This window comes from Rhinopithecus roxellana, chromosome 7, assembly GCF_007565055.1.
Source record: "Rhinopithecus roxellana isolate Shanxi Qingling chromosome 7, ASM756505v1, whole genome shotgun sequence".
Taxonomy (NCBI): domain Eukaryota; kingdom Metazoa; phylum Chordata; class Mammalia; order Primates; family Cercopithecidae; genus Rhinopithecus; species Rhinopithecus roxellana.
The window spans coordinates 94,171,581-94,243,669 of NC_044555.1; the positions used below are offsets into that span (position 1 = coordinate 94,171,581).

The 72,089-nt window shown below is 40.2% G+C and overlaps 2 protein-coding genes across 3 annotated transcripts; one reads left to right on the forward strand and one right to left on the reverse strand.

Moving 5' to 3' along the window:
- Positions 1–7,314: 7,314 nt before the first annotated feature.
- On the forward strand, positions 7,315–15,847 carry MCTS1 (MCTS1 re-initiation and release factor). 2 transcript variants are annotated; one of them, XM_010354742.2, is made up of 7 exons: positions 7,315–7,672; positions 8,827–8,979; positions 9,499–9,596; positions 11,688–11,821; positions 14,480–14,547; positions 14,700–14,787; positions 15,642–15,846. In XM_010354742.2, the coding sequence occupies exons 1-6, from the start codon at positions 7,662–7,664 to the stop codon at positions 14,743–14,745; spliced, it is 510 nt and encodes a 169-aa protein (XP_010353044.1). In that variant the 5' UTR covers positions 7,315–7,661; the 3' UTR covers positions 14,746–14,787; positions 15,642–15,846. The 2 variants fall into 2 exon arrangements, with proteins under 2 accessions (XP_010353044.1, XP_010353043.1); XM_010354741.2 differs by lacking the exon at positions 14,700–14,787 and having other exon boundaries at positions 15,642–15,847.
- A 13,392-nt stretch (positions 15,848–29,239) lies between these two features.
- On the reverse strand, positions 29,240–33,561 carry C1GALT1C1 (C1GALT1 specific chaperone 1). The gene is made up of 2 exons (XM_010354743.1): positions 33,329–33,561; positions 29,240–30,616 (listed from the first exon to the last, which is right to left on the reverse strand). Exon 2 carries the CDS (start codon positions 30,609–30,611, stop codon positions 29,655–29,657), a length of 957 nt encoding a protein of 318 aa, XP_010353045.1. The 5' UTR covers positions 30,612–30,616; positions 33,329–33,561; the 3' UTR covers positions 29,240–29,654.
- Between the last annotated feature and the right edge of the window lie 38,528 nt (positions 33,562–72,089).

Genomic DNA, 72,089 nt, shown 5'->3' on the forward strand with positions numbered 1-72,089 from the left:
AAGAAAGAGACAGGTCCCAAAACAATAATAACTGGAGACCTCAACACCCCCATTTTCAGCAATGGACAGACCTTTCAGACAGAAAATCAACAAATAATCATCAAACTTAATCTACACTGTAGACCAAATGGATCTAATAGATATTTACATAACATTTCATTTAAGAGCTGCAGAATACACATTCTTTTCCTCAGCACATGGATGATTCTCAAGGATAGACTGTATCTTAGGTTATAAAACAAGTCTTAAAAAATTCAAAAATTGAAATAATATCAAGCATCTTCTTTGACCACAATGGAATAAGACTAGAAATTAAAAACAAGAGGAATTTTGGAAACTATACAAATACAGGGAAATTAAACAATATGCTCCTGAATGACCAGTGGATTAATGAAGAAGTTAAGAAGGAAACGGAAAAATGTCTTGAAACAAATGATAATGGAAACACAACCTATCAAATCCTACGGGATACAGCAAAAGCAGTACTCAGAGGAAAGTTTATAGCTCTAAGTGCCTGCATCCAAATAAGAGGGAAAACTCCAAATAAATAATCTAATGATGCATCTCAAAGAACTAGAAAAGCAAGGGCAAATCAAACCCAAAATTAGTAGAAGAAAAGAAATAGTGAAGTTCAGAGCAGAAATAAATGAAATTGAGATGAAGGCCAGGCGCGGTGGCTCAAGCCTGTAATCCCAGCACTTTGGGAGGCCGACACGGGCGGATCACGAGGTCAGGAGATCGAGATCATCCTGGCTGACACGGTGAAACCCCATCTCTACTAAAAAATACAAAAAAACTAGCCAGGCAAGGTGGCGGGCGCCTATAGTCCCAGCTACTCGGGAGGCTGAGGCAGGAGAATGGCGTGAACCCGGGAGGCGGAGCTTGCAGTGAGCTGAGATCGTGCCACTGCACTCCAGCCTAGGCGGCAGAGCGAGACTCCGTCTCAAAAAAAAAAAAAAAAAAAGAAATTGAGATGAAGAAAACAATACAAAAGATCAATGAAACAAAAATATAGTTTTTGAAAAGTTAAAGTTTTATATAAAGTTAAATATAGTTTTTGAAAAGTTAAAGAAAATTGACATTTAGCCTAACTAAGAAAAAAGAGAAAATAAAATAAAACCAGAAATGAAAAAGGAGGTATTAAAACTGATACTACAGAAATTCAAAGGATCATTAGAGGCTACTATGAGCAACTATATGCCAATACATTGGAAAATCTGGAATAAATGGACAAATTCCTAGACACACACAGCCTACCAAGATTGAATCAGGGAGAAACCCAAAACCCAAACAGCACAAAAGCAAGTAATGAGATCAAAGCTGTAATAAAAAGTCTCCCAGTAAAGAAAAGCCCAGGACCCAATGGCTTCACTGCTGAATTCTACCAAACATTTAAAGAAGAACTAATACTGATCCTACTCAAACCATTCCAAAAAATCGAGGAGGAGGGAATACTTCTAAATTTGCTCTATGAGATTGGCATTACTCTGATACCAAAACCAGACAAAAATGTCAATTCAAAACGAATTAAAGACACAATAAAAGAAAAACCACGGCCAGGCACGGTGGCTCATGCCTGTAATCCCAGCACTTTGGGAGACCTAGGCAGGCAGATCACAAGGTCAGGAGTTTGAGACGAGCCTGACCAACATGGTGAAACCCTGTCTCTACTAAAAGTACAAAAATTGGCTGGGTGTGGTGGTGCATGCCTGTAATCCCAGCTACTCAGGAGGCTGAGGCAGGAGAATTGCTTGAACCTGGTAGGCCGAGGTGGCAGTGAGCCGAGATCGTGCCACTGCACTCCAGCCTGGGCAACAGAGCAAGACTCTCAAAATAAAATAAAGAAAAAAAAGATTTGGCCAGGCACAGTGGCTCACGCCTGTAATCCCAGCATTTTGGGAGGCTGACGCAGGCGGATCACCTGAGGTCAGGAGTTTGAGACCAGACTGGCTGACATAGGGAAACCCTGTCTCTACTAAAAATACAAAAATAAACTGGGCGTGGTGACGCATGCCTGTAATCCCAGCTACTCGGGAGGCTGAGGCAGGAGAATCACTAGAACCTGGGAGGCGGAGGTTGCAGTGAGCTGAGATCGCGTCACTGCACTTCAGCCTGGGCGACAGAACAAGACTCAGTCTCAGGCTAATATCTCTCATGACCATTGATGCAAAAATCCTCAGCCGGGCGCAGTGACTCACACCTGTAATCCCAGCACTTTGGGAGGTCGAGGCGGGCGGATCACGAGGTCAGGAGATCGAGACTATCCTGGCTAACATGGTGAAACCCCATCTCTACTAAACACACAAAAAATTTAGCTGGGCATGGTGGCACGCACCTGTAGTCCCAGCTACTTGGGAGGCTGAGGCAGGAGAATGGCCTGAACCTGGGAGGCAGAGCTTTCAGTGAGCCAAGATCACGCCACTGCACTCCAGCCGGGGTGACAGAGCGAGACTCCATCTCAAAGAAAAAACAAAAAATCCTCAACAAAATACTAGCAAACTAAATTCAACAATACATTAGAAAGATCATTCATCATGACCAACTGGGATTTATCCCTGGGATTCAAGGATGGCTCAACATACATAAACCAATCAATGTGATACAGCCTGTCAACAGAGTGAAGGATAAAATCCTTCAGTTTCAGTTTGAAATAAAAATCTTCCATTTCAGTTGATGCTGAAAAAGCATTTGATGAAATTCAACATTTCCTCATGATAGAAACCCTCAATATCCGGGGATAGAAAAAACATACCTTGACATAATAAAAGTCATATACAATAGACCTGCATCTAGTATTATACTGAAAGGGGAAAAACTTAAAGCCTTTCCTGTAAGATCCAGAACATGACAGGGATGTCCACTGTCATCACTGTTATTCTAAAAGTCCTAATGTAGCAGGACGAGCCACAGAGAAAACTCCTCAGACACCAGATTAAAGAAGGAAGAGGTTTTTTATTCGTCCGGGAGCGTCGGCAGACTCGCGTCTTAAGAGCCGAGCTCCCCGAGAAAGAAATACTTGGCCTTTTTAAACGCTTACAACTTTAAGGGGTCCATGTGAAAGGGTCGTGATAAATCGAGCAAGCGTGGGAAACGTGACTGGGGGCTACATGCATCAGCTAACAGAACAAAAAGTTTTACAATGCTTTTTTCATACAGTGTCTGGAATTTACAGATAACACAAGTAGTTTAGGCCAGGGGTTGATGTTATTATTATTACTTTGTTTAACTCCCAGGGCTGGGTGGTGATGCCAAGGTTGTCTGGCTATTTATCTTACTTTTGTTTCTCTCTCTCTTTTCTCCTGTCTTTGAACTAGGCAAGGTGGGGGGAGGGGGCAGCAGGAGTAGTAGTGGTCTCCTCCCTTACTAACGAGAGCAGTCAGAAAAGAGAGAGATACAAAGGGTATCCAATTTGGAAAAGAAGAAATCAAATTATCCTTATTTGCCAATGATATGATCTTATATTTAGAGTAAACTAGACTCCATGAGAAAACTATTAGAACTGATAAATTCATCAGAATTGTAGGATACACAATCAAAATACAAAAATTAGTAGCATTTCTATATGCCAACAGTGAACAATCTGAAAAAGAAATTTAAAAAATAATATTATTTACAATAGCCACATGTAAAATTACATACCTAGTAATTAACTGAACTATAAGAAGTGAAAGGTCTCTATAATGAAAAGTAAAATACACTGGCCGGGCGCGGTGGCTCAAGCCTGTAATCTGAGCACACTAGGAGGCAGAGGTGGGCAGATCACGAGGTCAGGAGTTTGAGACCAGCCTGGCCAACATGGTGAAACACCATCTCTATTAAAAATACAAAAAATATTAGCTGGGCGTGTTGGCACACGCCTGTAATCCTAGCTACTCAGGAGGCTGAGGCAGGAGAATTGCTTGAACCCGGGAAGTGGAGGGTGCAGTGAGCTTAGATAGCACCACTGCACTCCAGCCTGGGCGACAGAGTGAGACTCTCTCTTGACATATAAAAATGTCAATTCAAAATGGATTAAAGACTTAAATCTAAGACCTCAAACCATGAAACTACTTCAAGAAAACATTGGGGAAAATCTCCACAACATTGGTCTGGGCAATGACTTCTTGAGCAATACCCAACAAGTATAGACAACCAAAGCAAACATGGGCAAACTGGATTGCATAAAGTTAAAGAGCTCCTGCACAGCAAAGGATACAATCACCAAAGTTGCAAACTATCCCTCTGACCAGGGATTAATAACCAGAATATAGAAGGAGCTCAAACAACTCTATAGGAAAAAATCTAATAATACAATCAAGAAATTGGCAAGATATTTGAATAGACATTTCTCAAAAGATGACACACAAATGGCAAACAGGCAAAAGAAAAGTTGCTCAGCATCATTGGTCATCAGAGAAATGCAAATCAAAACTATGAGATATCATCTTACCCCAGTTAAAATGGCTTATATCCAAAGACAGGCAATAACAAATGCTGGTGAGGTGGACAGAAGGGAACACTTGTACACTGTTGGTGAGAACGTAAATTAGTACAACCACTATGGAGCACAGTTTGGAGGTTCCTCAGAAAACTAAACATTGAGCTACCATATGATCCAGCAATCCTACTGCTGGGTATCCACCCAAAAGGAAAGGAAATGAGTATATCAGAGAAATAGCTGCACTCCTATGTTTCTTGCAGCAGTGTTTACAACAGCTAAGATTTGGAATTAACCTAAGTGTCCATCAACAGATGTTTGGATAAAGAAAATGTGGTACAGATACACAATGGAGTACTATTCAGCCATAAAAAATTGAGATCCTGTCATTTGCAATAACATGGATGGAACTGGAGATCACTATGTTAAGTGAAATAACTCAGGCCCTGAAACACTAACATCACATGTTCTCACTTATTTGTGGAATCTAAAAATCAAATCAATTGAACTCATGGACACAGAGAATAGAAGGATGGTTACCAGATGCTGGGAAGGGTAGTGGGAGTTGGGTAGTGGAGGTGAGGTTGGCTAATAGGTATAAAAAATAGAAAGAATGACTAAGACCTTCTATTTGATAGCAAAATAGGGTGACTTACATGGTTTGGATTTCCCAAATCTCATCTTGAATTGTAATCCACATAATCCCCACATGTCTGGGGAGAGACCTGGTAGGAGGTGATTGGATCATGGGGGTGGTTTTCTGCATGCTGTTCTTGTGATAGTCAGTGAGTGCTCATGAGATCTAATCGTTTTATAAGGGGTTCTTCCCCCTTTGCTCCACATACTTCTTTCTCCTGCCACCTTGTGAAGAAGGATGTGTTTGCTTCCCCTTCTGCCATGACTGTAAGTTTTCTGAGCCCTCTCTAGCCATGCAGAACTGTGAGTCAATTAAACCTCTTTCCTTTATAAATTACGCAGTCTCGGGTATTCTAGCAGTGTGAGAATGAACTAGTACTGTGACTATAGTCAATAATAACCTAATTCTATATTTTAAAATAAGTTAAAGAGCATAATTGAATTGTTTGTAACTCAAAGGATAGATACTTGAGGGGATGGACACCCCATTCTCTATGATGTGCTTATTTCACATTGCATGCCTGCACATCTCATGTACCCCATAAATTTATACACCTACTATGTACCCATAAAGATTAAAAAATAAAAAAGAATCCTGCCAGTGTGGCACTAACCACAGCTTGGGGTCTGGACATCAGTTTCACATGTTCATAATGTCAATATTCTAAATGTTGCAGAGTTGATGGATGCTGGGAATGTGGATTCTCACTAAGGATGTTCACAAGAGAGTGTTGTATAAACCAGAATGCTAATTTATTAATTTACAAATGCAAACGTAATTGTTCATGCAGATTTGATTGGAACTTAGCTAATTCTTTCCCTGTGGGCAGATCTTCATGGGAAGCCAAATTGTAATCAGAATATTGTTCGTACCATAGAATCAAGACAAAGTGAGTTAGTTGGATCATTTAAATGCATAGTACTGTTTGTGTTATAATTGCTCTAATGGCCTGTCTCCTCAATATGGACTAGAGTATTTACTCCCTGGGAAGACTGGTGTATTTGTTTTGGATGTCAGTGCCTACCCACCCCACCTCCTGAGTAGGGCCTTTTCAGGTTTTTAAATTTTTCCATTATTTCTTGGCTGATCAAAACCCTTGATTAGGCTAGGCACAGTGGCTCATGGCTGTGATCCCAACATTTTGGGAGGCTGAGTTCAGGGAATTGCTTGAGGCCAGGAGTTCAAGATCAGTCTGGGCAACTTAGTGAGACCCTGCCTGTCTCTACAAAAAATTAAAATTGGCCAGGTGTGGTGGTGCATGCCTGTAGTACCAACTACTCGGGAGGCTGAGGCAGGAGGGTCACTTCAGCCTGGGAAGTTGCAGCTCCAATGAACCATGATCATGCCACGGCACTCCAGCCTAGGTGACAGAGTGAGATGCTGTCTCTAAAACAAAAAACAAAGTGAAACTCTTGATTGGCATAATTTTGTTTCTCCATCAGCTTTCTTTTTTAAAAAAAATACTGAAGTAAAACATGTATCTTTAGCTATTATCTCTTAAATCAGATTACCTTCTGTAATAATTCTGTGGGAATTATTCTACTGGAGCACAGTCATTCACGCCTGTAACCCCAGCACTTTGGGATGCCAAGGCGGGAAGACCACTTGAGCCCAGGAGTTTGCAGCCAGCCTGGGCAACATAGACCCCGTCTCTACAAAAAAATAAAAATAAAAATAAGAAAATTAACCGGGCATGGTGGTGTGTGCCTGTAGTTCATGCAACTTGGGAGGCTGAAGTGGGAGGATCCCTTGAGCCAAGGAGGTAGAGGCTGCAGTGAGCCATTATAGCACCACCACATTCAAGCCTGGGCAATAGAGTGAGGACCTGTCTCAATAAAAACCCACAAAACACGATGGGTGCATCGTACGGTTGCCAGTGAATAAGGTTATAAGATAAAAAACAGGATGCTCAGTGAAATTCAGCTAACCAAGGGCTGTATATTTTTAGTGTAAGTATATCCAAATTATTAATGAGGTGTACTTACACTAAAACAAATATTCATTGTTTACCTGAAATTCACATTTAAATAGGCATCCTGTATTTTCATTTGCTAAACCTGGCAATCCTACCAGCACTTTCACATGAAGCCATGAGGGTTGCCTGGATTCATGCTGGTAGGTAAGCACCAATCCATTCGGTTGCCTCAGACAGGACAAAAGCCATTTCCCCTAAAAAAATCGTTTAGTTTGACGGTAGGTAGCAACGAAGCACGGAAGAATCTTGACCCCTTGAGGAACCCGTAACTGACGCAAGTGCCATAAATGCTACTTTGATTGATTCCCCGCCCCCTCATTCTTCTTTTCCTGCAATTGCCCTATCACTTCTTCCCTGTCAAGTCCCGCCCTTTCAGCTACCTCCAACTGCAGAGGAACCGGTTGCCTAAAAGGAGCCGGCAAAAGCGCCTACGTGGAGTCCAGAGGAGCGGAAGTGGTCAGATTTGACTGAGAGCCGTAAAGCGCGGCTGGCTCTCGTTTTCCGGATAACGACTACAGCTCCGACTGTCAGTGCCGGCCTTCCTCGTGTGAGGGGATCTGCCGGACCCTTGCAAATTCAATTTCTTTCCCATTCCGGGCCCTTCCCTATCGTCGCCCCCTTCACCTTGGATCATGTTCAAGAAGTAAGGACATGCTGTGGCCTCCATCGGCTGCTCACAAAGGCGGTGGGGTGGGGGTGGGGAAGAGGGCGAGAGCTAAGATCCTCTTTCTCTCTCCCCCGCCCCTGCCATCCTGACTCCCTAAGGTTTTCTATAGTACTATGCTCTCACTCCCAACTTGAACACTTCTTTAAGCTTTCCATCTGTAGTCCTCAATCGGGTTTCAGTCCCTCCACTCCCATTGTTTTTTCTCCTTACCCCTCTTTCTCTTTTGCCCCCTCCCCCAATTCTGTCTCCATTCCTAGGGTTCTACCAATCACATCCGTGCACTGTGATTTAGGGGCATATCCTCTGTAGCTGAGAGGGGAGCCCTGCGCTCACTGCCATATGTTTATTAGTTATGAACTGAATAAAGGAAGGCTTGACTTCCTGGGTCATGGGAGTGAAGGAGTCTGGGTGACAGGAAGCAAGCGGCCTGTCATGCCTATTGCCTAGCTGCCAGATTAACCTTGCCTTGAAAATAACGTGATTGCCCCATAGGCTATTCAGTATAAGGAAGAAAAAAATTCCTTGGGAACCTACTAGTGGGTTTGCCTTCCAGATTTGGTAGACGCAAAAAGCAAAGGGGGAACATGGGCAAAGGAAGGTGGGTTTTGTGCATGAAATTTTGAGCAAAAATGAAATAGGGATCTTAGAAATCATTATTGTCATCACTTAAAAAAAATCTCAGCAGATTACATAGCCTAGCAGGGACCAATTTTCTATGTTATGCTTGGGTTGGTCTTTTGTATCTCAACAATTGAGGGTTTTGTTTTTTGATCACAGGTTTTATTATTGGTGGGAGCCTATGTTTCTTCCTAGGTAGAATTGAATAAGATTTTCCAGGAAAGGCATCTGTGTAGCTAATTACAGATTATGGTGCAAACTATGTCTCATACTCCTTCCCCTAACCCCAGCTAATTGCTGTATACTTGACAGTTTATTTCATTATTGTATTAAGACATTGGTTTTGTGCTGGACAGAGTAAAAGGGAAGTGGCATTTAAAAAAATTATTTCATAATTATTTTAAGTATCTACTTGGTTGGGAGTAAATGACTAATTAGAACAATACCTTTAGGTATTCTGATACCTCTACTTACAAATGCCTGTTTCTTTTCTTGCAAAAATTACTTGGCAGATTTGATGAAAAAGAAAATGTGTCCAACTGCATCCAGTTGAAAACTTCTGTTATTAAGGGTATTAAGAATCAATTGATAGAGCAATTTCCAGGTATTGAACCATGGCTTAATCAAATCATGCCTAAGAAAGATCCTGTCAAAATAGTCCGATGGTAAGTCTTTGTTTTTGTCTGTGTAAAGCTTGGTGTAGCTGAATATTTAATGATTAGATTGCACTCATACTAAATGGAATTATTTTCAGATTAACTATTGATAGATTAATAATGGGGTAGACACAGAATAACTCTAAAACTCCAATATTTGCATTTCAAAGATTTTCTATGTCCCTGAAAAAATGTGGCTTTGTGTATTGATTGTTTTAGTAAAGAGTTAAATGTTTTAGTTCAGAGTTGGATTTAATTTATTTCAGTTTGTTCTTTAGAGAATTGTTTTATTGAATCTAACAATAGAATTAATAAAATGTGAAATAAAATTGGTTGTAGCAGGTAATATTTTTCTTTTTCTCTACTGGACTTGTATGATAGGAAAAACAATGTAAATAATATTTTTCTGGCCAGGATTTTTACTGACTTTTTAAAAAAGTTTACTTTATCACTGTATATGCGTGTTTTATGTTGTGAATTTTTGAAAGAAAATATTTAACTTGGTACTTTGTGACATTTGTCTTACAGCCATGAACATATAGAAATTCTTACAGTAAATGGAGAATTACTGTTTTTTAGACAAAGAGAAGGGCCTTTTTATCCAACCCTAAGATTACTTCACAAATGTAAGGTTTTTTATTTTTATTTTTTGAAATTTTACTCTTACTGCAATATTCAAATGTAAAGTCTTGTAAAAAAATATGCATTTAATCAGATGAGACACTGCTGGGGGAGAAAAACAGATACGCATTTAAGGATATTGAAAGACTTCTGATAATTAAAGTGACTTCTGATAATTAACTCATTATTTATTAGTACTAGGTAATAATGAATGTAAAACTAAAATGAATGCCCATCTTGTGGTAAATCTGAAAAATGCAAATTCTCTCATGCATTCCAGAAAGCCCAAGAAAGATCATTTATTCATTCATTCAACAAATATTTATTGCCAGGCACGGTGGCTTACGCCTGTAATCCCAGCACTTTGGGAGGCCAAGGCAGGCGGATCACCTGAGATCAGGAATTTGAGACCAGCCTGGCCAACATGGTGAAACCCATTTCTACTAAAAATACAAAAATTAGCCGGGCTTGGTGGCAGGTACCTGTAATCCCAGCCACTCGAGAGGCTGAGGCAGGAAAATCGCTTGTATCCTGGAGGCGGAGGTTGCAGTGAGCCGAGATCAGGCTATTGCACTCTAGCCTGGGGAACAAGAGCGAGACTTCTTCTCAAAAAAAAGGAAAAAAACAAACAAACAAACATAAATATTTATTGAACTTACTGTGTGCTAGGCACTCAGCTAGGTGCTGAGAATACAATGGGAAGCAGAGACATTGTCTCTGTCCTTACGAAACTAATAGTCTAGTTTGGAGAATAAACAGCAATTAGATAATTACACAAATATGTATTTACAAACTGTGATAAGCATTGTGAGCATTTTCATTTTTTATATTTGTATCTATTAGCCTAATAGAGAAAAGTCAATATATGAGAAAGCTTTGACTAAATGTCCTTCCATCCAGTTATTTCCTGTGATGTGTGTAAATGCATTTTTTTTTTAAAATTGGGCTCTCTGTTACATAGTTTTTAAAAATTGATACATAATAGCTGTACATTGTCTGCTGTTGTGTTGCCTGTATCCTCCCCCACCTATATATATTTATAATAGTTGTACATATTTTAGGGGTACATGTGATATTTGATACCTTTATACAGTATGTAATGATCAAATTAGGGTATCTATCACTTCAAACGTTTATCTTTGTGTTGAGAAGACTACAATTCTTCTAGCTATTTTGAAATATACAGTAAATCATTATTAAATATAATTTTCTTACTGTACTCTCGAATACTAGAACTTATCGACCTGTATTTTTGTACCCCTTAACCAACTTCTCTTCAACCCCTTGTAGTTTTTTTTTTTTTTTAATTAACAGGCTTTTATTTTTTAGAGCAGTTAGGTTTACAGAAAAAGTAAGGAGAAAGAACAGAGTTCCCTCTCCCAGGTTCAGATTCCCCTATGAATAACATCTTGTGTTGGAATGATACATTTGTAACAATTGATGAACCAGTGTTGATACATTATTATTAACCCAAGTCCTTAGTTTACATTAGGGTTTACTCTTTGTATTCTACACTTTTATGGGCTTTCCCAAATACATAATGTCAAGTATCTACTCTTAAGTATCATACAGAATGGTTTTACTGCCCTAACATTCTTTGTACTCCACCTATTCATCCTTCCTCCCCCTACTTCCCCAAACCCAGGTAACCCCTGATCTTTTTAATGGTTTTTTTACTTCGCATTTTTCACTTAACATTATATCACGAAAATTTCCCACAGCATATTAAGTAGTCTCCAAAAACCATAGTTTTTGGAGGAAGGAGTAGTATAAGTTTTGAAACTATGGTTTTTGGAGAATACTTGGGAGGCTGAAGTGGGAAGATTGCATGAGCTCAAGAGTTCAAGGTTATTGTGAGGTATGATTGCTCCAATGCATTCCAGCCTGGGTGGCAGAGCAAGACCCTGCCTCAAAAAAAAAAACAACAACAACAACAAAAAAGATTACCAATTTGGTAAACAAATGATAGTGTTTCAGAGTTTTCTTTTGTATCTGTTAGATTACTATAATTTGGGGAAATATTTGTTCAGATCCTTTGCCTTTTTCTGTTGAGTCATTAGTGTTATTATTAATATATTGTATTTCTTTTCTTATAGATCCTTTTATCCTGCCACACCAGCAGGTTGATAAAGGAGCCATCAAATTTGTACTCAGTGGAGCAAATATCATGTGTCCAGGCTTAACTTCTCCTGGAGCTAAGCTTTACCCTGCTGCAGTAGATACCATTGTTGTATCCTTCCCAGGCTAAAACTGCTGAAAAATGTATTCATTGTGCTCTTATCATTACTGCGAAAGGTGTATCATTCAAGAGAACATTAGATGTACTTTTTGAAGGTTACTGTTACTCTTATCTCATGCCTTTCTGGTTACATTTGAAGTTGTACAGAGTAATTTTATTTGTTGCTACTGAATTATCTCATCTTAGGTCGTTTCTTAGAAGTTAAATGAGAACAAGTTACAAAAGAGTCTCAGCTGCATTTCAGCCCAGTCAGGGCCTACTGTTATCAGGCTTAGGACACAATAGGGAATTCTTGATTACTAGGGGAAAGGATATAGATGATATAATTGGATCAGCTTTTTGGATATCAACTTGCCACTGTAATGTTCATTTTGACTTACTGACATACATTGGAGTAAAGGCTCTCAAAAGGGAAAAGAATTTAGTCACCAGGTATAGGTATCTCTTCCCAAGCAACAATTTTGTGTTGGGAGTGAATAGTGGGAAATATTGGCAACCTCCAACTTTTATTTTGAAAATTAATTATTTGAAAAATTGGGTTTGGGGGCCTCAGAGCACGTTTTCTCAAAGAGAAATGTCAGAGTCCCAGATAGTCCTTAAAGATCGATTCAACTTATGACATACCTGAATAATTCTGCATTATTTCCATTTCTACCATGCTGTTTCAGCTATTTTCTGGATTAAATAGATTTTTTTGACTATTCTGGACAGGAGAACATCTTCTCCTTTATTATAGCCAAAGTAGCCATTTGCCTCAGGTATAGAAAAGGAATGGTACTTGGTGGGAATAGGGAAATTACTTTTAGAGTGTGTTTATCTTATTTTATTTTTTAAGACGGAGTCTCGCTCTGTCGCTCAAGCTGGAGTGGAGTGGCGCGATCTTGTCTCACTGCAACCTCTGCCTCCTGGGTTCAAGCAATTCTCCTGCCATAGCCTCTTGAATAGCTGGGATTACAGGCACCCACTATCATGCCCAGCTCATTTTTGTATTTTTAGTAGAGACAGGGTTTCACCATGTTGGTCAGGCTGGTCTCAAACTCCTGAGGTCAGGTGATTCACCCGCCTTGGCCTCCCAAAGTGCTGGGATTACAGGTGTGAGCCACCATGCCTGGGCAGGGGTATGTTTAAGAATAAGAATAAGAAAAAAAAAAAAAAGGATATTCTCTGTTGGGGCAGTTACAGTGAAGGGGTAGTATAAGTTGTATGTTTATATTCTAGGAACAGTTTATGTTGACATGCTTTTTGCATAATAGATGCTCACATATTTGGAACACTGAATGAATTGCAAACCAAAGGAGAAAAGTGAGGACGGGTTTTTGGTTGTTGTTGTTTGTTTGTAATATTTATGATTCCTCTAAGTGTTGGTAAGTTTTTAGTTCTGGAGTTAACCTTAAATGGAAAATTTTCTTAGTACCTAGTCTTTACTTTTAAAAATAATTTTTATTTTGAAACAATTATAGATTTAGAGAAAGTTGTAAAAAAAAAAAAATGGTACAGAGAGGTCTTGTGTGCCCTGAATCTTGACTTTTAAAAATATATACTGCAGTGTTTAACATTCCAGAAACTTCAAATGTTAATCAAGACCACTCTGGTTTTTCTAGAAAGGTTGAAACTGTTATATCGGGCTCTTAAAGATAGACTGGGAATTTAACTATTATTTTAAAACATCCTTTACATAAAACCACCATTCAGGCTGGGTGTGGTGGCTCACACCTGTAATCCCAGCACTTTGGGAGGCTGAGGCGGGCAGATCACGTGAGGTCAGGAGTTTGAGACAAGCCTGGCCAACATGGCGAAACCCTGTCTCTACTAAAAATACAAAAATTAGCCGGGTGGGGTGGTGTGCACCTGTAATCCCAGCTACTAAGGAGGCTGAGGCAGGAGAATTGCTTGAACTCAGGAGGCAGAGGTTGCAGTGAGCCGAGATCATACCACTGCACTCCAGCCGGGGTGACAGAGCAAGACTTCATCTCAAAAAACCAAACAAACAGCTGGCCACGGTGGCTCACACCTGTAATGCCACCACTTCGGGAGGCCAAGGCAGGCGGATCATGAGGTCAGGAGTTCAAGACCAGCCTGGCCAACATAGTGAAATCCCGTCTCTACTAAAAATACAAAAATTAGCCGGGTGTGGTGTAGTCCTAGCTACTTGGGAGGCTGAGGCAGGAGAATTGCTTGAACCTGGGAGGCAGAGGTTGCCGTGAGCCAAGACTGCGCCATTGCACTCCAGCCTCGGCAACAGAGTGAGACTCCGTTTCTAAAACAAACAAAAACCCCCACCATTCAGTGATCAGAATAATTAATCAGAGCAATTAATATTTATTGATTTCATGGCTTTTAGTATTTATGTGCAAGAAATTTTACTCTTTTTGTGTGACTTATCCTGGTTTTGTGGGCATGGGTTATAGTATTAACATTTGACTTGAAAGAAAAGGGGTTATTAGATTTATTCATTTAGCATTTACTGAGTACAGTATACCCACAGACTCTGCTAGGTCTCTGCTCTCAAGGAGTTAATGGTCTAGGAGAAGACACAAGAGGTGTTCCAAGTGGCTTAACTAGTAACGTGATCATTACTTGACACCCTTTCCTTGATGGGGAGGCCCCAAGGCATTTTGATAAATAGTTTTCTTAGCTGTGTTCTTTCAGGCTATCATGGCAGAAGGAAAACAGCATGCTCTATGTGTTGGAGTCATGAAGATGTCTGCAGAAGACATGTAAGTCTTACTTTAGGCCCCCTTAACTTTTGATATATGGGTAACCAACCCAGGAAGCATCACAATTACAGGTGAAATTTGCTGTCATGTATACCACATTACACAAATATCCAAGCACAAAAGCTTCATTTCTGATATTTCCTAACACTTAGGAAGCCAGTGAAACCTATTTTGTCTTCAGGATTGTGGTCTTTCTGAAGCACTGAAAAGAACCCATGTGCCAACACAGCTGTTTTATATGTGCGTATGTGGTACTTTAGGAATCTTATTTAATATAATTTAAATTGGGGGAGGAGGGAAGATGTGTTACTGCTATCTTCATTTTATTTTTATTTTTTAAAATTTTTTTGAGATGGAGTCTCACTCTGTTGCCCAGGCTGGAGTGTAGTGGCACGATCTCAGCTCACTGCAACCTCTGCCTCCCGGGTTCAAGCAATTCTCATGCCTCAGCTTTCCAAGTAGTTGGGATTATAGGCGTGCGCCATCATGCTGAGCTAATTTTTGTATTTTTAGTAGAGACGGGGTTTTACCATGTTGGCCAGGTCAGTCTCAAACTCCTGACCTCAAGTGATCTACCCACCTTGGCCTCCCAAAGTGCTGGGATTACAGGTGTGAGCCACTGTGCCTGGTCATTACTGCTAGTTTTAAAAACAGTGATATATCTCACCACCACACAGTATTTATCTTATATTCTGACCTGGTAGTACAAGAAATGTAGAATATTTAGAGAACTAGTAAAGATATATTACTAAAACATAGGCAGTATATTTAAAAACTCTAGAACCCATTTGATGACCAAATTAGTGGTATTGATTTTGTTTCAGGGTTAATGTAGCACTTTGATATTCCCCTAGTCTTGTGACATTGTTACTCTGGTTCTATAGACCCACTAGTTAGATCACTAAAATCACTTTTAGATATAAGCTGCCACAGAGTAATGTAGTTTAATATAAACAACAGTGTAATTGTGATGGCAATAAGTTCTTTACTTGTGGCTTAATAATTAAAAAATAACAATATACTTTGAATTATATTTATCACAAGACTATAAAAATGCATAAAAGTATGTTTATGTGTTTTTTTCCCTTCTGCAGTGAGAAAGTCAACAAAGGAATTGGCATTGAAAATATCCATTATTTAAATGATGGGCTGTGGCATATGAAGACATATAAATGAGCCTCAGAAGGAATGCACTTGGGCTAAATATGGATATTGTGGTGTATCTGTGTTTGTGTCTGTGTGTGACAGCATGAAGATAATGCCTGTGGTTATGCTGAATAAATTCACCAGATGCTAAAATTCTGTTAGCTTCAGAAATTATTTTAAGTTTTCTTAAACTCAAGTTAAAATTGGGTAGCAAACTTGGACATTAAAAGGTATCTGGTAAGTAACCAAACTCAGACGACTTAACGTCCTTTCTTAGGCTAATGATATAAGAGTGAAGAGCAGGACTTGGTCAATGGATTGCACTTTATGGTAGACCCCTAGAGAAACTGTCTAGTTAAATGGGGCTAGAAACTAGACTAGGAATTTTATTCTATTACTCCAGGCGACCCAGCAGTGCTCCTTCTCTTGTGTGTGTGTGTGTGTGTTTTGTTTGTTGATTTTTTTTTTTTTTTAAACTTTTCAATGGAAAATTCTAAACGTATTCAGAAGTCTGGAGAAGAGTATAATGGACCTTTCCATATCCATCACCCAGTTTCAGTTTATGGTCAGTCTTATTTCATCTATACCTCAATTATTTCTCCCCAACCCCCTCCCCAATTATTTTGAAGCAAATCCCAGACATCCTATCATTTCATCCATAACTACTTTATTCTTTTTTTTTTGAAACAGGGTCTTGCTCTGTTGCCCAGGCTGGAGTGCAGTGGTGTGATCTTGGTTCACTGTGACCTCCACCTCCTGGGTTCAAGCGATTCTTGTGCCTCAGCCTCCTGAGTAGCTGGGATTACAGGCATGTGCCACCATACCCAGCTAATTTTTGTATTTTTGGTAGAGTTGGGGTTTCGCTATATTGGCCAGACTGGTCTTGAACTCCTGGCCTCAAGTGATCCGCCTCCCCCCACCCCCAGCCTCCCAAAGTGCTGGAATTACAGGCGTGAGCCACCGTGCCCAGCTAATTTTTATATATTTTGTAGTTGGCCAGGCTGGTCTTGAACTCCTGGCCTCAAGTGATCCGCCTCCCTTCAGCCTCCCAAAGTGCTGGGATTATAGGCATGAGTCACCATGCCTGGCATCATAACTACTTTAGTATGTATCTTTAAAAATTAGAAAAACCCCACAATACCATTATCACACCTAAAAAGTTGAACTGTTTCTTAATATGATCAAATATCTAGACTGTTAATTCTCTTGTCTCTTAACTATTGGTTTGCTTAAAATAGGTACCACACAAAGTTCATACATTGCATTTGGTTGTTATTTATTGAAGTCTATTTAATGTATAAGTTTTCTTTTCTTTTCCCCCTTAAATTATTTAAGAAATCTAGTTGTTTTGTCTTTAAAGTTTCCACACATATTCTGGATTTTGTTGATTGTATCACCGTGAAGTCATTAACTTGTTTGTATGCCTCCTGTGTATCCTGTAAACAAGTAAGATTGATCAGATTCAGGTTCAGTTTTTTTAGTGCCTTCTTTTGAGTAAAGTCATACCAAACAGATGCCCAGAACATCTGGATTTGGGTCCTCACTAGATTCCTCAAATAATGTATATCTTCTATAAGTGGAATATGAGGGACATGGACCTGCTTTAGTAAGAACAGTAATCTGTTTGGGGAGTTAAAAGAGCAGTTGTGGATTTATTTATTGATAAAGACCATTTTTCTTCCTGATAACCTTGCTGTTATTCTAGTGTCTTAGCCATCTTCATTTGGTTGTTTACCAATATATGACATGTGATTTTATTTTTCAGATGGATACAGACATATACAAGATTGTGGTGACCTGTGTTACAGTTAGAAGTTGGTGAGAAAGGTGAGGGTGGATAGCAAAAAGAGAGAGATCATTTGGCTGGCTGTTCCAGCAGGGTCTCCCAGGATGTAACATAGGTGGACATAGATCCAGGGTCTGACCCTCAGCTTGAGAAACCATTTCCCACTGATGAACCTTGTAAGACTTGGAGATTCCTCAGTTAGAATATAAATGTATTAATTCATAGTGATAGGTCTGCCTATGGTAAACAATTAGGAAACAGGAAGTTACTTGGTAAACATAGGTATGAGCAAAGGAAGATTGATAAATTGGGGTAATATTTCAGTTGTGCTGAGGTAAAACTTGGAGAATTTTTCTTGCTTCATCGTTAATTAGAATGCTTATCTCTGCCAAAATCTCATCTCTTTCCTAGCCCACAGAGGTGCCCTGATATTTTATTTCCTATATCCTTTCCAAGTTCCATGTAGTTTTCCTTTCGTTATGACAGTTTTATTCTGCAGCTTACCATATTATTTATTCCTGATCCATAAAAGTATAAATAGTCTCATCAGGAACTCATTAAGTCATCTCCCAGGGAGGTTTCTTCAACAGATAGTTTCATTTTTTGCTGACTTACTGGCTTCAAATTCAGATGTCTCCCTATTTGGGGGAGGAGGCACCCTATTTGAGGCCTGTAGCTCCTTATGTTCTTAAAAGGAATATACAAGTAATTTATGTCAAAATCAAACTTTGAACCTTTATTTTTGGTGCTAAGATAATATTATTTGACCAAGATTGCCTATGGAGTATTAGCAATGAAAAACAAAGCACACATATACACACATTAGAAAAGTAAAAACTTTTAATAGCTTGGTTTTTGAAATAATTCATGTTTGTGTCTAACCACTGTTACAGTGGGTGTAAGGAACACTTTTTAAATATTCAACATCAACATCTGTGCTTGTTTTTCTACTGTGCTGAGGTACACTGTGTTGCCTTGGTGATATGGACTAAATATGTATGTTCTCTGCTTCCCTTGAGTCTGAGGCCTCTGCTCATCACTGTTAATCCGGGATGTCACTCTACCTGTGTGATCCTGGTCATTTTCTAAACATTAGGTCATGCATGAAAGGCAATTCAAAGAGATTAAACTAGCAGATATGTCAGCATCTTTAGATACCATGCTTAATGGAAACTTAGTTTACCCATATTTCTGAGAATAAGAATACAGGAATAGAGAGCCTGCTTCTCTCAGGCAGTGTGTCTTTCATTCATTTTTAGTTTCAAAATTAAGTTTGTGTCAAACCAACCTACAATCTAGCAACTTGTGTATTGAACTCACTTTTACTCAGACAACATCAGTTCAGCTCAACAGGTATTTATTGAGTATCTACTAGATTCCAAGTGACGTGGCATGAAGATGAATAATACAGAAGTAGCCTTTGCCCTTAAGGAGCTTCTAATCTAGTGAGTAAAGAAAATTTACATTTTAAATAATCTGGGTAATGGTGACAGCCCAATACTAATATGTAAAGCCAGTAGGAATGTACTAATACTTTTTCAATTTTAGTCATCAAAAATTGTAAATTACAAATGAACTAAATATAATATGCCATAGATTGTATCTAATGTGAGGGTAAAAAAAAATCCCAGATGTCCTGGAGTTGCTGTGATTCAGCATTCCAACTCAGATGATTGTCCTGTTGTCCAGTGACATAATGGCCTGATCAGTTCTCTTCCAGCAGACTGTCTGTTATGGTGGTTTGGTAGTGGTCTGTTGGGAAGCTGCATTTTTCCTTTTCTTTTTTTATGCTCTGGACCCCAAACAAAAACAGCTGGATTTATTCCATTGGTAGTCATGAACATTTCTAATTTGAGGGATTTTATATTCCCCAAACAGAAGGTTATATGGCATATATCAAATAATAATGATATCCAGCCAGGTTCCCCCTCTGTACATAAATCAGTAACTGAAGATACAGTATTTCTAAGTATAATACTTCAGAGGAAGAGATAAGAATTACAGTTCACTACATTTGTGGAAGTGTTTCATTATAATATTTCACTTATTAATAATGTAGCAATTATATATTAATAGAAATATGAATGTATGCCCAAGCAAAATGTGGTAAATATTTTAACTTTGTTTATCTAGGTTCCTTAATTTTGAGAATATAATTATCAAGGCTCTTCAGGAAACTCAAAATGATTCCAATTTCTATGGAGTATCCATGAAAACTGATATATAATGAAAGAAAAACAGTGAAAATGTATGCACCAGTTTCTAAGAAATCATACTTGTCATCGTAGAGACTGATGCATGTAAATTAAATGTATTATACTTTTTTATACTTGTATGTATTTTATACTTTGTATACTTTTATTACACTTTTTAAGGCAGGTAAAAGAATGAGTAGATATTATCAACTATAACAACAAATTTGTTGAATATTGTGTTAAAACCAAGTAAAGGACCACAACTCCACCAGATCAGGAATGAATGAACAAAATTGAGGGCCAGTTTTTAAATCATTGTTGAGACTATTAGGTTCATTTGTCTGTTTAAAAGGCTCGCCTTAGGGGATATAATTTATGCATGTGGAAAAATACAGGAGATGATTCACTGGAATTTCTCTTAATAATACCATGTTCATTAAGAATAGGTCATTGGGAGGAAAAATAAATAAAAACATCCGAACTCATTAGTATAATTAATATTTGCCTCTTAGAATGAAAATTAACTCCAAATTTTAGCCTTGAACACTTTGAGAAATAAAAGATGAATTATGAAATAATTTCTCCTTAAAATCTTAGTTGTTACAGAGAATGACATCTCACTATTAATGTCCAATTCTAATTAAATGGATTGTTTTAGAAATGTATTTGTGAAATATAGCAAACATAGCTAGTGATACTAACAGGTGAAAACTGATATTTCAAATGACTAAACAGACCTGGATTAGAGGAAAGTAGGAAAAGGTGTGTAACTAACAGAAGCAGTTAACCAAAAATTGAGCTTCAGGCATCAGTCTTATGTGGAAGACTGTAAATCAACAGGCTAATATTCAAAATATGACAGACATCTTAATATCAACATATGCGAAATTGGTTTATCTTTAGGCAGAAACAGAAAGCAAAAAATCAAACTCATTCAACTCATACATTTTTTGTTGTTTTTAAGATGGAGTCTTGCTCCATTGCCCAGACTGGAGTGCAATGGCGCGATCTTGGCTCACTACAACCTCTGCCTTCTGGGTTCAAGTAATTCTCCTGCCTCAGCCTCCCGAGTAGCTGGGATCCCAGGTGTGCGCCACCATACCCGGCTAATTTTTGTATTTTTAGTAGAGACAGGATTTCACCATGTTGGCCAGGCTTGTCTTAAACTCCTGACCTCAGGTGATGCACCTGCCTTGGCCTCCCAAAGTGCTGGAATTACAGTTGTGAACCACCGTGCCCGGCCCAACTAATACATTTTTAAAATCCCATTTTAAAAGTAAAACCACAGTTTTCATATAACAAATTTTATTGCTCTTCATTTCATTCTCCAATTTTAAAATGCTTTAGTTTCAGCTAATATGTGACTATAGGAGACTTCAAAGGCATAATCAATTACTCCCTTAAAGTTCATTGTAAGTGTTCTCAGAACTCTACCACCTAGAATTTAAAGACAGGAATATTTACTTTTTCTTTATAATTTTAATTTATTATAAGGCTCGATTGTCAATAACTATTAACTTCCATTTAATAATCTATGGTGAAATAGGTAATTTCTTCTTATTTTCACAAGCGTGTGAGTAAAAGACTGGGTTTTAAGCAATAAATCATGTGTTCTAACTAAGCACATGCTTGGAGAAAGTGCTATTTTTCCAAACATATGCCTTGAAAACAAGTAAAATTCAATTCCCTTTTTGGTTCACGGGAAGCCATATTGGGGTGACTTCCAAGATTGGCCAACCTGTTATTATTCTTACCACCTCTTTCAAAAAGCGATGTTGTCTTTGTCCCCAAATTCTGGGGTTGTCTTATGCTGATGCATAATGAAGCCCTGAGGCTTGGAAACTTGTAAACCAATATGATGATTTAATGATGAAACTGCATGTTAGTTTGACACTGTCTATTAATATTAAGTCCTTGAGTGAGCTTAAATTTGAGACCCTTGTAAAAGCAGCATATAGTTCCAGTTTTGCTTCCTTATCAGTGGAGCTTGAGATGTCTGTTCCTGCTGACTGATGTTTTAACACATTTTGAGTTTCTCAAGATCTGAAAGATTTTGTATGCACATCTTAGTCTGGATACTGTTTTCATTAGTTCTAATGCTGCTGCATGCAAATTTTGTTTAAAACCAAAATTGACTCTTCACATCTGGACTAGATTGGACGTGGTGAGGAGGCTGGAAGGAAAGTCCTTTTTGCTCTATAGGCCCTGGACAGCTTTCTTAGAGAACTGACTTATCCAGGATTAAGAAAAAGTTTTCTTTTGCGTGACTAAATTATTTCTACAGTTTGCTTGTGTAAGCATTTTAGATTTAAGTAAGTTCAACTTGAAATATATTTGAATACAAAGTAGAAACAGCTTCATTTAATGGGATAATAGCAATCTCTAACCCATCAAATTAATATCTACTAAATAGCTTCCAAAAAGCACTGACGGGAAAATATTTTTCACTAGCATGGCTTTATTCAGTTTCAAAAATGTAGGGGCTAAAATGTTCGGACATTTATCCTGCATTTATTTTGTGTTTCACAAGGTTAAAATTTTATATTTTGTAAAGTGTCTGAAGCGGAGTCCACAAAGTGTTTCTGCTTTGTTGTTCCTGAATGCAAAGGTCTGAGAGAAGGCACATGGCCTCATTAGCTTCTGGGTGTTGTCAAACCCAATCCTCTCAAGTACCAAATGCCCAGATACATTTATTGGGATGCAGGAATCTCACTTAAGCAGTGGTTTTTGCTGATATAAAGACAGATATCTTGATTAAAGTGTAGGGAGATAGAAACCATAACAATTTGGGCAATTTTGGCTCTAATGTCTAATTTGTTGTGAAAGGGGAAGATGTTCTAAGCTAATGTTCTTAAAAGTAACTTATGAATTTCTTAAAAATAGTTTTTAAAAGGCTGTTTCAGGAAAAGCTGTTTTATTGCATGGCACAGATTAAATGTACAGATGTTATCTTAAAACAATGAAAGAGTTCCCCTAATTTGAATATTCAATACCAGCTGTTATTCACATCAATATTTTAATATTTTACCATCAAGATATTTAATACAAAGGATTGATACATATTTAACTATTTAGAATGCTAAAGTTGTCCAGATGAGTAAGAGGGAAGGAGAAATAACATTCCCCAAGTACCTACCATGTGCACAAGCTCTACTTATATATCTTGCTTAATCTTAGCAATGATTCCATGAGGTAGATTTTAATTCTCATTTTACAAACGAAGAAACTAAGGCTCAGAGAGGTCATACAACTTCAGAAAAGTTGTATGACCTCTCTGAGGTAATAAATGGCAGAACTGGAATTTGAACCTAAGTCTGCTTGTCTGCAAATCCTGTGTTTTGCAGAAAACTCCCCTTGTATTTCATAAAATGTTAAATCTTGGCCCAAATTCAAATCACCATCTTTATGGGTTACTGGAGAGAGGTATAAGATGGCAAGGCTGTGTTCCACAATGGGAAAATATGGGTAGGATTTGAATGAGGTAAGAGTGGGATGCTTGCACAGTATCATATTTGTGCGGCTGGAGTAATGTTTTTCTGTTTCCCTCTTAAACGGCAAAGTAGAGTAGAAGAATCTTGAAATTGAACTCAGTCCTGAGGTCTGCTTTTCCTATTATTAGTCACTTTCAAGCCAGGTGATTTGTGACCATTTAAATGTTATGCTATTTCAAAGTCTTTTGTACATCTTTAGAAAAGGACATGAGGGAGGGTTAGTTAAGTGGGGCAATAAGAATGTAGAGCGTAATGTGTAAAAGCAGGACTAGCAGTTGCTTTGAAGATACCTGGGAAAGGCCGGGTGCGGTGGTTCACGCCTGTAATCCCAGTACTTTGGGAGGCCAAGGTGGGTGGATCATGAGGTCAGGAGTTCAATACCAGCCTGACCAACATGGTGAAACCCCATCTCTACTAAAAATACAAAAAATTAGCCGGGCATGGTCGCGGGCACCTGCAGTTCCAGCTACTCAGGAGACTGAGGCAGGAGAGTGGCATGAACCTGGGAGGCGGAGCTTGCAGCGAGCTGAGATCACACCACTGCACTCCAGCCTGGGCAACAGAGCGAGACTCTGTCGCAAAAAAAAAAAAAAAAAAATTAGCTGGGCATGGTGGCACACACCTGTAATCCCAGCACTTTGGGAGGCCAAGGCAGGTGGATCACGAGGTCAGAAGATCAAGAACACCCTGGTCAACAGGGTGAAACCCCGTCTCTACTAAAAATACAAAAAAAAAAAAAAAAATTAGCCGGGTGTGGTGGCATGTGCTTGTAATCCCAGCTATGTGGGAGGCTGAGGGAGGAGATTCACTTGAACCCAGGAGGCAGAGGTTGCAGTGAGCTGAGATCGTGCCACTGCACTCCAGCCTGGCCAACAGAGCAAGATTCTGTCTAAAAAAAAAAAAAAAAAGAAAGAAAAAGATATTAAAATTAATGACAGGAAGAGTTTGGGTTCAGTTATAATTTAAGGGAAAAAACATTGAGGGGCCTAATCTATATATTGCTCCAGATCCAATGATTTAATTTTGAGAAGAAAAATCCAGTGATTGAACTCATGCAAGGAGATGGCCTGGGGCTTGCTGTAAGTCAGGCTGCAGTTTGCATTGCATTAAAGAAAATCAAAAAAATAAATAAACTTTTAGAAGAAACTTGAAGTTTTCGCCCATTCACATTTAGCCCTTGGGGTCTCATACTTCTGGACTTGCTTAGACCTATGCTATCTAATATGGTAGCCACTGCCCATGCATATGTGGCTACTGAATACTTGAAATGTGACTAGTCTGAATTAAGATGTGCTTAACTGTAAAATACACCCTGGATTTCAAAGACTTTATAAATAATGTAAACTATTCTTTCCTGTTGGTTACATGTTGAAATGATAATATTTTGGATATATTTGGGTTAAATAAAATATATTACTAAAAGTAGTTTCACCTGTGTCTTTACTTTTTAAATGTGACTATTAGAAAATGTGAAATTAAAGGCTGGGCGCGGTGGCTCACGCCTGTAATCCCAGCACTTTGGGAGGCCAAGGCAGGCGGATCACGAGGTCAGGAGTTTGAGACCATCCTGGCTAACATGGTGAAACCCCATCTCGATTAAAAATAGAAAAAGAATTAGCCGGGCGTGGTGGCGGGTGCCTGTAGTCCCAGCTACTCAGGAGGCTGAGGCAGGAGAATGGCGTGAACCCGGGAAGCGGAGCTTGCAGTGAGCCGAGATTGCGCCACTGCACTCCAGCCAGGGCGACACAGACTCTGTCTCAAAAAAAAAGAAAAAAGAAAATGTGAAATTATGTATGGCTCATGTTTTACCTGTTGGACGGCGATGGGTTGGAGAATAGGCAGTATTCCCTGAAGCTTCGCGCTAGAGGCAAGTGCTTTAAAGTGGTTAAGTATGAAAAAGATGATCAGTGCCAGCATTCAGTCTTCCATCAAGCCAGGAAATTTTTCCCTCTTCCCCTCAGATGGTACAGGGGTGGTATTTTGACTATTGGAATATTTCTGTTAATTCAACACTTTGGGAAACTAGGTGGATGTCTCTATCATTCACTCACTAGATCAAAGCATTTTTTTTTTCTAATGGACGTCTGTCACTCTTTAAAGGCAGTTACCCTCCTATTTATCTCTGTAAAACCTGAGTCTTATTTTTAAGTCCTGCTCTTTCTGCTAGGGTTTTTGCCAAATTTCCAAAGCAATGGCATAACTAATGTGGCTATTCTTGCATGTAATCAGTAGAAACCTAAAGAAATGGGAATTATGTGGGTTAGAAGAAATAGCATTTATCAGGCAGGGCGCAGTGGCTCATGCCTGTAATCCCAGCACTTTGGGAGGCCAAGGCAGGTGGATTACTTGAGGTCAGGAGTTTGAGACCAGCCTGGCCAGCATGGTGAACCCCCGTCTCTACTAAAAATACAAAAATTAGCCGAGTGTGGTGGCGCATGCCTGTAATCCCAGCTATTTGGGAGGCTGAGGCAGGAGAAATGCTTGAACCCAGGAGGCAGAGGTTGCAAGGTTGCAGTGAGCCAAGACCGTGCCTGCACTCCAGCCTGGGCAAAAAAACAAACAAAAAACTATCAAATCTAGGGCTGACCACTATATTCTAATACTACATTACTAAATTACAGTTTGTCTTACTGCTCATGCAAAGCTTATGTGAAATGATTATTTGACTATAATGAATTATGAGTTTGGGTTTCTTTTGCTTTCCACAAAGTACCAGGCCTACTGCCTTCTGTTGACCTCATAGACACCCAATATACACAAAGAAAATTATAGTGTATGGATGCCACACTAGTAAAGCTGGATTTTTTTTTTTTTATTATGGTAGAGACCCTAGAGATACACCATTTCATCATTTTATACTTTCCAAACAAGTCATTTTCCCATTACCCTTTAAATGCTTTATAGTATTTTATTTTTGGTGATATTAGAATTATTAATTTTTTGTAATTTTTTTCAAACTTGTAAAAACTATCAAGTATAGTTATTTTTAAAATTTGGGGCAATATTTTTTGGGGGGGAGTTGATAAACATGACTGAATGTCTTTGTATGCCAAAAGAAAGCTAACTTCTATAAACATATGCTTCTCACATAACCACTCAGTTAAGTACTGAGTGCATCAAAGTCAGCCCATACCAAAAGGAACACTATATATATACATTTTTTTTTTTTTTTTTTTTTTGAGATGGAGTCTCGCTCTTGTCCCCCAGGCTGCAGTGCAATGGCATGATTTTGGCTCACTGCAAGCTCTACCTCCCAGGTTCAAGCAATTCTTCTGCCTCAGCCTCACGAGTAGCTGGGATTATAGGTGCCCGCCACCACGCCCAGCTAATTTTTCTATTTTTAGTAGAGACAGGGTTTCACCATGTTGGCCAGGCTGGTCTTGAATTTCTGACCTCAGGTGATCCACCAGCCTCAGCTTCCCAAAGTGCTGGGATTACAGGCGTGAGCCACCATGCCCAGCCAGAACACAATATTCTTAACAAATGAAAGGGAAATTAGTGGTACATCATCAACAGACTCTATTTTCAGCAACTTTTCTATTACAGGTGTGCCCTGCTTTAAGAATATCCAATAACTGAGTTTGTTTAAATGCATTATAGAAAAATCTGAGCATTATGAATCAGATTTGATACACAAGCAACCTTTTAGCTTATTCCTCCACCAGCCCACTGCCCCCAGAAAATAGCCAAGGGGTCTAAATCTATATTTTGCTCCAGATCCAATGTTTTACTTTTGAAAAGGAAGATCCAGTGATTTAATTCACATAAGGCAATGGTCTGGGGCCTGCTAAAAGTCATGCTGTGGTTTCCATTGCATTTGAGACAACCAGACAAACAAATACAACTTTTAGAAGAAACTTCACGTTTTCTCTTGTTCACATCTCAGTCAGGAGTGGGATCTTACACTTAGAATTGCTAGGCTTGTGCTGTCCAATATGACGGCCACTAGCCATATGTAGTGTATATTCACAATCCTGATCAATTTCCATCAGACCTCCATTTCCAACTCTCTCATCATGAATGGGGTTCGGGTTATTGTTTTTGGTTACTGAATATATTATTTTTCTACGTAAAGCTAACAGACGTATATGGTGATCAAATCTGTAACACAACTTCAGTAGTACTATTTTCTGTTATTCAGATTTTATCTACAAGACTGGCTGCAAGTAAGTTCAGAGAGACAGCATATTATTTGAGACACCTAACATTTCGTTAAAAAAATACTTCTGTATTGGCTGGGCGCAGTGGCTCACGCCTGTAATCCCAGCACTTTGGGAAGCTGAGGTGGGTGGATCACCTGAGGTCAGGAGTTCGACACCAGCCTGATCAACATGGAGAAACCCCGTCTTTACTAAAAATACAAAATTAGCCGGGCGTGGTAGCACATGCCTGTAATCCCAGCTGCTCGTGAGGCTGAGGCAGGAGAATAGCTTGAACCCGGGAGGCAGAGGTTGCAGTGAGCCGAGATCGCGCCATTGCACTCCAACCTGAGCAACACGAGCAAAACTCCGTCTCAAAAACCAACCAACCAACCAAACAAACAAACAAAAAAACCACTCATGTATAAAGATACAATCAAGAGCATCAATTTAGTTTAAAAGGCAATGTTATCTTAGTACTCATTAGCAAAACAAATAATGTAATGCATTCTGACATGTTTATTATGATACTCTGATATACTAATGTAAGTGAAGATGATAAATGCAATAGAAAAATTTTAAATATACTGGTGTTGGGGGCAAGATGACACATAAGCTGTGTCACACTCTGAGAGATACTGTTTATTACTATACTCACACTGAACATGATTTGATTGTAGTAACTGCATCTGAGACCACATATTAGGGGGCTTCATAAAGGGGTTTTGTTATTCTTCAAAACTAGTAACGCTTCATCTTAACCAAAACCCTCAGTGAGAAAAATCAGAAATAAAGCAAAGTTTTACACACTACGCTGAGGATCAATAACTTCAAGCCCAAGGCCTTCTTAAGGAAATTTTCTTTCTGATTTGCTAAAGCTGTGGGAGACCATTACCATCATGAGGCCAGTTACACGAATATTGATCTCTAAAATGTCATGCTCTAACACTCTATGGGGACTTACAGCATGTGCTGGCCAGATTATAGAACAAGTCAGCTCTAAGCATTTCACACATTTATCAGTACAGGAGCTATTGCATCTACCACTAGATTAAGTTTCTGAGTAGCCATTGAAATTTGGGAAAAGGTATGATAACGCAAAGTAGATAGGTTAGGACCTCCACACTGAAAACAGATATGGTACAGCCGTGAATATGGGAAAAATCCCTAAACTTGAACAAGGAAACAAAATCCAGAACAGGATGGGCACAGAGGCTTATGCCTGTAATCTCAGAACTTTGGGAGGCCAAGGTGGGTAGATCACCTGAGGTCAGAGTTTGAGACCAGCCTGGCCAACATGGCGAAATCCCATCTCTACTAAAAATACAAAAAATTAGCCGGGCGTGGTGGTGGGCACCTGTAATCCCAGCTACTTGGAAGGCTAAGGCAGGAGAACTGCTTGAAACCAGGAGGCAGAGGTTACAATGAGCCGAGATTGTGCCATTGCACTCCAGTCTGGGTGGCAGAGCAAGACTCTGTGCCAAAAAAACAAAACAAAACAAAATACAGAACAGATTCAACTCAGGTAAGTGAAATTGCCAGATGGCCAAAACAAGTTCTTCAAATTTCCACAGAACTCACTGACCCAGCAGGAGCACATCTTTATCCAAATTGCAGCTGGGAGCTTGATTAACTGAGAAACAACACAATTAAATGACATGACATTCTTCATAGGCACCAATCCAATGTCAGTATCTGCATGCTGAAGTACAGACAGTTACACTGAAATTGCGTATGCTCTGAGGAATGACACTAAATTAGCTTCCAGGAAAATTACTCAATTTTGTAAGTAATTTTCAGTTTTTTTTCTTAGGGATATTTTTCAACTTTCACTTTAATTTTCTTTAGTTGCTTAGTTGTATATTTTGAGAAGAGAAATCCATTGGCACTTGGGGAGGCTTAGAACATAAATCAGTATTAGAAGTAAAGGGAACACACAGCTAAAAGTTTTATTTTAATCACAAATTCACAACTAGAGATATCATTTGCATGTCTTAGAATGCTAAAGACCTGTTAAAATTTTTTTAACCAATCAGCAAAATTATGTGCCACAGATTTCTAATATTCATAATTTAGAATTTATCACATAAATATAATATTTATACTTTATTTGCAAAATTATTATTCTTAAAACACTTCTTTCCAACACATTTACAATGTTCATGTGCTTTAAAGAAAAAAACCACCCTCATTTAAAAATGTACTACTAACTTTAATGTGTGGTTATACCAGTGCCACCAAATTAGAAAAGAAAAAGAAACATACAGCTGTATTGGATATGTAATTACTACTACAAATAATGACAACACATATCTTATACAATGATCATATTATGCTTTTCTACCACTTCTCAGTCATTGTCAGAACCATTTGGAGGTAAGAAAACCAATGCATCATTGAAAATATGCCCAAATGCCCTAAGACGGTATACCCCATACATCATCACATGCATCTGATTTGGAGTCAGTCCATTAAAAGTAACAGCCATATCTGAACAACAGCCTTCTACTACCTGGTTGGGGTGGTAAGTCATTGCCTCTTTAATAGAAAGCCCAACAGACTTGGTATTAAATACATCTTTTCCATCAGCATCTTCTGCATTTTCTGCAAACACTCCAGCATATTTCAGGCAAACTGCTAGCTGTTTATCTTCGGATATCTTCCAAATCATCCCTCCCTGTTCAGGACACTTTTCAGGGATATTGAGAAGGCTGTTAAGTCTTTTCATTGATTCTATACTTAAGACAATTCCTCCTTCCATACCCACATATTCAAGGTCTCCAGATTTTATAGTGTGGCCTAGATAGAAAGGCTGTGATGGATCCTTTTTTAACAAAAAATACTTCAGGTTTTCAATGATAGCAAACGTAGTGGGGCGTGCAAGGAAGAACCAGTTGTATTGGTCTCTATACTTATCAAAGGCATATTTGTAAGCTTTTCTCATCATTAACCACATGTCATTTGTGTCCATATTAATTGACTCAAACACTTTAACATTTTCAGAACTGAAGAACTCTGCTTTGTCACAGTGTTTGGTCCAAGTCTCCTTTACTGCAGCCCAAAGACTCACATCTTTGGGTTTTACAAGGATAATACAGTATACTCGAAAGCTCTTACTGAGCTCCATGCGCTCATCCTCTGAAATTTTCAAGATATCTTCTTTGTTAGGAGCTTGTAGGTGATGATGCTCATGGTGGTGCATTCTACTTCCATGACCAATCCTAATGTGTCCTAGCATAGTGATCAAAGCACAGAAAATGCTTCCAAGCATCACACCCTTCAAAAAGGAGCTGCTTTCAGAAAGCATTTTTCCTATAAAGAAGAAAAAGACTCTTAAAATACTTAATAGAAAACGATTAGTCTATAAATTTGATTTGGTATTCCTTATATACTTACATTTTGCTCTTAATTTTTTTTAAAGGTTCCCAAGCTTGAAATCAAGTTAGTTGCATATAGTACAAAGGACTCTCAAAATCTTTAGCTTCCAATGGAATCTGATTACTGTTTGGTATAAACTGGAACTTTGCAACAACTCCTCTATGGAGAATTTGTTTTGCACTTCATCTATGGGGATTTAATAAACCCTTGAAAGCAGTGTTACAGAGGTTATCCATCCACCATTCTCTTTAAAGAATTTCACATCACAAGCTTGCATTATTTAAATACCTCTAAAAATATAATGGATTTTTACACCAAAACCTTGGATTGAATAGATAAAACCACCTATAAATGGCAAATCACCAATGGTACTGTGCTGACATTTCTGTTCTCAACATAGTGCTTTCTTTAACTGATGGCTGCTGTCCTTAAGTGTTTTGAGTAAATCTAAACCAAGTTTCTTGAGAATAACATCATATATGTTAATATTTACCCTTTTGTTCCTAAAACTAAATGGTTTCCAATACAGTATCCCAACTATTGATGTAATAGAAGCCCATAATAAAAAGTTACATTTTTTGAAAAAGGAATATTGATAGACATATCTGGGGCCTATTAATAAACATTTTTATTTCCTCAAAACGAATTTTCTTCTTCTTTGGGGAAGTAAAAACGGAAAACTTTACACTTTTATTTCAATTAGAAATTAAGAGCCGGGTGCAGTGGCTCATGGCTGTTATCTCAGCACTTTGGGAGGCTGAGGTGGGTGGATCCCTTGAGCTCAGGAGTTCGAGACCAGCCTGGGCAACATGGTGAAACCCTCTCTCTACTCAAAATACAAAAAATTAGCCAGACGTGGTGGTGGGTGCCTGTAATCCCAGTTTCTCGGGAGGCTGAGGCACAAGAATCTCTTGAACTTGGGAGGCGGAGTCTGCAGTGAGCTGTGATCTCACCACGGCACTCTAGCCAGGGCATCAGAGTGAGACTCTGTCTCAGAAAAAGTAAATAAATAAAAGAAATTAAAAGCTGATATTAAATACACTTGTTCAAAAAAATTGTATGTTAACCATTTGTTCTAGTAAAGGCTGAATTTTCCAATCTTCCCTCCATCTTCAGAAAAAAGCGATCTATTGAGCTACTTAGATTTCCCCGTTTTCTCTTATGGTTGAAAGGAGCCTTAGAAAGCTACCCAATGTCAGTCACTTCTCTCATTTTACAGAGAGGAAATGGAAGTCCACAGAGGTTAAGTAACTGATTCAGTCACACAGTTAGACAGTGGTAGAAGTGGATTAGAAACCACATTTCTCAAATCAGTTTCATGTTTTTTTTCCATTACAGAATAATTGCCATAGTGCTTCTACCACATTAGAGTTTGATAAATGGGTCACGGAATATCCTTGTTTTCATACAAATGGAAAAAAAGTGGGATCTGTTGACCATAACTGATGTTTTGCACCCAAAAGCACCATATTGTTACAAGGAAACCACTCCTATGGTTTTCTTCTAGAGGAAATGGAATTTTGACTTTACCAGAAAGACAAGGTGTGGAATAGCTTGGCAGATGTAATTTCTGAGTGGTGGGTGGCGCAAGAGGCAGGAAGGCTTTCCTCTGTCACTCACAGAACTTGGTCAATAAACACAGTTCTAAGAAGAGAAGTGACAGAAAACAAGCGCTGCGTAATATTAGAATTGTCTGCTGTGCACGGTGGCTCACGCCTGTAATACCAACACTTTGGGAGGCCGAGGCGGGTGGATCACCTGAGGTCAGGAGTTCAAGACCAGCCTGGCTAACATGGTGAGACCCTGTCTCTACTAAAAATACAAAAATTAGCCTGGCATGGTGACACATGACTATAATCCCAGCTACTCAGGAGGCTGAATTGCTTGAACCCGGGAGATGGAGGTTGCAGTAAGCCAAGATCGCGCCACAGCACTCCAGCCTGGGCGACAAGAGCCAGACTCTGTCTCAAAACAAACAAACAAACAAACAAACAAAAAATTGTCAGGTGCACCCTAAAATTAATTTATATAGGATTTTTGTATTTCATGTCACGCAGTTTTCATTATTTCTGGCCAATACATAATTCACACGTTTCTTTGCTCAATTATGTCATATGTGTCAGAATTCTTCCTGATGGCGATCCTACTCCTGGCTGCAAAAATAGTGATCAAAACTCAGTAAGTCTGCACATTTTAAACACAGTAATTTGCAAAAATTATTCTAAGGAGATTTTTTCCCCATCAGAGAGGCAAAAAATGTAACAGTAGGGATGCATATGATAGGATACTTTGTGCAGAAGGAAATTTAAAACTGCACACGAGCACAAATGAAACAGAAATTACCCCAATGGTTTTTAGAGGAACCTTTTTGGGTGAAGGTAGTTGAGGTGAAGTACGGAAAAGGAAGACGAAATAGGGAAGAAAAGTGAGAGGAAGGGCATGGTAACCTAGAGATCCCTCTGAAGGACCAAGAGAGCGCCCCCAGGAAGAAGGCTCTAGGTCTCCTGTGTTGACAAGCCTCCCGCTGCACCTGCCCAAGCATCCCGCGTGGAGCATGCTGGGAGAGGGCTGAGGCCCAGGCCTCCCCCAAGAGACGGAGGGCAGTCAGGGTGCGCTCGGGGTGGGGGTCAAGGCCCCGCCACTCACCCACGTCTAGAACGGCTTGGGGGTAGGAAAGCGCAGCCGCACACGGGTTTCCCCTCACGTTGGCGCGCCACTCGGTTACGCTCCTGGCCGGGATGTTCTAGCCGCAGGCGGTGTCCTCTCGTTGGTCTCACTAAAGGTGGGGAGGGCCAGGAAACGGGCGCCGCGAAGGCGGGGGTAGTGAGGCGGGGCAAAGGAGCCCGCGGCTGGGCGGAGCCGTCCGTTTGCCCGCCCGCTCAGGCGTAGGAAGGGCCGGCGCGCACGCTGCGCGCACATTGCGCGCACACTGCGTGCCCTTTCTCCCCGCCCCCTGCCGAGTTCAGAGACGTGCTTTAGGCCTACGTGACCCGTACACTCCCCTTTACCCAACGGGACGCCCAGAGAGGAGGCGGTGCCTACGACTCGCTGACACCTCTTACTTCACCTTCCTGGCATGGAAATTGCGAGAGCGAGAGATTCTTGCTCCCGGTGTCGCTTGTTATCAGACCTCTTGCTGGTTTCTCTGATGTACCCCTGCGTCCTTGAACCCTCATATTGCCCACCCCCCTAGTACTCCTGGGCGGAGACCAAAACGCAGGCCACTGAAATAGTCATGCAATTATGGCATCAAGGGTTTCTTATGATTATTGGAATGAGATCTGAAGCCCCACTGCCTGGAATCCAATCCTGTCTTCACCACACCTTTTGATATCCTGGGAAAGTTACTTCACCTCGCTGTGCCTCAGTTCCCTCATTTGTAAAGTACAGAAAATGTCACAGTAGTGCCTATTTTCATAGAAAATTAGATGAGATAGTGCATATGACTCCGTTAGCAAAATTTCAGGCCTAGAGTAAGCGTTTACTAAAAAGTACTGGCCGTTAGTATTCACCCCAGTATTTCTAGTACTTAACCACAGTGCCAGCAAGAAGTGGACAGTAAATATTAGTGGAATTAATGAATAGTAGAACTACAGCTGAGGAACCAGGCCTAAAAAGGATAAGGAAATTTCAAAAGGCCACACAGCAAGTTAATGGCAGAGGTGGGACTGGAATCCAGGTCTCTCTCTTTTTTTTTTTTTTGAGGCGGAGTTTCGCTCTTGTTACCCAGGTTGGAGTGCAATAGCGCGACCTTGGCTCAGTGCAACCTCTGCCTCCCGGGTTCAAGCGATTCTTCTACCTCAGCCTCCTTAGTAGCTGGGATTACAGGAGCCCGCCACCACACCCGGCTAATTTTTGTATTATTAGTAGAGACAGGGTTGGCCAGGCTGGTCTTGAATTCCTGACCTCAGGTGATCCACCCGCCTCGGCCTCCCAAAGTGCTGGGATTACAGGCGTGAGCCACTGCACCTGGCCCTCAGGTCTTCTAATTAGGAGTGCAGAGCTCTCTTTCCACTAAATATTTGATGTGATGTGTCTTTTTTTTTTCTTTTTGAGACCGAGCTTCACTCTTTTTGCCCAGGCTGGAGTGCAATGGTGGGATCTCGGTTCACTGCAGCCTCCGTCTCCCGGTTTCAAGTGATTCTCCTGCCTCAGCCTCCTGAGTGGCTAGGATTACAGGCATGCGCCACTATGTCCGGTTAATTTTTTTTGTTTTTAGTAGAGACGGGGTTTCGCCATGTTGGCCAGGCTGGTCTCGAACTCCTGACCTCAGGTGTTCCACCTGCCTCGGCCTTCCACAGTGCTGGGATTACAGGTGTGAGCCACCGATCTGTCTTTTAAAATTCATTTTTGGCCAGGTGCAGTGGTTCACGCCTATAATCCCAACACTTTGGGAGGCCGAGACGGGTGGATCACCTGAGGTCAGGAGATCGAGACCAGCCTGGCCAACCCCGTCTGTACTAATAATACATAAATTAGTTGGGCGTGGTGGCGCACGCTTGTAATCCCAGCTACTCCGGAGGCTGAGGCAGGAGAATTGCTTGAACCTGGGAGGCAGAGGTTGCAGTGAGCGGAGATCGTGCCACTGCACTCCAGCCTGGGAGAGTGAACAAGACTCCATCTCAAAAAAAAAAAAAAAAAAAAAACTCATTTTTGCGGCAGAAGGCTTTTTGCTAAAAAGCACAAATTTTTACAATTATTTAAAGTGGATTGTTACTAGGTTCCATTAAGATAAAATTGAGTGGTGACTTACTGGGGCCCAAGTTCCTAAAGACACACATATATTTAAGTATTGTCAGTGACCTAGTTTAAGTAGAATGAAGGTTTCAGGGAGTTCTGAAACAATGAACAAATATATTGTAGGTAGTTACTATCCTGGCAACACTACCTTAAAATCTGGAGATACAGTGGTGAGCAAAATAAGTACCCTGACTTCATGGAGCTGTCAGTCAAGCGGGGATGAAAGACATTAAACAATTTATTACAAATAATTATAATGGTGGTATGTTTTCTAAAGGAATACCAAAATTAATTTTATTTCTGATAGTGATCCCTCTTGAAAAGAAAAAATGAATTTTAGAACTGGAAAAGAATTTAAGACTGCGGAATATTTTCATTATATTTTGTTAAGTAATATAGTCTGTTTATTTCACATATTATATAAAATATATATGTATGTATGTATATATACCTATATAGTTAAGTGAAACAAATTGCAGAATACTGCTTATTATATGATTATGTTTTGGTGGAAACAAATGTGTGCACATAGGTTTGATCTGTTCGTATGAACAAAGAGGGTTATGGAAGAGTACTTAGCAAGCTCTTAATGTTGATTACATCAAGAGGTTGAGGTGGGGATGATTAGCTTTGTCTTTATACGTCTTTGTATTGCATTGTTTCACTGGTTATAAACAAGCACCTATTTTGAATTTGAAGATCAGCAAATAAAAGGACCTTAAAATTACAGGGACAAAAAGAAAAAGAGGAAAAGATACCAATAAAAATATCTTTTAAAGAATGCAGAGAACCAGTTTGTCCTTGCAAAAAGGGACCAGGAAGGACAGAAATGACACTCAGAATTCAGACTGTGATGAAGAGGCCATATAAAATATTTCTCCTAGAAAATAAGGGCCCCTATTTGAGATGATGAATATGTTCATTAGCTTGATTGTGGTAATCATTTCACAGTGTATACATATAGCAAATCATCACATTGTGCACTTTAATTGTGTACATTTATTTGTCAAACATACCTCAATAAAGCTGGAAAAAAAATAAAGTGATTCTTCTTTTAGTATAGAAAAGTATTGTATACCAAACTGGAAGTATTAATAATATAAGAGCAGTGCTTCTTATAGTGGCTGGTAATTTTGAAAAATATTATTTAAAAAATGACACAAGAGGCTGGGGGTGGTGGCTCACACCTGTAATCACAGCACTTTCAAAGGCCGAGGCAGGCGGATCACCTGAGGTCAGGAGATCGAGACCATCCTGGCTAACACAGTGAAACCCCATCTCTACTAAAAATACAAAAAATTAGCCGGGTGTGGTGGCACGCGCCTGTAATCCCAGCTACTTGGAAGGCTGAGACAGGAGAATCGCTTGAAACCGGGAGGCGGAGACTGCAGTGAGCTGAGATCATGCCATTGCACTCCAGCCTGGGTGACAGAATGAGACTCTGTCACAAAAAAAAAAAAAAAAAAAAAAAAAAAATTGACACAAGATGCTCTGAAACAGAATAAACCATGGGATTTTCAACATCAAAAGCGCTGTTAATGAGAAATTGTCTAAGAACCCAGTTCTTGACAAATAACTTAAATATACTTAGCATTTTAAATAAAGTTAGTGAGATGATTGACTTATGCTTTTTTTTTTTTTTTTTGAGACAGAGTCTCACTCTGTCACCCAGGCTGGAGTGTAGTGGTGTGATCTTGGCTCACTGCAACCTCCATCTCCCAGGTTCAAGCAATTCTCCTGTCTCAGCCTCCCAAGCAGCTGGGACTACAGGCGCATACCACCACACCTAGCTAATTTTTGTATTTTTAGTAGAAACAGGGTTTCACCACATTGGTCAGGCTGGTCTAGAACTCTCATCCTCAGGTGATCCACCCGCCTCGGCCTCCCAAAGTGCTGAGATTACAGGCATGAGCCACCACACCCGGCCAGTAATGGCATTTTTTTAAACAACATTCCATATCTCAGCCCTAATTTAAAAAATATGTGCAATTAGTGTCTATTAAAATTAAGATGTTCATACTTTTTGGCCTAGCAAACCCATTCTAGTAATCTCTCCCACAGAAATAGGGGCAAATGCATTATTTTGTTGTTGTTGTTGTTGTTTTGTTTTTGTTTGGAGACAGGGTCTTACTCTGACACCCAGGCTGGAGTGTAGTGGTGTAATCATGGCTCACTACAGCCTCCAATTCCTAGACAGGTAAACCGCATGTCTTGGGGGTTTGGCATACAAATTATTTTGTCACCCAGGTAATAAGCATAGTTCCCAATAGTCAGTTTTTTAATCTTCTCCTTCTCCCACCCTCCACCCTCAAGTAATCTCTGGTGTCTGTTGTTCCCCTTTTTGTGTCACGTGTTCTCATTTAACTCTCACTTATAAATAAGAATATGCGACCAGGTGTGGTGTCTCATGCCTGTAATCCCTGCACTTTGAGAGGTCAAAGCAGGCGGATTACCTGAGGTCAAGAGTTCGAAACCAGCCTGACCAGCATGGGGATACCCCATCTCTACTAAAAATATAAAATTAGCCGGATGTGGTGGCACATGCCTGTAATCACAGCTACTCGGGAGGCTGAAGCAGGAGAACTGCTTGAACCTGGGAGGCAGAGGTTGCAGTGAGCCAAGATTACGCTGTTGCATTCCAGCCTGGGCAACAAGAGCGAAACTCTGTCTCAAAATCAATAAATAAATAAAAATAAAAATAAAAAAAGAAAAGGCACGCCTGTAATCCCAGCACTTTGGGAGGCCAAGACGGGGGTTTACTTGAGGTCAGGAGTTTGAGACCAACCTGGCCAACATGGTGAAACCCCATCTCTACTGAAAATACAAAAAATTAGCTGGGCATGGTGGCGCACAGCTGTAGTCCCAGCTACTCGGGAGGCTGAGGCAGGAGAATTGCTTGAGCCTGGGAGACAGAGGTTGCAGTAAGCCGAGATCGCACCACTGCACTCCAGCCTGGGTGACACAGCGAGACTCTGTCTCAAAAAAGAAAAAAGAGAACATGTGGTATTTTTTATTCTCTGTTCCTATGTTAGTTTGCTTATAAGAATGACTTCACCTCCATCCATGTTGCTGCAAAGGACATGGTCTCATTCTTTTTTATGGCTGCGTAGTATTCCATGGTATATACGTGCCATATTTTTTTCAGCCAGTCTACCATTGATGGGCATTTAGGTTGATACTATGTTTTTGGTGTTGTGAATAGTGCTGCAATAAACATATGCATGCATATGTCTTTATGGTAGAATGAATTATATTCCTTTGGGTATATTCTCAATAATGGGATGGCTACGTCAAATGGTAATTCTGTTTTAAGCCCTTTGTGGAATCATCACACTGCTTTCCACAATTGCTCAACTAATTTACATTTTCACCAGAAGCGTATAAATGTTACCTTTTCTCCACAACCTTACCAGCATCCGTTATTTTTGACTTTTTAATAATAGCCATTCTGACTGGCACAAGATGGTATCCCATTGTGGTTGTGATGTACATTTCTGTAAAGATTAGTGATGATGAGCATTTTTTCATGTATTTGTTGGCCACATGTATGTCTTCTTTTGAGAAGTGCCTGTTCATGTCTGTATTAGTCTGTTTTCACACTGCTATAAAGATACTACCTGAGACTGGGTAATTTATAAAGGAAAGAGGTTTAATTGACTCACACGCCTTCTTTTATTTATTTATTTATTTATTTATTTATTTATTTATTTAAGACAGTCTCATTCTGTTGCCCAGGCTGCAGTGCAGTGGCACAATCTCGGCTCACTGCAACATCTGCCTGCCAGGTTCAAGCAATTCTCCCACCTCAGCCTCCCGAGTAGCTTGGACTACAGGCACATGCCACCACACCCAGTTAAGTTTTGTATTTTTAGTAGAGACGGGGTTTCACCATGTTGACTGGGATGGTCTTGAACCCCTGACCTCAGGTGATCCACCCACCTTGGCCTCTCAAAGTGCTGGGGTTACAGGCTTGAACCACCGCGCCTGGACTGACTCACAGTTCTGCATGGCTAGAGAAGCCTCAGGAAACGTACAATCATAGTGGAAGGTGAAGGGGAAGCAAGGCATGTCTCCTTATGGTGGAGAGAGAGAGAGAGAGAGGAAGAGTGAGGAAGTGCTACATTTAAAACAATCAGCTCTAGTGAGAACTCCCTCACTATCATGAGAACAGCATGGGGGAAACCATCCTCATGATCCATTCACCTTTCACCAGGTCTCTCCGTGGACACGTGGGGATTACAATTCAAGATGAGATTTGGGTGGAGACACAAAGCCAAACCATATCATTGTCCTTTGCCCACTTTTTAATGGTGTTGGTTTTTGCTTGTACATTCATTTAAGGTCTTTATAGATTCTGGATATTAGACCTTTGTTGGATACATAGTTTGCAAATATTTTCTCCCATTTTGTAGGTTGTCTGTTTACTCTGTTGAGAGTTTCTTTTGCTGTGCAGAAGCTCTTTGGATAATTAGGTCCCATTTGTCAATTGTTGTTTTTGTTGCAATTGCTTTTGGCATCTTTGTCATGAAATCTTTGCCAGGGCCTATGCCATTTAGTATTTTCTAGGTTAACTTTCAGGTTTCTATAGTTTTAGGTTTACATTTAAGTCTTCAACTCATCTTGAGTTTAATTATTTTCCTTTTTATTTTATTTTATTTTTTTTGAGACAGAGCCTCGTTCTGTCGCCCAGGCTGGAGTGCAGTGATGCAATCTCGGCTCACTGCAACCTCCGCCTCCCAGGTTCAAGCGATTCTCCTGCCTCAGCCTCCTGAGTAGCTGGGATTACAGGCATGCGCCAGCATGCCCGGCTGATTTTTGTATTTTTAGTACAGACGGGGTTTCACCATGTTGGTCAGGCTGGTCTCAGACTCCTGACATTGTGATCTGCCTGCCTCGGTTTCCCAAAGTGCTGGGATTACATTGAGTTGATTTTTGTGTATGGTATAAGGAAGAGGAACATACTTCAAAATAATAAGAGCCATATATGACAGCCCCACAGCCAACATCATACTGAATGGGCAGAAGCTGAAAGCATTCCCCCTTGAAAACCGGCACAAGACAAGGATGCCTTCTCTCATCGCTCCTATTCAACATAGTATTGGAAGTTCTGGGCAGGACAATCAGGCAAGAGAAAGAAATAAATGACATCCAAATAGAAAGAGAGGAAGTTAAACCGTCCCTGTTTGTGGATGATATGATTCTACATCTAGAAAACCCCATAGTCTCTGCCCAAAAGCTCCTTGATCTGATAACTTCAGCAGTTTCAGGATACAAAATCAATGTACAAAAATCAGTAGTATTCCTATACACCAACAACATCCAATTGAGAGCCAAATCAGAAATACAACCTCATTCACAATAGCCACGAAAGAATGAAATACCTAGGAATACAGCTAACCAGGGAGGTGAAAGAACTCTACAAAGAGAACTACAAAACACTGCTTAAAGACATCAGAGATGACGCAAACAAATGGAAAAACATTCCATGCTCATAGATAGGAAGAATCAATATTGTTAAAATGGCCATACTGCCCAAAGAAATTTACAGATTCAATGTCATTCCTAACAAACTACCAAAGACATTCTTCAGATAATTAGAAAAACCAATTTAAAAATTCATATGGAACCAAAAGACAGCCTGAATAGCCAAGGCAACCCTAAGCAAAAGAACAAAGCTAAGGGCACCAAGCTACCTGACTTCAAACGATACTACAGGACTACAGTGACCAAAACAGCATGGCACCGGTACAAAAACAGGTACGTAGACAAACGGAACAGAATAGAGAGCTCAGAAATAATGCTTCACACCTACAACCATCTGATCTTTGACAAAGTTAAAACAAAAAAACAAAAAGCAAAAAACAAAACAAACAAACAAAAAAAGAAATGGGGAAAGGACTCTCTATTCAATAAGTGATGCTGGGATAACTGGCTAGCCATATGCAGAAAATTGAAACTGGATATTCTTATTTGTAATAGCAAAAGTGGGAAATAGCCATTAATAAGGGAATGTTTGAATTTATTATGGTACATCCATATAATAGAATATTAAGCATAAAATAGAGACCTTATTTCACTAACCGGCACTAAACACTTCCTTAAACACAGAAAGCTACACCTTGTGTGGGAGAGTTACTTTGAATTTGATTGCCTTTATGTACACAGCAGGCAAGGCAAGAATGCATTAAAAACTGACAACACGGCATTTTGGGTAAGTCTCTTCTATCAAGCGCATGCATTATTCAGCATGAGAGGTCATTAACTCCCAGTAATTAGAGATTCACTTGCAAGTGAGCACTCAAATCTGCCCAAAGGCCTTTGGGAAATTAAGACAACTTTCCACAAGAATTCTCTGGAATAAAAAATATTAAAGGACATCTACAGTGAATTTTCTGCATAACATCTTTTTGAAGGGTTAAAAATGTTTTCTGTGATTACCTTAATAAAGTACCTATAATATATGTACCTCTTCTGCCCAGAGTTTCTCAACTGTTCATGTTCAATAAACAAACTCTCTTGTCTGAACAAATGTATTATTGTTTCCATTTGTGTATAGAATAATCTTTAAATGGGTCTCATTTGTGTGTTCAGGCATATTCATGCTTGTAATTTCATTTCAAAAAAAATTTTTTTTATTTGGTGGCCATCTGAGAGTTTTTTTTTTTATTCTTGAGTCAGAGTCTCACTCTGTTGCCCAGGCTGGAGTGCAGTGGCACCATCTCAGCTCACTGCAACCTCTGCCTCCTGGGTTCAAGCGATTCTCGAATCTCAGCCTCCCAAGTAGCTGGGATTACAGGTGCACCACCATGCCTGGCTAATTTTTTTGTATTTGTAGTAGAGACGGGGTTTCACCATGATAGCTAGGCTGGTCTCGAACTTCTGACCTCAAGTGATCCACCCTCTTTGGCCTCCCAAAGTGCTAGGATTACAGGCGTGAGCCACAGCGCCCAACCAGAGCTTTCTTTTTTAAATTAACAAACCCATTTACTCTCCAGCAAACATATATTAAGTGTTTGCAATACATCCGGCATTGTGTTAAAGATTATTTAAACTTTTTTATTATGGGTAATTTCAAACATATACAAAAGTAGAAAAAAAAACTATAATGAAATCGCTTTTTATGTAGATTTAACATCATCAACTCAAAGCCAGTCTAGTTATACCTGTACCCATATTTCATTCCTTTCTAGATTATTCAAATGTGTCTCCTGAACGTTATATATTTTATATAATTTCATCCATAAAGATTTCTGTATGTCTCTATAAGACATAAGGAATTCTTAAGAAAAACCCGCAATACCACTAGAACAACTAAAAAATTCCTCAATATAATCAAACATTCAGTCTGTGTTCAAATTACCAATGTCACAAATGTGATTTTTTAACAGACTGAATCAGAATCCAAATAGTCTTCACATTGTGATTGTTTTTGTGTCTCTTAGTTCTCTGTTGTCTATAAGTTTCTTCTCTCTCTTTCTCCCCTTGATATGTATTTATTGACAAAATTTGGTGGTTTGTCTTTTTTGTTTGTTTTAGAGACAGGGTTTCACTCTGTCACCCAGTCAGGGGTGCAGTGGTGCAAACATAGCTCACTGCAGCTTCAAACTCCTGGGCTCAAGTGATTCTCCTGCCTCAGCCTCCCAAGTAGCTGGGACTACAGGCTTGTGCCACTAAACCCAGATGTTTTTTAAAATTTTTTGTAGAAATGCACTTTGTTGCCCAGAGTGGTCTTGAACTCCTGGCTTGAAGTGATTGTCCTGCCCCGGCATCCCAAAGTGCTGGGATTACAGTCATGAGCCACTGCACCCAGCCTTGTTTTCTTGTACCTTTACCTAGTCTGGTGCTGATTGCCTCATCCTGGTTCCTTTAATATATTTCTCTGTCTTTTGTGTTCCTCATAAACAGGTAGTTGGATATTAAGTAGGGCTGGGCCTGGTGTGATGGTGGCTTACGCCTGTAATCCCAACACTTTGGGAACCTGAGGTGGGAGGATTGCCTGAGCCCAGGAGATGGAGGCTGCAGTGAGCTAACTTCAGCCTATGATCGTGCCACCACGCTCCATTCTGGCGACAGAGTGAGACCCCGTTTCAAAAAACCAAACAGAAAAAGAAAAGAAAAAGAAAAGAAAAGTGTGATTGCCAGATTTAGCAAAGATAAATGCAGGACTCTTAGTTAAATTTAATTTCAGATAAACAATGAATGGTTTTGTAGTATAAGCATGTCCCAAATATAATGTATGGGACATACTAAATATTGCTTGGGATGTGCTTACACCAAAATATATACATATATAATATATATAATATGTGAAATATATAATATATAAATAAACTCTCCTCTCTTTCTCTCTCTCTGTGTGTGTGTGTATAGTTGTTTATTTGAAATTCAATTTTCACTGGGCATCCTGAATTTTATCTGGCAACACTAAGCTTAATCTCAAGGCTATGCTAGATTCAGGATCAATATTTTTTTTGATACAGGGTCTCACTTTGCTGCCCATGCTGGAGTACAGTGGCACAATCATGGCTCACTGCAGCCTCAAATTGCTGGGCTCAAGCAATCCTCCCGCCTCAGCCTTCTGAGTGGCCGTAACTACAAGTGTGCGCCAAGACAATCACCTATTTTTTCAGTTTTATTTTTTGTAGAGACAAAGTCTCCCTGGTCTCACTATATTGCCCAGGCTGGTCTCGCACTCCTGGGCTCAAGGGATTCTCCTGCCTCAGCATCCCAGAGTGCTGGGATTACAGGCATGAGCCACCAAACTTGCCCAGGTTTTTTTTTTTTTTTGAGATGGAGTCTTGCTCTGTCTCCCAGGCTGGAGTGCAGTGGCATGATCTTGGCTCACTGCAACCTCCACCTCCCAGGTTCAAGTGATGATTCTCCTGCCTCAGCCTCCTGGTATAGCTGGGATTACAGGTGCCCGCCATCATGCTGGGCTAATTTTTGTATTTCTAGTAGAGATGGGGTTTCACCATGTTGGCCAGGCTGCTCTCGAACTCCTGACCTCAAGTGATCCACCTGCCTCGGCCTCCCAAGGTGCTGGGATTACTGGCGTGAGCCACCGCACAGTCATTTTTTAAAAGGCAAAACTGCTTCATAGCGGGTGGTGTGTGTTTCACTCAGGAGATACATAATGTCTGGTTGTCTCTCTTTGTGATGATAGCTGCCTTTGATGCTCAATATCTAAACTGGTAATTCACTAGGGTTGCAATATGGTGATCTAATTTTCCAAGGCATATTTTAAAGAGGAAGCTTAGTTTTGTGATTAAGAGGTCCTGCTCTGAGATGGGAAAGACTTGGTTTTGATATTTGGTCCTACCACTTCCTAGCTGTGTGACCTGGAACAAATCAATTTGCTTCTCTCAACCGTAGCTTCCTCATCTGTAAAACAATAATAGTACCTATCTCATAAAGTTTTCGTGAGGATTAAATAAGGTAAGGTATGTAGGGGGTTTAAAACAGTGCCTAGCACACGGTAGATGCTTAATAAAAACCAGCTGTATCTCATGAGATTCTTGAAGATTTATGGCCTTTCAGATTCAGAATTTTCCAATATTCAAATCCTCCATTCAACAGTTAAATTACATTTTCACATTGTTTATAAACATAATAATAAAGGTCTACGAATGAACAGTCTCTCATATTTGTCCAGTGCTTTATAGCCAACAAGGGCCTTCTTCACATGCATTCTTACTTGATCCTCATAGCTGCATTTTAACCAGAAAGACCAGTTTTGTTCATTTTTTACATCTGAAGAATCTTGGCCTTAGGGAGGCAATTTGCTACACATAACACATCCAGAAAGTCACACAATAGAGCAGGGAGTAAGTCCTAGCCCAAGGCTCTTTTGATGGAAATCAGGTCTTCCCTCCTGCAAAGATTTCATTTCTTGGTTTCAGTTACAACACCACTGTCTTGTTTTCAACTTTTCTTTTCTTCCTCAATCATTTACTTGTTTGTTTATAGTTTTTTTTGGTAGAGACACTACATTGTCCAAGCTGGTCTCAAACTCCTGGCCTCAAGCCATCCTCCCACCATGGCCTCCCAAAGTGCTGAAATTAACCGGCGTGAGCCACTGCACCCAATCCAACCTTTCAACTTCTCATTTCTTTCAAACTATTCCCTCCTCATCCCCATTCTTGTTGTCTCTTTCTCTTCTGCCCAAATATAGTCATTCTGAATTTCTCTCCTTAGGTCATTTTTATTGTTATATTCTCCCCCTATGATATCTACTCAATAGCTTCATCTAGTCAAATAGCTTCAACTACTCCCTCTGGGAGGATGATTTCCAAATCTGTATTTCTGGCCTCTATGTCTTCCTTGAGTTTTGGACCTGAAATTTCAATTGCCTGCTTGATATCTCCATATGACTGTTTCAGATAGAATCCAACATTTAATGAATCTGCTTATTTGGATCCTGATTTCAAACAATCAACTATAAACAAACAAGTAAATGATTGAGAACATTTAAATGCTTAATGGATATTTGACTACATTACAGGCTTAATGTTAATTTTTAGGCGGCCAGGCATGGAGGCTCAAGCCTGTAATCTCAGCATTTTGGGAGGCCATGGCAGGAGGATTGCTTGAGCCTAGGAGTTTGAGGCCAGCCTGGGTAACATGGCAAGACTCTGTCTCTGCAGAAAATTTAAAAAATTAGCATGCACCTGAGGTCCCAGCTAATCGATAGGCTGAGGCGAGAGGATCACTTGAGCTTAGGAGGTTGGGGCTTCAGTGAGCTCTGTTTTTGCCACTGCACTCCAGCCTGGGCATCAGAGTGAGACCCTGCCTCAAAAATTTTTTTAGTTGAGATAATTGTATGTAATTGTAATTAGAAATATATAGTGAATCGTGGATTATATCATATGATGTCTGAGATTTACTTCAAAATAATTCAATTCAGAAAACAGTATGGAGGTTCTTCAAAAAATTAAAAGTAGAGTTACTATACGATCTAGCAATCCCATTACTGAGTATTTATCCAAGAAAAATCAAATTAGTATGTTGAGGAGATATTTGACATCCATGTCCATTTCAGCACTATTCATAATAGCCAAGATATGGAACCAATCTAAGTGTCCAACAGTGAATGAATGGGTCAAGTGCAGTATGTATACACAATGGAACACTATTCAGCCACCAAAAAGAAGGTAATTCTGTCATTTGTGACAGTATGGATGAATCTGGAGGACATTATGTTAAGTGAAATAATCCAGGCACAAGAAGACAAATGGATCCCTTAGAAGTAGAGTAGAATAGTGGTTGCCAGTGGCTGGGGGGATTAACAGGAAGAAGGGTTGGGGGGAGGTTGGTCAAAGGATACATATTTACAGTTAGATAGGAGGAATAAGTTCAAGAGATCTCTGATACAGCAAGGTGACTATAGTTAATAAGGATATATTGTATCCTTGAAAAATGTAAAGAGAGTTGATGTTATGTGCTTTCACTGCAAAAAAATGATTAACTATGTGAGATTCTGTAGTTGTTAATTAGCTGAATTTAACCATTCTACAATGTTTATATACTTCAAAAACATCATGTTGTACACGATAAATATAAACAACTTTACATGTAAATTTAGAAAATAAATACATTTGAAGCCAGGCGCTGTGGCTCACTCCTGTAATCTCAGCACTTTTGGAGGCTGAGGCCAGTGGATCACGAGGTCAGGAGTTCGAGACCAGCCTGGACAGCATGGTGGAACCCTGTTTCTACTAAAAATACAAAAAATTAGCCAGGTGTGACCAGGCACAGTGGCTCACCCCTGTAATCCCAGCACTTTGGGAGGCCAAGGCGGGTGAATCACAAGGTCAGGAGATCAAGACCATCCTGGCTAACTCGGTGAAACCCTGTCTCTACTAAAAATACAAAAAATTAGCCGGGCATGGCGGCGTGTGCCTGTGGTCCCAGCTACTCAGGAGGCTGAGGCAGGAGAATGGCATGAATCTGGGAGGCAGAGCCTGTAGTGAGCCGAGATCACACCACTGCACTCCAGCCTGGGCGACAGAGCAAGACTCTGTCTCAAAAAAAAAAAAAAAAAAAAAAAAAAAAAAAAAAAAAAAAATAGCCAGATGTGGTGGCGTGCACTTGTAATCCCAGCAACTCGGGAGGTTGAGGCAGGAGAATCGCTTGAACCCGGAAGGCAGAGGTTGCAGTGAGCCGAGATCACACCACTGCACTCCAGCTTGAGTGAAAGAGCCAGACTCCATCTCAAAAAATAAACAAACAAACAAACAAAACCCAAAAAACATACATTTGAAAAAATAAAAAAAGTTCCAAGTTCAATTCAGGAAGGGGACGAATAGGTAAGATTGATGAAACAAAATTGACCATGAGGTGATAATTGTTGAGCTAGGTAATGGGTATATAGGGCTTCAATATCCTATTCTCTCTATTTTTCTCTCTGTTTGAAAATTTGCATAATAAAGATTTAAAAATATTAGATCCAAAATCAAATTGATCAACCTCACCTACATCCATCTCCTGACAATTGTTTTCCTATTAATGTCCTCTTATCTTCCCAGTTACTTATTGTGAACACGCAAAGTTCTCTTGGTTTTCTCCTTCTCCCTAACCTCTAGGTCCAGTCAGTTGCTGTCAGGTCAATGCTCCCTTCACAGTGAATCTTGTATCCATTTTTTTCTTTTCAAACTGCCACCACTTTATTAAGTCCTTCGTCACTTCTTGCCTGAAATAGTGTAATAGCATACACATATTCCTCCCCATTTCCAGTCCCTCCTTACTTTATGCATATCAAACATCCAGCATAGTGCTTGGTACTTAGTTATTTTATTTTATTTTACTTTATTTTATTTTATTTTATTTTATTTTATTTTTTTGGAGTGCAGTGGTACCATCTCAGGTCACTGGAACCTCCACCTCCCGGGCTCAAGTGATTCTCGTGCCTCAGCCTCCCAAGTAGCTGGGACTACAGGCATGCACCACCACGCCCGGCTAATTTTTTGTATTTTAGTAGAGATGGGGTTTCACCATGCTGCCCAGGCTGGTCTCGAACTTCTGAGCTCAGGCGATCTGCCCACCTCTGCCTCCCAGAGTGCTGGGGTTACAGGCGTGAGCCACCGCGCCTGTTCAACACTTAGTTCTTTCTCCCTTTCTCCTCAACCATGAATCCATCTTTCTCACTAGTGCCTGCTTAACCCTCTGATTGCGTCTTCTGTCTTCCCTGAGAGACATGCGTAGACACTAGGTATGCTTTCATTTTTATTTTATTTATTTATTTGTTTATTTATTTATTTATTGAGACACAGTCTCAGTCTGTCACCCAGGCTGGAGTGCAATGGCACAATCTTGGCTCAGTGCAACCTCCGCCTCCTGGGTTCAAGCAAGTCTCCTGCCTCAGCCTCCCAACTAGCTGGGATTACAGGCGTGAGCCACCAGTCCTGGCTAATTTTTATATTTTTAGTAGAGACAGGGTTTCGTTATCTTGGCCAGGCTGGTCTCGAACTCTTTAGCTCAGATGATCCACTCACCTCAGCCTTCCCTGAGAGAGACTGCCCTTCACTTCCTTTCAGCATTGCTTTGCTCTCTGTCCTTGTTGGATCCTCAGTGGGCTTCACTGCTGCCTTCATTCCACCCCAACTGCCATGCTTTGCGGAGGAAACGTGTGCGTTTGAATAAAGACTGACTTCTCAGTTCCAAAGTTAGATGTGAGAGCAGTATTTTTTTCTAGCTCTGGATGAATGGGCCTTTACATTTTGAGAAAATAGTCATACTAAATGTGAGTAAAAGAGAAGCGAGTTTTAAATCTCCCTCTTGTCCCCCCACTCAGTTGGGCAGAAAAAGGAAGATCTTTAGTTCAGAGGGATCAGCTTCTAGATCCAGGCAGGATAGGGTAAATACTAATGTTGAAGAAGGAAATGGGTGGATGTTATTCCAGTAAGCTGGGGGCTTCTTGAGGAAATACTTCTTGCCTAGTTCTGGTCAAGTGATGAACAGCAAGAGCTGCCACCAGTGGGTCTTACAGAATCAACATCAGCAGTGTAGATTGGGTGAATGTGCTGTAGCCCAGGGATGCCTCAGGGAAATGGCTATAGAACCTTTGTTTTTTGAGGTCTGTCTGGTGTAGTTCTGTTTGTTATGGACAGCAGCCAAGCCGTCAGGGATTGGGCTGACCATGCACAAAGAACCGTCCTATCCTTTAAATAGAAAATGCCATAAGTCAATCACATTCTACCATTTTAAGCATAACACTTGTAACTAAATCAAACTGCTGTATTATAATGAAAATGCATCCTCCTGTTTTATATTTAAGGCCCACAGGCTTCAACTAATTTAGGGGACCATCTGGTAGGAGAGAGAGAAAGTCTCATTACAAAGTGGCATTTGTTTTCAGGCTCAGACCTCAAAAGGGATTGTCCTGAAGACCCCAACCAATTCCCTGTGTGAGGGTCTAGCGCTCCTGACCCTACCACTTAGGTAGAAAGAACATGACTTTGGAGTCAGATAAGATTCAATTCTTTCCTTCAACTTTCCCAAGCTGGGTGCTTTGAGCCACAGGACTCCTGAGGTTTGAGTTTTCTCAGTTTCCTCATATGTAATATGGGAATTAGATTATACCTGAAGTTGTTTGGAAGATTAGAGGAGACATAGGCTCCCAGAGGGACCCTAGAGCTATTGGTCCCCTTCCCAATATCTGTAACTTAATCCTCCTTCATTGTATGCACTCTGAGTCTTGCTATTCTGGCCTTCTTTGCCTAACATCCACTTTTACATACATAGACACTAGGCATGCTTTTATTTTTCTTTTATTTATTTATTTTTTTTGAAATGCAGTCTCACTCTGCCACCCAGGCTGGAGTGCAATGGTGTGATCTCAGCTCACTGCAACCTCCACCTCCTGGGTTCAAGCGATTCTCCTGCCTCAGCCTCCGGAGTAGCTGGGATTACAGGCACGAGCCACCACGCCCGGCTAAGTTTTGTATTTTTAGTAGAGATGGGATTTCACTATGTTGGCCAGACTGGCCTCAAACTCCTGAGCTCAGGTGATCCACCTGTCTCAGCCTCCCAAAGTGCCAGGATTACAAACATGAGCCACCACGTCCTGCCTAAGCATGCTTTTAAACAGATCTTTGAACTAAAGGGCTAAAAAATAAGTTTTGCTCTAATGCTGTTGTTTGTTCACTTTTCTAGGAAGTAAAGAATTGAAATTGTGATTGCCCTGGTATAAACTTGTCAGAAGGCAACTTTGCCTCTTATGTAGTGTGCTGAGCAAATCTATTCTCAAAGTCCTCCTCTCCTATATTTACACAGTTGAAAGGATTAGATTAGTTGGTTGGGACAAATCCTGGTTGCAGCTCAGGGGTGGGGAGGAGAGGGAGTGAAGAGTAGGTTGGTTAGAAATGGAAAATATGGGAATAAGGATGCTTTTAGACTCTATCTAGATAACTGTTATGTAGGTTACAGCTTTATTTCAAGTGAGAATGTGAATATGGCTGTTTTCCTAGTTAGAGCCTAATGCTCAAAATTGCCTTGATACCAAGAAACAGAATTAAACAGTGATGATTAATATTGGCAGAATGTAATTGCTGAAGCTGAGTCATGGATACCTGGAACTTCATTGTGTGATTCTTTATACTTTTATGTGTGTTTGAAAATATCCATAATTAAAAGATTTTTATGTGACAATAGAGGTCAAGAACTGAGGAGTTTGACTGTCATGTCAGAAAAACTAGTACAGCATATCTGAACCAATGTAATTTGTTAGAGGAAATTATGGTGATTTCTATAATGCTTATTTAGTTAACTGGATTTACTTGGAAGATTATATAGCATATGGCAAACAGATAAAACATTCAGTGAATATAATATAAATTGATCTCAAAAAAGTTTTTAGTGTTTTTTTCTTTTTTTGGCCTGGTGCTGTGGCTCATGCCTGTAATCCCAGCATGAAGTGGGAGGATGAAGTGGGCAGATCACTTGAGGTCAGGAGTTCAAGAGCAGACTCGCCAACATGGTGAAACCCCATCTCTACTAAAAATACAAAAAAAATTAGCCATGCATGGTGGTGTGCGCCTGTAGTCCCAGCTACTTGGGTTGCTGAGGCAGGAGAATTGCTTGAATCCGGGAGGCAGAAGTTGTAGTGAGCTGAGATCATGCCACTGCACTCCAGCCTGGGCGACAGAGCGAGACTCCGTCTCAAAAAAAAACAAAAAAAACAAAAAAAAAGGGTGTTTTTGTTTTTGTTTTAATTCAGACGGGATTTGTAGGTCACCAAAAGGCTTCTGACAGGATGTCACAACCACTGGTTCTATTTTTTTTTGTTTTTTTTTTTTACGAGACAGTGTCTTGCTCTGTCACTCAGGCTGGAATGCAGTGGCATGATCATGATCATGGCTAACTGCTGCTTCAACCTCCTGGACCCAGAAGATTCTCCTGCCTCAACATCCTGAGTAGTTGGAACTACAGGCACCAGGCGCAAGCGACCATACCTAGTAAATATGTTTTATTTTTGTAGCATAGGATCTCACTATGTTGCCCAGGCTGATCTCAAACTCCTGGCGATCCCTCTCACCTTGGCTTCCCAAAGTGTTGGGATTATAGGCATGAGCCACCACTCCCAGCTGTGCATAACATCTGTTTTTAAGGGAATTGAGTCACCATAGGATTGTAACCCGCTTTCCTCTGAGTAGATATTGCCTGAGAAGTAGGAAACAAAGATAAAGATAAAGGAGGTTAAAGGATTGTTTTGACATTTCAAAAGCATGACTCTTTAGGGATAGGATTGGGTGGAGCAACATTTTTTAATAAATATATTTCTGCAAAAGAGCTGAAGGAATGCACAGTGAAATCTCTGAGTTGATTACATTAAACTCTTCTTGAGCCATGAATTACTTTTATTTTTTATAAACTAGGAAGAAGCCGAATATCTGAATAGACCAATAACAAGTTCTGAAATTGAGGCAGTAATTAATAGCCTACCAACCAAAGAAAGTACAGGACCAGACGGATTCACAGTCGAATTCTACCAGAGGTACAAAGAGGAGATGATACCATTCAACTGTTCCAAACAATAGAAAAAGAGGGAATCCTCCCTAACTCACTTTATAAGGCCAGCATTATCCTGATACCAAAACCTGGCAGAGACACAACAAAAAAAAGAAAATTTCAGGCCAATATCCCTGATGAGATCGATGCAAAAACCCTCAATAAAATACTGGCAAACCGAATCCAGCAGCACATTAACAAGCTTTTCCACCAAGATCAAATCAGCTTCATCCCTGGGATGCAAGGCTGGTTCAACATACACAAATCAATAAATGTAATCCATCACATAAACAGAACCAATGACAAAACCACATGATTATCTCAAAAGATGCAGAAATGGCCTTTGACAAAATTTAACACCCTTCATGCTGAAAACACTCAATAAACTAGGTATCGATGGAACGTATCTCAAAATAATAAGAGCTATTTATGACAAACCCACAGCCAGTATCACACTGAGTGGGCAAAAGCTGGAAGCATTTCCTTTGAAAACCAGCACAAGACAAAGATGCCCTCTCTCACCACTCCTATTCAACCTAGTATTGGAAGTTCTGGCCAGGGAAATCAGGCAAGAGAAAGAAATAAAGGGTATTCAAATAGGAAGAGAGGAAATCAAATTGTCTCTGCAGATGACATGATTGTATATTTAGAAAACCCCATTGTCTCAGTGCCAAATCTCCTTAAGCTGATAAGTAACTTCAGCAAAGTCTCAGGATACAAAATCAATGTGCAAAAATCACAAGCATTCCTATACACCAATAACAGACAAACAGAGAACCAAATCATAAGTAAACTCCCATTCACAATTGCTACAGAGAGAATAAAATACCTAGGAATCCAACTTACAAGGGATGTGAAGGACCTCTTCAAGGAGAACTACAAACCACTGCTCAGTGAAATCAAAGAGGACACAAACAAATGGAAGAACATACCATGCTCATGGATAGGAAGAATCAATATCGTGAAAATGGCCATACTGCCCAAGGTTATTTATAGATTCAATGCCATCCCCATCAAGCTACCAATGAGTTTCTTCACAGAATTGGAAAAAACTGCTTTAAAGTTCATGTGGAACCAAAAAAGAGCCTGCATTTCCAAGACAATCTTAAGTCAAAAGAACAAAGCTGGAGGCATCACGCTACCTGACTTCAAACTATACTACAAGGCTACAGTAACCAAAACAGCATGGTACTGGTACCAAAACAGAGATATAGACCAATGGAACAGAACAGAAGCCTCAGCAATAACACCACACACCTAAAACCATCTGATCTTTGACAAACCTGACAAAAACAAGCAATGGGGAAAGATTCCCTATTTAATAAATGGTGATGGGAAAACTGGCTAGCCATATGCAGAAAACTGAAATTGGACTCCTTCTTTACACATTATTCAAAAATTAACTCAAGATGGATTAAAGATTTAAATGAAACACCTAAAACCATAAAAACCCTAGAAGAAAACATAAGCAATACCATTCAGGACATAGGCATGGGCAAAGACTTCATGACTAAAACATCAAAAGCAATGGCAACAAAAGCCAAAATTGACAAATGGGATCTAATTAAACTAAAGAGCTTCTGCACAGCAAAAGAAACTATCATCAGAGTGAACAGGCAGCCTACAGAATGGGAGAAAATTTTTGCAATCTATCCATCTGACAAAGGGCTAGTATGCAGGATCTACAAGGAACTTAAACAAATTTACAAGAAAAAAACAAACAACCCATCAAAAAGTGGGTGAAGGATATGAACAGATACTTTTCAAAAGAAGACATTTATGTGGTCAACAAACATGAAAAAAAGCTCATCATCACTGGTCATTAGAGAAATGCAAATCAAAATCACAATGAGATATCATCTCACTCCAGTTGGAATGGCAATCATTAAAAAGTCAGGAAACAGCAGATGCTGGAGAGGATGTGGAGAAATAGGAACGCTTTTACACTGTTGGTGGGAGTGTAAATTATTTCAACCATTGTGGAAGACAGTGTGGTGATTTCTCAATTATCTAGAACTAGAAATACCATTTGATCCAACAATCCCATTACTGGGCATATACCCAAAGGATTATAAATCATTCTACCATAAAGACACATGCACACATATGTTTATTGCAGCACTATTCACAATAGCAAAGGCTTGGAACCAACCCAAATGGCCATCAATGATAGATTGGATAAAGAAAATGTGGCAAATATACACCAGGAAATACTATGCAACTGTAAAAAAGGATGAGTTCATGTCCTTTGCAGGGCCATGGATGAAACTGGAAACCATCATTCTTAGCAAACTATCATGGGAACAGAAAATCAAACACTGCATATTCTCACTCTTAAGTGGGAGTTCAACAATGAAAACAAATGGACACAGGGAGGGAAACATCACACACCGGGGCCTATTGGTGGATGGGGGGCAAGGGGAGAGATAGTATTAGGAGAAATACCTAATGTAGATGAGGGGTTGATGGGTGCAGCAAACCACCATGGCACATGTATACCTAACAAACCTGCATGTTCTGCACATTTATCCTAGAACTTAAAGTATAATTTTAAAAAAAGTGCAAATAAAATTGTCAGTAATAAACATCAATATCAGGAGATTTGTAAATTATATGTATCTCAAATTATTTTTTATACATGTACTTTATTTTTTATTTAAAAATATTTGTCAAATAAAGATTGAGTGTATTACGAAACACAAAAAAAGAAGAAATTACTTAGGCAGATAGTGAGGTAACGGAAGTCCTCTGTAAGGTTTTACTTTTAATAAAAAGCAGCCCTAACTTATTTTCCTTTCTAACAAAAAGCAGCCTGTAAAATCAAGCCACAGACATAGATGGCAGCAGTTGTGCCAATCATGCTCAAAATGTCGGCTCCATCTTCCCTTCTCTTTGTCAGCCACGTGTACAGTAAGGAGCAGACCAGATGGTGTCTGCCAAGGGGAAAGTTCATTTGCATAATAAGATTAGGGTGGGGAAGCCCGCCTTCCCTGTGCGCTATGTAAACATCATACCTGATCGAACCAATCTGTGAGCCCTGTGTAAATCAGACACTGCCTCTTCAAGCCTGACTATAAAATCTGGGGCATCCGCCAAGGCCGGTGGCCTTTCCTCTGGGAAGTCCCCTATCTCTCACTAGAGAGAGAGAGCAGTTTTCCTTTCTTTTTCTTTTGCCTATTAAACCTCCACTCCTAAACTCCTCGTGTGTGTCCGTGTCCTAAATTTTCCTGGTGTGAGACAACGAACCTGGGGTATATACCCCAGACAATGTAGCTGCTTCATGACTGAAGAGAAATTGAGTTGCAGATACATTTACCTGGGGTTAATGGAATATACTTATGTGGTGTGGTGTCACCTCTGTGTATAGTTAAGTTATTGCTGGCCGTAGCAGTGTAGTAATGACTTGTGGTAACACTTCTAATGTAGTCAATTCAAAGCTTTTTAAGTATTAGTCATTACATAAAACACTTGACATATCCTAAAATCTTACAGCTTGTATGTAAAAGAAATAATAGAGGTTTGATAGAGGTTTTCTTAAATTTGACAACAATCCAGAACTTTACATCACATTAGCCAGTAATGGGTTGCGATGCTGAAAGAGGCTTTTCTAAACTCTTGGGAAAAACTAAATTGTTTTTCTATTCTCTCCACAGAAATAAAAGTAGTATTGGATGAAGAGGTAATCAAAAGATATGCAGACAAAAATATAGTAAAAAAAGGTAGTGTGGAGGTGCATCAGCTAATATAATGAAAATATTATGTTGTTTTTCCTGATTTTGTGATGTTTGTGGTATTTGCCAGTTTTAAAACTTGTAGTTTCTTGTGATTTCTCATTCTAAATAAATGTTCAGAGTTTTACCTAATTTTATTCTTTAAAAAGAAACTTATTTAACCCAAATAATATAAGCTTCTGCCCCACAAAACTTGGATCTGCCACTACCGATGGGGTAAATAGTGATGGTCATTTGGAGTGTGCCACGTTATAGATAAGGACACTGGCTTACCCAAGCTAGCATAGATAGGGTACAGCCAGGATGCAATGTTGAGTCTTCTGGATTCAAAGCTTATGTTTTCTTCACTATCTGAAACTATCTTCTTCCAGATGAAAATTTATAGGTAATCAACACAAATTGTAGTAATAACAACAATCTATTAAGTACTTAGTAGGCGTCAGGCATCAATAAATATTATTTCATTTAAACTGCACAATGACTGTCTATATTATTATCCTTATTTTACAGTTGGGAATACTAAGATTGAGAGAAGTGAATTAAATTGTTCAGGCTCACACAGCTAATAAGGAATGAAAGCCAGGATTTGAATCGTGTCTAAATGAGTCTAAAGCCTCAACTATGTTACAAACTGCCTGAGGAGAAAACCCTGGAGTTCCTACAAGGGAAGACCGGCTTATTGTTTCCTTCCATCAACCTCCAGTTGAGTACAGAAACGGATAGTGCCTTCTCTGACCCAGATGTTAGCAGAAGATCAAATCCTTCCCCCCAAATTTTGGCACACCAATATGAACCAAATGCCCTAGCTGTCTCTTTTCACAAATCCTAGACAGTGTTGTCATTGCCTTTGCCCACTCCTATCCTCTCAAAAGCTAATCTTGGCTGCTCAGTTGTGGTGTTCCTGATAGACAGGAGGCCTAAACATGATCAACCAAAGAACTTTCTGGCCTCTTCTTCAGGGTCATACTCACAGTTCGCATTGAGGGCCCACAGGCACTGCGTCAACACTGAAGCAACTCTGCACTTCCTCCCTTGCTATCACCAATCCTGCTTTTGGCAACACTATTACAAGTGATGTCAAATATGGTTGTCAGAACCTGGGCTGTCAGGATTCCTTTGATTTCTCTTAAAGTCTTCAAGAAAGGGAGATGCTGTCCTCAGGGCACATACCTGAATCCTATTAGTTCTCACCTCACTTCTCAGCTTGGGGGACAACAAAAGACCTCTGTGTCACAGCCTTTCCATGTTCCAATATGAGATTTCAATCTGACTCTCTCAGTAGGGCAGCAGGAGGCTGAAATAAGCATCCCTGCCTTCCAGGGCACCAAGTACCTGAGGATGTTTCTGTACTTGTCTACTTTTGTGCTACAAACTCGAATTTTTGAACTGGATTCCAAATCTCACCAGCTGACCTATTCTAGTTGTCAAAAATCAGTAGTTATTTTCTCCTCTGTATTTTTATGACATAGCACTGCTTCCAAGTCATCAAAATTGGCATCCATTTGTCAAAGGTCTTGGAGGTAGAGGACAGCATATGCTAAAACAGAACCTTGAACCAAGCAGGTTGACAATCTCCGAAACGTTTAAGTAAGAGGAGGAGCACGAGAGAAGTTTGCCCAGGTGAAAACTCCTTACTCTTTCGACTGTAAATTTGCTTTCTGGGGGATCCCTCAGCAAGAGCAGCTTTATTTTGATAGGCTACATAGTTGAGCCGCAAACACTGTTCCTCACTGCCAGGTCCTGGCATTTTGTACCTGCCTCTCCCTTCCTCTTCAACTCCACAGCCCTTTCTAATGTGTGCTCCAATTCTGACCTGACCATCCTGAATCAACTCATTGATAAGCTTTGCAATCTTTGAACGGTCCTTCAAACAACTCCTGTGGTATCTGCTGACTCTCCCAAATGTCTTTAAATGTTGAACACTGGCCATGCAGTGACCTTTTCAGGATCTATCCCCAGCCCCTGCTGTGATTTTATATAATCCAATGTATTATTTTTTGTTCCAAAGTTTGTTTGAACTGATTTTTTAAAATATCTACCCAACATATTTTAATGAGGTCTTGCAGAACCGGCATTTGTCAAGGGACAGTTTCAGGCTGTGTTTCCCAAGTGATCCAGTAATATGAGGAGCAATTGCTCCTCTCCTCCAAAGCGCCACCAAATATAATTATGTCATCTAAACAAGCAAGTACCTCCAGGTGATTCATATCACCAGTTGCATTTTCCATAAAACCCTGGAAGGTGTCTAGGGCTGAAAAGATGTATGGGGCAGTCTTTCAAATAGGTAAAACCCCTCAGAGCAGATGAAAGCTGTCTTTTCTTTATTTCAGTCAGCCACAGGGATTTAATAATAGCACTTCTCAAACACAGAATTGGAAATCACTGATTCCCTACCATACAGTCTAGAGGGTAATCTGTCCAAAAAACTTGATATCTTAGGTGAAAAATGATAATATGACATCTATATTCCTGGCCCTATGTCTGCCCTCTCCTACAGTGAGCTTTCCTTCTTTCTCTTTACGAATTTGTTTATTCAGCTAAATTAACTCTGACTGCACATTATAATCTATGGAGCTTGTTATAAAACATCTATCCCTGGACCCCACCCACCCCTAGATATCCTAACATTTTCTAAATAACTACTCTATGCTATGCCCCATGCCTTGCCCTAGGTGTAGAGGAAATCCAGTCATGGACCCCGCCCCTCAATTCATAGTTGAGGGGCAAAGATGGATAAATAAAAAACTATAATTCATCAAGAAAATACAGTATAATTCCATGTTCTTTTCTTAATCTAGTTTCTCATAAAATTGTGCCAGTATGGGTAAGGTAAACATGGATTCGTTCAACAAGTCCTTGTATATAGGAGGAGGAATGTTTCCTGGAATCTTGGGTGACATAAATTGAGGATTTTTAAAAAATAGTAAGATGAGGCTGGGTACGGCTCATACCTGTAATCACAGCACTTTGGGAGTCTGAGGCAGGCAGATCACTTGAGGTCAGGAGTTCACCAGCCTGGGGCAACATGGCAAAATTCAGTCTCTACTAAAAATACAAAAATTAGCTGGGCATGGTGGCGGGCACCTGTAATCCCAGCTGCTCAGAAGGTTGAGGCAGGAGAAACGCTTGAATCCAGGAGGCAGAGGTTGCAGTGAGCCGAGATCGTGCCACTGCACTCCAACCTGGGTGACTCTGTCTCAAAAAAAAAAAAAAAAAAAAAAAAAAATATATATATATATATATATATATATATATATAGAGAGAGAGAGAGAGAGAGAGAGAGAGAGAGAGAGAGAGTAAGATATACATGAATGTCCATAGAAGTTTCATTTGTAATAGCCAAAAATGAAACAGCCCAGACATCCTTCAAAGGATGAATAATTAAACAAACTGTGGTACATCTATAACTTGGAATACTACTCAGTAAGAAAAAGGAATGAATTATTGATGCACATGACAACATGGATGAATCTCCAGACTATGCTGATTATGCTGAGTGAAAAAGGCTGATCCCCAAAGGTGACATACTATATGATCCCATCTGTGTAATCTTCTTGAAATGACAGAATTATAGAGATGGAAGAGTGATTAGTGGTTGTTAGGGGTTAGGGAAGCTGAGAGGGAGTGAGGGAGGGAGGTGTGGTTATGAAACGGTAACATGAGGGATCCTTGTGGTGACTAAAATGTTCTATGTCTTGATTGATTGTTGTGGTGGTGATGCAAGGCTATACTATGGTAAAATTATATATAACTAAGCACTCACCCACACACCACATGCAAATGTACATGTAGAACTGGTGAAGTCTGAATAAGCACTGTGGATTGTACCAATGTCAATTTCTTGGTTTTGATATTGCACTATAGTTGTATAAGATGCTCACATTGGAGGATACTGAGGAAAAGGTGTGTAGGACTTCCTTATACGTGCCTTGCAATCTTCTGTGAACCTATAATTGGTTCAAAAAATAATAGTCTGAGAAGCTGCTAACCAGAAATCAGAAGGATTAAAAATGTCAGACACATTTGTAAATGTAAAACTACAAATGGTGACATTAGGAGAACCTGGGAATATAGTTAATCTTCGATGTTACAAGGAGGACAGTCTCAGGGAATATTACATTTTATTTTTATTTTATTTTATTTTGTTTTGGACACACGGTCTTTGGATGCACTTAGCCCAGGCTGGAGTGCATTGGCACCATCTCAACTCACTTCAACCTCCACCTCCCAAGTAGCTGGGACTACAGGCATGTACCACCATGCCAGGCTAACTTTTTTTTGTCCTTTTTGTAGAGATGGGGTTTTGCCATGTTGGCCAGGCTGTTCTCAAACTCCTGACCTCAGGTGATCTGCCTGCCTTGTCCTCCCTAAATGCCAGGATTACAGGCGTGAGCCACAGACCCTAGAGCCTGGCCAGGAATATTACATTTAAAAACAGGTAAGTTTCATTGTTTTTCCAATTATAAAAGAATGTTTCTTGTGGAAAATTTAGAACATGTAGCCCCAAAAACATTATTAATAATCCTACCAATTTGAGATAACCATTATTTTTCAACATTTAGATTTTTTTTTATTTGTTTGTTTTGTTTTTAGCCATAGAGTCTCTATTGCCCAGGCTGGAGTGCACTGGTTTGATCATAGCTCACTGCAGCCTCAAACTCCTGGGCTCCAGAGATCCTACTGACTCAGCCTTCCCAGTAGCTGGAACTACAGGCACGTGCCACCACATTCAGCTAGTTTTCTTCTTAGTAGAGATAAGGTCTTGCTATGTTGCCCAGGCTGGTCATGAACTCAAGCTTCCGCCTCGACCTCCCAAAGTGTTGGGATTACAGGCATGAGCAACCATACGCAGTCTTTTTTTTTCTATGCGTAAAATTAAAACAAACATTTTCATACTCAGCAATACATTTTTTTTCTCGTCTTTAAAGAATAATTTATTTTGAGCCAGCCTGGATAAAAAAGATCATATATTAATATAACTTTAATGTACATATAGTATTCTATCATGTGGATGCAGAATTAATGATTTACCCAAACCCCTATTTTGAACATTTAGGTTGTTTTCAAGTTTTTGGTATTACAGATACTGCTGCAATATATATCATTGTACACACATCTTTATATGTATCCCTGATTACTTCCTTAGTATGAATTCTTTGGAGCAAAATTATTGGGTCAAAGATTATATACGTTTTTAAAGTTTTTGCTACATCTGGCTAAATTGCCTGTCAGAAATTTTATATTAATGTTCCACCTATTGTTTTTTTCCAGAGCATATTCCTGGTTGCTGATGTCAGCAACAAGCTGGATAGTCCCACTGTCCAATTCATTTGCTCCTTAGTCCAGTGCTATAGAATCTAGCACAATGCTGAGTATATACTAGGCCCTCAGAAATATTTGTTGATTTAATATCTTTCATAATGTATTCTTTGAAATTTGCATCTGGAACTGGTGAGAAACAAAATAACCAAAGTATTAGCATGCTTTAACCCCGAATTATATTACTGACATCTAGTGAAGAGTAAGGTCTTGAGGCAATAGGACAGCACGTTTTGTTTTTTTGAGACGGAGTCTCGCTCTGTCGCCCGGGCTGGAGTGCGGTGGCCGGATCTCCGCTCACTGCAAGCTCCGCCTCCCGGGTTTACGCCATTCTCCTGCCTCAGCCTCCCGTGTAGCTGGGACTACAGGCACCCGCCACCTCGCCCAGCTAGTTTTTTGTATTTTTTAGTAGAGACGGGGTTTCACCGTGTTAGCCAGGATGGTCTCTATCTCCTGACCTCGTGATCCGCCCGTCTCGGCCTCCCAAAGTGCTGGGATTACAGGCTTTAGCCACCGCGCCCGGCCAGGACAGGCACGTTTTCATACAGAGGAAGGATCTGGGAAAAATCTGGAGGCTCTGAGGTAGGAAGCAGAAATCACCGGAGGTTTCTGGGAGTAGACCGAGAGAGTCTAAAAGGAGGAGAGAGAGGCCACTTGTGAAGTGCACCCACTCCATCGGTTTGCTGGAAAGGGAAAAGTGTCTGAGGCATCAGGGTAGTTGTTGGGGAGATGGGAAAAAGGCTCCCTGCTTCCTGCTACTCACTCCTGTAGGCACTCGGGAAGCTAATTGACCTGGCAGCTTGGATATAAAAGTATCTAGTGTGCAAACTTCTCCAAGCAGAAGTCTGGGCAGAATTATGCTCAACTGTGCTTTTATTTTTAATTTTTAATATTATTATTATTATTATTATTTTTCCAAGACGGAGTCTTGCTCTGTCACCCAGGCTGGAGTGCAGTAGCGCGATCTCAGCTCACTGCAACCTCCGCCACCCGGGTTCAAGCAATTCTCCTGCCTCAGCCAGTAGCTGGGATTACAAGCGCCCACCACCACACCCGGCTAATTTTTTTTTTTTTTTTTTTTTTTTTTTAGAGGCGGGGTTTCGCCATGTTGGCCAGGCTGTCTCGAACTCCTGACCTCGTAATCCACCCGCCTCGGCCTCCCAAAGTGCTAGGATTACAGGCGTGAGCCACCGCACCCGGCCGTGCTTTTATTTTTCATTTGGGGGAGGGAAGGCACAGGTTTCATCTGTCCTTCCAAGTTTTCCCCTTTATGTCCTGTATGTGGCTGTTACCAGTTACGCGGGACCAATGGCCAGAAGTCTGGGCTCTTGATCACTGCAGCTCATTTCACTCTTGGTCTGAAATGCGAACAGGGCGGGGACCATAAATGCCCCAGGGCTGTTTGGGAGGAACCCTCCATGGTTTTGGAAAAGAAGAGGCAACAGCCAGCTCTATTTAATCACCAGATGTGATTAAATAATAAAAATATGTGAGCACTTAAAAAATTATGCCAGTCTCTTCTTGAATGACTATATGTTATCGCATTTAATCTTCATAACAACCTTGTAAGATAGGTCCTTCTTATCCTTGTTTTACAGTTGAGGATACTGAATTAACTTACCTTGATCACCTTGCCAGTATGTTGCAGAGCTAGGATTTGCAATTGGATCCGAAAGTCCACTTATCTGATTTCAAACACCTGCTCCTAACCGCGGCCTGAGTTAAAACACACAGGGCAGTGGACGTTCCTGAACCTATTTCCTGCATTGCATGTCTTAATTTCTCAGATTCCACCATTTGAGATTCAATCCAAAGATCTTTTTGAAAAATAAATCTGGTGCCTGGCGTGATTCACGCCTGTAATCCCAGTGCCGTGGGAGGTTAAGCCAGGAGGATAGCTTGAGCCAGGAGTTTGAGACCAGCCTAGGCAACAGAGTGAGACCGTGTCTCTACGAAAAAAAAAAAGAAAAAAAAAAAAATTAAAAAATTAGCTGGGTGTGGAGGTGTGCAAGTGTAGGCCTAGCTACCTATGAGGCTGAGGTGGAGGAGGATCACTTGTGCCCAGGAAGCATAGGCTGCAGTGAGCTATGATTGTGTCACTGCACTCCAGCCTGGGTGACAGAGCAAGACCCTGTCTCTAAAATAAATAAATAAATAAATAATAAAAACTGTATGTAAACGAGCAGCAATGGTTTATCATCAGCTGGCACATCAGATAACATTTGAGTGGAGAAAAATGGGCCATTATCTAAATCCTTCAAACAGGCCAGGTGCAGTGGCTCACGCCTGTAATCCCAGCACTTTGGGAGGCCAAGGCGGGTGGATCACCTGAGGTAAGGAGTTCAAGACCAGCCTGGCCAACATGGCGAAACCCCATCTCTACTAAAAAATACAAAAATTAGCCCGGGGTGGTGGCAGGCACCTGTAATCCCAGCTACTGGGGAGGCTGAGGCAGGGAGAATCACTTGAACCTGGGAGGTGGAGGTTGCAGTGAGCTGAGATCCCACCACTGAACTCCAGCCTGGGTGACAGAGCGAGACTCCATCTCAAAAAAAAAAAAAAAAAAAAAAAAAAAAAAAAAAAAAAAAAAAAAAAGGCCAGGTGCAGTGGCTCATTCCAGCACTTTGGGAAGCCAAGGCAGGCATATCACAAGGCCAAGAGATGGAGACCATCCTGGCCAACATGGTGAAACCACATCTCTACTAAAAATACAAAAAATTAGCTGGGTGTGGTGGCGCGCACCTGTAGTCCCAACTACTCTGGAGGCTGGGGCAGGAGAATCACTTGAACCCAGGAGGCGGAGGTTGCAGTGAGCCGAGATCATGTCACTGCACTCCAGCCTGGCACTGGAGACTCTGTCTCAAAAAGAATAAAATAAAACAAAATAAAATAAAATAAATACAATAAATAAAAAAAATCCTTGAAACAAAGGACATGCGTAATTAATTCAGTTTCCTCAAGGTGATCGGTTTTGGAGAATCAGGGCACAAAAGTCCAAAAAGGATAGATTAACTTTTTAAAATATTTTTCCCCACTGGCAAAGAATAAATTTTATACTGGTACCCTTCGAGGTTTACTACCTGTTTAGAAAGCCAATCATTTGAGGCCTTGTCCATTGTTTTTTCGTTCCAGATGACCTTGCCAGCACGTTAAGTAAACAATACATTGTTAATTCTCAGAAGGTTGACTGCAACCTTCTTCTGTAGCCTTTTTGCCTTCCTGAAAGTTCCCTTTGTTTCTCAAGATTACAAGACGATTCAATCGCAATCACGTGTCATGAGGGAGTTTTATTTCTTCTCAGCATCCTATAACAGGCTGTTTGATTTTCTGGGTTTGGGCTATCTCCTCTACAAAACTATAAGTTCCGGGGAAAGGATCTCGTTTGTCTTGTTTATCTCTCTATTCCCAATGACTAACACAGGGCTTAGCGTATTGTAAGTGTGATGGTTAATTTTATGTGTCAATTTGATTAGCTTAAGGGATGCCGAGAGAGCAGGTAAAACATTATTTTTGGGTGTGCCTGTGAAGGTGTTTCCGGAAGAGATTAGCATTTGAATTGGTAGAGTGTAAAATCCCAGCACTTTGGGAGGCCGAGATGGGCGGATCACGAGGTCAGGAGATCGAGACCATCCTGGCTAATACGGTGAAACCCTGTCTCTACTTAAAAATACAAAAAACTAGCCGGGCGACGAGGCGGGTGCCTGTAGTCCCAGCTACTCGGGAGGCTGAGGCAGGAGAATGGCGTAAACCCGGGAGGCGGAGCTTGCAGTGAGCTGAGATCCGGCCACGGCACTCCAGCCTGGGTGGCAGAGCAAGACTCCGTCTCAAAAAAAAAAAAAAAAAAAAAAAAAAAAGGTTATCCTCATTAATGTGGGTGACCATCATACAATTTATTGAGGGCCTGAATTTGGAGGAAGAGTCAATTCACTCTCTTGAGCTGGGACATCTATCTTCTCTCAGACATCAGAGCTCCTTGGTTCTCAGGCCTTCAGACTCAGACTGAATTATCCCACTGGCTTTTCTGGTTCTCCAGCTTGCAGAAAGCTAATCATGGGACTCTTTGACCTCCATAATTGTGTGAGCCAATTCCTACAGTTAAGTCTCTCTTTCTATTAATACATACATAGATATAAATATTTCTTATTGTTTCTGTTTCTCTGGAGTACCCTGACTAACACAGTAAGGTGTTACATACATATTCGTTGAATGAATGAGTGAAACTTATAGAGGCTAAGCTAACTTGCCTATTGTTAAACAGCTATTAAGTGACTGATCCAAGACTTGAAACTAAGGCTAGCTAATAGTAGACCCCAAGTTCTAACCACGATACTAGACTATCACTGTTCTTTTTTGCAACTGAACCATGCCAAAGGCCATAGAGTAATTGCTAGGGAACTTAGAATCAGCTTTTCCCTCTCCTCTCTTTTCCCCTTTATTTCCCTTCCTTCCTCCTTCCCTCCCTCCCTCCCTCCTTGTTTTCAAGATCTGGAAGGGCTATTTGAGGTCATCTTGTTCAACCTGCACATTTTACAAAGGAGAACCCTAGAGTTGAATCAGTCACATTGCCTGCCCAAAGGCAATAAGTTAGTGGCAGACTTAATAGATAAGTTTAGCTTTTGTGGGCATCATTCTAGCAAAATCAATGGATATCTAATTTATTTCATTCTTGTTTACCCAATATCTGTTTATTATAACCAGGTTAGTCACATCACTAACCTGAGATGGTGTCTTGCTTGTTTCTACCTAAGTGGCATAGCCCACACTGGTTCCTTTGCTGCTGGGGATTTATTCTTTTTTCCTCCATCGATCTATTTTATTCATCCCTCAAGCCCTAGCTCAGTTCTCCCCTCCTCCATACAGACTTCTCTGGCTCACTGCAAACTCATACAGCACTCTGCATTTGGCCTTTAATCACACATTACCGTGTATTTTCATTTAAATGTTTTCAAGTATGTCTTTCCCACAGGCTCCCCCCACCACAAGCTCATCAAGAGCAGGATCTATATCACATGTGAATCTCTTTTGTAATCCTCTGAACTCCTAGAAAAGCACTAGACACATAGTAGACACTCAAAGAATAATTCTTGAATGAATGAATGAATAAATGACATAAACAAGAAAAAAATGGAATGGTAAACTCTGCCATCTTGTGGTTATTCGTCTTTAGCGTTGTCATTTTCACTGTATTTTTTTTTTGGTGTTGAAATTAGAAAAGTATCACATGGTAAGAAACTAAGGCGATGATGGTGAAATTGGGAAGGTTTCTTTTTCTTTTGCTCAACATACCAACAACATGGTTACTGAAATATTTTATAAGAAAAACTAGCGGTGGAGGGAAACAAAAACCCAAAACAAATCATGTACCTGAGGACTGAATATAGACCTGGGAAATATTGATTGGATTTCCTCAGGTACAATCCGTGCTTCAAATGGGTCAGGTAAGAGAAATTGTCCCAACATGTTCAACATTTCAGAACTCTGATCAGATAATCAATCTACATTTTTAAGGGGAGCTATTAATAGACCTTTTATAACAGTCATCTGGTGAAGAGAATCACTTATTTATTTATTTATTTTCAGACAGGGTCTTGTTCTGTCACCCAGGTTGGAGTGCAGTGGTGCAATCTTGGCTCACCACAGCCTCAACTTCCTGGGCTCAAGCGATCCTCTCATCTCAGCCTCCTGAGTAGCTGGGCTTACAGGTGTGTGCCACCATGACTGGCTAATTTTTAATATATATATTTTTTGTAGAGATGGAGTTTCGCCATGTTGCCCAGGCTGGTCTATGAAATCCTGAGCTCAAGCCGTCTGCCCACCTCGGCCTCCCAAAGTGCTGGGATTACAGGTGCGAGCCACTGTGTCTGGCCGAGAATCACTGCTTTTGAATTAACAGTCCTGAGATCCAGTCTTAGTTTTGCTGAACAACCTTGCGCAGATCATACAACCTCTCTTATCTCAGTTTTCTTATCAGTTAACTTGATGCCTAATTTACTTCCCAGGGCTGTCATGACATTCTATAGGACCACAGGCATAAAGGTTCTTTAAAACATTTTTAAAAAGTGATATACATGTTTAACAATACTATGAAAGAAAAATAATGTTTATCCTTTTTATTTTGTACAGCACCTGAGCATTTTAAAGTGCAGTCATGACAGCAGGTGGGGGCTCACTCTTGTAATCCCAGCACTTTGGGAGGCCAAAGCAGGAGGATCGTTTGAAGTCAGGCATTTGAGACCAGCCTGGGCAACAAAGTGAGACCCTGTCTTTATGAAAATGTAAATTAAAAAATTAGCTGGGTGAGGTGGTGCACACCTGTAGTCCCAGCTACTCAGGAGGCTGAGGCGGGAGGATCTCTTGAGCCCAGAAATCTCTTGAGGCTGCAGTAGGCCATGATCACGCCACTGCACTCCAGCCTGGGTGACAGAGTGAGTCTCTGTCTCTAAAAAAATAAAAATAAAAAGTAAATAAAAACATCATTATTAAAAAAAAGTGCCTTCGTGCTCATTATCTATTTTCAGTCTCACAGCAACCCCAGGATGCAGGCAGGCATTATTACACTCAACTTAGAGATGGAATTCAGAGGTTCACATACAGACTCATTAAAAATATATTGAGGACCTGTTATATGCCAGGCATACTGACAGGTACTTTTCCATGTTAGAGAAGTTAAGTTGGTCCAAAATCATCTGGTTGTTAAGTGGCAGAGTCTGCACTCCAACTCAGATCATCTGATATAGGAATCCAGGGCTCAAGCACTACTATCTTTAGGTCAGTCTAATTCCTATCCTGGGGGTATTCATATTTGATTTTTCCCTTTCTTTTATGGAGTGAAATATTTTGCTTTCTGTTAGATATTTAAGGTCTCAAGAGCAGGTGCACCAAAAAACACTGGGTGTAGGCTACAAGCCTGTACTTTATTCAATGCAGTGGTTCTCAGCACTGGATGTAAAATAACATCATCTGGGGAGTTAGAAAACAATTACCCACATTCTGGCCCCACAAGAAAGTAATTAAATCAAAGCCTCTGGCAGTGGAGCCTGAGAAAAAGTTTTTTTTTTCTTTTTAAAAGTTAATTCTAATGTATCGTCAGGGTTGAGAACCACATTGCTCTAGCAGAAAAGTCAGTGACCCAACATTTTAACAGTCAATTCAACTTTTCTAGAGACTGTTCCTAGAAAATACCAAGAACATTCAATGAGGAAAAAGGAAGAGGAGTAAAGAAATATCTTAGAAATGTCATTTGTTCAATCTGATTTAGTAGTGCAAGTAAGTTGAATGGCAGTTGATGGAAGTAAACCATTAGAGATGAAGAACGAGGAAAGAAAAGGACATGGATCCCACTTTGAGGTAGGGAGAGAGATGGCAGACACTTCTTTCTCACCTCATAAGAGCAGACACTATAAACCCCTATTCATTCATTTATTCCTAGATCAAATATTTACTGAGCAGCTAGTATGTGCCAGACATTATTCTAGGTACTGTCAATATAGCAAGCCAGATACAGACATTAGACTCATGGAACTTTCATTCTAGTTGTGAGTGTAGAGGAATGAATGGTTCTGCTGTGGTACCCTGGTGACCTTGAACACCTTCACATATGTCACACAGCCAAGGTTCAACCATGGTCTGACTCAAATCTTGGAGGAATGCTTCTGTGATCTCTCTGCAACATGGCAAGATAAGAAATATTGTGATAAGTTGTCACAAGATCATTTCTCATCTGCCTCCTTATCTTGTGGGAGGGTGCCATGAGGTAGTTTCTCATTTGCCTCCCTGGTTCCAGTGAAAAATAGAGCTTTGTACCATCACACACACACACACACACCCACACACACGCACACACACGCACACACATGCACACACACACACAGCCCACTTCAGTAGAGCTGTAGCATAAACTGCTTGGCTATATTTTAGAGTTGGCTTCTGCACACCAGAGTGACCCATTGCTTGTGTCATTCACCATCTGACCTCTCCAATTCAGTGTCATCCTATGGGATTAGCGACATCATGCTGATCTTGTTTTGCTGCCTGTGTTAGTAATAAACTGTATCCGTTTGGGCTAATTGTCTTCTTATTGGCTGAATCTATGAAAGTGTGCTAAGCTAACCTAGCAGCTACCAATGCACTGTTTGACAAATTGGGACAGATCTGATCCATACCAGTTAGATAGAAAAACAAATTTATTTCAAGTTGTGATAAATACAATGAACCCTAAAATGTCAACTCTACGTGCGCTTATAAATCACCTAAACACTGGGGAGAATGTGCAGGTTTAATTGTATAATTTCAATTAACAAACATATAAGAAATGAGAAAAACACAAAATCATTGGACAAACACCGTAATTGCTGTGGACAAAATGGATGTTAAAATTGGCAGGAGAAAGTTTGAGAAGAAATAGGGTTTCAAAGTATCTCTCCCAAGATATTCATTAATTACAAGGGAAAAACAGTAACTTTCCAGTAAAGAAACTCAGCCCTCTCTGAGTGGGAACATATGAGAGAGAGGAAATAAATGAATGGAGTCCTGGCCCAAGAACAGGCCATTGCGGGTCTGCTGGGTCTATGGACTTACCTGATGGTCATTTCCCTAGTTCTGGAAGGTATAATTGGACTGGCAAAACTGAGAAGTTTGCAGAACCCCTATATTGATTATTTGAACAGTAAAGTAAAATCTGTTGTAGGAGGAAAGGCAAGCAAAGCCTCAGAAATTTCTCACTCCCTCTTACCAAGATAGTAAGTAAATAAATAAATGAAATTGACAAACCACATTGCATCCCAGGGAGAACTGCAGAATTTAGTGCCTTCAAAGACTTATATAATACAGTCCCCATCAGATACCTATTTAATTCACCAGTGTGGCTCCTGAGAAAATCAGATAAATCACGGAAAATGACAATGAAGTACCACAAATTTAAGTGGTAGTAACAACTGTAACAGCTGTGTTAGATGTCATGTCTTTACTGAAGTAGATTCATATACATGTATATATGGCTATTGATCAAGTGAATGTTTTATTTTCCATACCCCTTCAAAGGTGGATCAGAAATAGTTTGCATTCACATAGTATGGACATCAGCGCATGTGGTGAATGCTGTAATGGGGCACCCAGATTTCCCTTCAGCAATGAAGATGTTACTACTCTAGCTACTGAAAGCACATCTAGAAGATGACCTTTGGGTGCCAGTTCTCTCTAGAGATTACCACAGCTAAAGAAAACTGCCTCACCCAATTGAAACCTCATACCTCTTTCCAAGGGCAGCCCACACCCAGAGATTAGTCAATGTAGGGATATAAAGACCCAGCCCTCTCAACCTAATTTGGGACAAGCAGTCATTCTAGTTCCAGAGCCTCCCATGGGGTTGGCTGAGGCCTTCATTGGAACTACATAATGGCTTCACTTCTCCCTCCGACCAATCCTCTTTCACCTGCTTTCCACAAGTGTTGATCCCAAGGGGCACTCCCTAATAAACACCCTGCACACTGGTCTCCATCTCAGGGTCTGTATCTTGGGGAACCCAGACTCTGTGACAGTTGGTGCCAAGAGTGGTCTGAGAAGCAGGTACCTTGATGGGATCTTGGATCTAGATCAACCAGTGCCTAGATGACATCGAGGACATCATTACTGTTGGCAGGTGGAGCACTGATATTCCCTGACATAGGTAGAAGTGCAGGTAAAACTTTCATTGGTGGAAGGGGATATAGTAGCTATTGGCATATATTAGGCATTTGAGAACTATGGGGAGAATAGTAATCTTAAAAAAGATGGAATTTAGTAGCTATTCTTAAGTTTGATTGCTACTCTGAACAAAGATAACACAAGCTGAAAGTGATTAATTAGCAATTTAAAGTTAAAGACATGGAACCTCTCTGGTAGCATATAAAGAGGCTCTTGCTTCCTGCAGCAGGATGACAGAGAAAGCTAAGGACCAGGTCTAGGACTTAATTGTAAGAGTAGTCAAGCTCCAAAAGTGGCTAACATATCAACGAAGACAAGTGTGCTATGCCAGGGTCAAGGCTGTGGTTGAAAAAGAAAGAGACCCTGACACATGGAATAGGGACTTCTGGGCCTGAAAATCTTGAATTCCCAGATTTCCCTGAGACCTCTGAGCTTGTAGAAGTGGCCTGCACCTCCCTATTAAGAGCTAGCATGCCCTATTTGCTTGAAGACAATACAGAGGCCTCTGTCTTGCAAGACAACATGTGCCTGCACCCTCTCCTCCTGGACATAGGGTTTGATTTAACTAGGGTTAGATCACAATGTAACCCATCTGGGGATATGCTATGCCTGCTAAGATGTGAAATAGATAATACTCTGAAACTGCAGCATCTAGTCAACATGTACTAGCAGGAGCTGGGAAGTAGGCATGGGCAAGAATTTTGAGAGTGCTGATTTTTTTACTTTATGATAGCGCCAAAGCTGTACGCATTAAGTAGAAACTGCACTTCAAGTACCTATATATCTGATATGGTTAGGCTTTATGTACCCGCTCAAATCTCATCTTGAATTGTAATCCCCATACTTCCCACATGGCAAGGGTGGAGGTAATTGAATCATGGGGGCAGTTTCCCCCATACTGCTCTCATGATAGTGAGTTCTCACAATATCTG

Bases quoted from the DNA above. Each gene is read 5' to 3' on its own strand.
- MCTS1 (XM_010354741.2), top strand. The intron at 8,980-9,498 runs GTAAGTCTTTGT...TTTGTCTTACAG, and splicing joins CCTGTCAAAATAGTCCGATG to CCATGAACATATAGAAATTC. The intron at 14,548-15,641 runs GTAAGTCTTACT...TCCCTTCTGCAG, and splicing joins AAGATGTCTGCAGAAGACAT to TGAGAAAGTCAACAAAGGAA.
- C1GALT1C1 (XM_010354743.1), bottom strand. From the start codon at position 30,611: ATGCTTTCTGAAAGCAGCTCCTTTTTGAAGGGTGTGATGCTTGGAAGC.